The 72,089-nt window shown below is 43.5% G+C and overlaps 1 protein-coding gene and 1 pseudogene across 1 annotated transcript; both read left to right on the forward strand.

Moving 5' to 3' along the window:
- The first annotated feature begins 15,688 nt into the window (after positions 1-15,688).
- On the forward strand, positions 15,689-22,079 carry LOC138949712 (zinc finger protein 268-like). The gene has a single exon (XM_070321508.1). The coding sequence runs from the start codon at positions 16,116-16,118 to the stop codon at positions 17,889-17,891; it is 1,776 nt and encodes a 591-aa protein (XP_070177609.1). The 5' UTR covers positions 15,689-16,115; the 3' UTR covers positions 17,892-22,079.
- A 3,521-nt stretch (positions 22,080-25,600) lies between these two features.
- Positions 25,601-49,932, forward strand: LOC138949741 (cyclin-H-like; annotated as a pseudogene).
- The last annotated feature ends 22,157 nt before the right edge of the window (positions 49,933-72,089 follow it).

Genomic DNA, 72,089 nt, shown 5'->3' on the forward strand with positions numbered 1-72,089 from the left:
TTTCCGGAAATGCGGCGCTTTGTTGGAAATCAAATGAGGTTTCGGGGCGGGGATGTAGCTCAGTCGGTAGCGCACTGGATTTGTATCCAGTTGGCCGCTGTCAGCGTGAGTTCGTCCCCATGTTCGGCGAGAGATTTATTTCTCAGAGTCAACTTTGTGTGCAGGCTCTCCTCGGTGTCCGAACACCCCCGTGTGTACACGCAAGCGCAAGACCAAGTGCGCACGAAAAAGATCCTGTAATCCATGTCAGAGTTCGGTGGGTTATAGAAACACGAAAATACCCAGCATACTTCCTCCGAAATTGGCGTATGGCTGCCTAAATGGCGGGGTAAAAAACGGTCATACACGTAAAATTCCACTCGTGCAAAAAAACGCGTGGGAGTTTCAGCCCACAAACGCAGAAGAAGAAGAAGAAAATGAGGTTTCGGGAAATCCCGATTATTCCAACTCTACCCTGGATTCTTACTTTGCGTCCAACACCAACACGCTCACTATTATTCATGCCCCTTGTTAGGACATACTTGTATGTACTGGTGGTTGATTTTCAAGATATCCTCTCAGTGATTGAGGCTTATATGAGGCTCAGTGATTATAGATTTCACTGTTCCTTTAACGGGTTTATTCCCTATTTTTATCTGTATTAATGGTACAGGTGAATGTGGGGAGTGAAGTAGTTGTTTGCTCAACCCATCCCGTTATTTTGTTTCTCCAAACAAGGAATCATTTGTGTATGATTTGTGGTGGAATTTCCTCCATGGTGTGTACTAGGATGTACTGTACTGAATGTACTGTTACTACTATGGGTTATATTTTTCCCGTATGTGTACTATGCCTACAGGTTAAAGGCACAGTAAGCCTCCCGTCACAGATACGGTCAGGCTTTTACACACAGTACAAACACCCTTTCATTTAAACACTCACCCCTCGCGCCCCCTAATTGGCGTAGAGGCGCGTCCCCCGGGTGGTGGATGGGGGAGCCTTCTCTACTAACTTCTGAGAGAAGGTCGCATCACTCTCGATGCCGTGAACCTAATTAGGATCTTTTTCTTGTTTCTTCTCTATTTCTGCCTCCCCAAAGTCCTTTTACTTTCCTTTTCTCACCCATAAAATTCTTCACTTTTTACCCTTGTTAAGTGGTTCTTGTATAGAATATAGTCAATGTTTGTAAAGATTTTAGTCAAGCAGTATGTAAGAAATGTTTAGTCCTTTGTACTGGAAACTTGCATTCTCCCAGAAAGGTCATATATTGTACTACGTTGCAAGCCCCTGGAGCAATTTTTTGATTAGTGCTTTTGTGAACAAGAAACAATTAACAAGTGGCTCTATCCCATCTCCCCCCTTTCCCTCGTCGCGATATAACCTTCGTGGTTGAAAACGATGTTAAACACCAAATAAAGAAAGAAAGAAAGAAAGAAACACTCGTGGCTCTATCCCATCTCCCCCCTTTCCCTCGTCGCGATATAACCTTCGTGGTTGAAAACGATGTTAAACACCAAGTAAAGAAAGAAAGAAAGAAAGAAACACTCACCGATTGAGAACATCCTAGGTGCCCTCTGTAAAGAGCAAACAATATTCAAAGAATTAATTTTTGCATGGTTTATCTTACCCCTGAGCCATCATGAACCCGTGTGACCCAGTTTCCCTTTTTCACAATGTAGTCGTCAGTTAGTCATTTGAATGCAACTCGATGTGAGCTTATCTACAATAGCACGTTTTTATGCACGAAACAAACGGCTGTGGTTCACAAGACCTCTAGCGATGTCCTTTGACTGTTGAGAGGAACGGCTATATGGGTGCGTCTCAGAATCTCGTCCTCTGTTTGTGACATTATCACCAAAAGTAAAATCTTCCCAGAAAACGTTGATAATACTATTTACACACTTCTCAGGGTGTACCTTTTCAGTTTAAACAAGAAAAAATATAACATTGCCTTTAGTTTGCCATATATTGAGCATTATTTGGACCATGTGTGCAAAATCACCCGTGTAACATGGAAACAATAAAAGACAAAAACACTGCATTTATAAGGCTGAAAACGACTTTTATTCAGTTATTATTGTTGAATCACAAGCCATTATAGAGTTCAATATGAAATGACTACATGCAAACAACAAAATAATGTTTTTTTCAAAGTTCCATGCATTCGTCAAAATTTCAATACAAAAATGAAAATTAATTAATGATATCCTGATCAGAACATGTTGATACATGGCATTCATTCAGTCTTATTGACATTTAACCTTCACAATAGCATATATGCAAAGATTTGTTGCTCTAAGACAAAATGTTAGAAAGTTACCCCAAAAGAATGCAAAATGGTCACCGATGTAACATGGAAACATCACTTTTGTAACAAAGAAACGGTTATGCTTTTTCCCACAAACTTTACTAAATGAAGCTGATTTTGCAACCAGATTCTTCTTAGGTAAAATGCCAAACACTAAAACAGGAACAGAAAGAAAAAAAGCTGGACAAAATCAAGCAAACTTTGCCCCCAAAAAGAGTTCACATTAATGAAAAGTTCATCACCGACGTAACTCGGAAACGAACAACCAGACATGTATTATAAGGTTTGACATGAAGAATGCAAATGTTCAAAAGTGGTTCATTCAATTGTTAAGACAATAAACCAAAGGCATTGGTTACATATAGAACAGTTGCCACTTGCAGTTAATTAATTTATTTTCAAAGAAATAATGCCCCCTGGCATTGAAGGTGGGGTCACGAATCATGGTTGCATCAGATGTAGGGACTAAGGAAATATCATCGATCCCTGGAAAGCAATAGTAGTTCCCCTCCGGTTTCCTTTGAAGGAACGTTACCACCAGTTCATCAGGTCGAATCTCTTGCACCTGAAACATGCAAGTACCTGCGATTTCAACTAAAGATTGATGCAATATGTGTACTAGTTTCACTAACATGAATTTGTTTAATGTCTATCAAGATTTTGATGCATCCACATTCACTGGCTAAAAACAAAATAAAGTAATTATTTTGTTCAGACTTACCATTCCATTGAACATACAACTTTTACAATTAAAGAAAACATTGACACTTACCGTTCCTTTAAATGGATTTCGGAAATTTAATTTTGATCATAATTTTTTATATTTTTAATTTTCAGAGCTTGTTTTTAATCCAAATATAACATATTTATATGTTTTTGGAATCAGGAAATGATGTAAAATAAGATGAACGTAAATGTGGATCGTTTTATATAAAAAAAAAATTATTACAATTTTCAGATTTTTAATGGCCAAAGTCATTAATTAATTTTTAAGCCACCAAGCTGAAATGCAATACCGAAGTCCGGCCTTCGTCGAAGATTGCTTTACACAAATTTCAATCAATTTAATTGAAAAATGAGGGTGTGACAGTGCCGCCTCAACTTTTACAAAAAGCCGGATATGACGTCATCAAAAGTATTTGTCGAAAAAAAGAAAAAAACGTCCGGGGATATCATACCCAGAAACTCTCATGTCAAATTTCATAAAGATCGGTCAAGTAGTTTAGTCTGAATCGCTCTACACACACACACGCACAGACAAACAGACACACACACACACACACTGAAATTTCTCTGTATGAGATAATAAAGTATTCGTATTCGTATTCGTATTCGTATACACCACGACCCTCGTTTCGATTCCCCCTCTATGTTAAAACATTTAGTCAAGTTTTGACTACGTGAAATCGAAAGAAAAACTATTATTAACAAATGTTTAGCCTAATTTTTCACTTCATAGAATATCATAGCAGCAAAAACTCACCTTTTCTTAAGAACCTTGGGTGTTGATCACTGTCGTAACAAAATCACAGACTTCGGAAACATTCTCGAAATCTTTCTTCGCTGCTGGAACCTGAACTATTTCTCTCTGTAACTGCGCATGCGTAGTCACCCGCACCTCTAAGTCACTACGCGCAAAATAGTTCTAATCTTTCTTCAAAACTCTGAACATTATTTGCAAAACCGTTCACCATCGTAACGGAATTTTGAAGAAGCATGTCATATTGCGCAACTTTCAACTTAGTTTGCAGATGCAATTTTGAGAAAATAATGCTTAAATAACATTTAACTTAGCGAGTTTCTATGCCCTTTCATGTCAAGATCGTGTTGAAGATGAATATGCAAATTCTAAAGTTCAAATTTAGGACTTGTTGCTGTTGCACGCGTGTGGAAACCTATGTTACGACAGTGATGACAAACTTTCAAGCGATTAATTTCGTTTAAAAAAACAATTCTGTGGACAAAATAACATTTCAACTGTCAAGTACACTTAAACCAAACACACATAACAAAAATAGCAGTCCTTGGACATTCTAAACGATTCTTGTAGTGAGGTACAAAACTAGTTGATGGTTCATGTCACAGATCAGACCTCCATTTTTCACGCATTTAATCATTTCTTTCGCAAAACAACCTTCATAATAATCATGCAAAATACTCAGTTTTGTTTGTACTATTTCTTTATTCATTTTACTTCTCAAAAATACCAATATCATGATTTAAAATTCAGTATGTTTCAATTGTGGGCTAATTTGATTATGGCACACACAAAAGGTTCAGTTTCTGAGACGCACCCATATATATATGGCCAAAAAAAAAAAATAGGTGTGGTTACGGTAACATAGCCAAAAAAAATAGGGTAGGTAGGTAGGCAATCACTTTTTTTTTTTTTTAACTTTTTTTTCTAATGTGTACAAATTAAACCTACTTGACAGGGAAATAAGTGTGCGACTCGGGCGCTTTCGCTTTCATAGCGTTTTTTGCACTCGGTTTTTTTTAAATTTTTTTTTTATAACAAATGTAATAAAAAGTTATAGGATCGGCCCCTAAAAATAGGGTAGGTCGGGTTACCGTAACCACACCTATTTTTTTTTTAGGCCTATGCATAAACCGTCGTCTGCTACGACCCTTGCGTGATCCTGCTTCCGGGTTTTTCTTTTTCAAACTTTGAAAACTTCGAATTGTACTGATCTTGTCTTGATGAAAAAAATTCTTTTATGATTAAAGAATGTTTGTGTAACAAGCTGTCAATTTATTTTTTAGATTTTAAAAGTTAGGTCTAGCGCACGGTCCAAAAACTTTCTCATAATCATCGATCCACGGCTATCGCCAGTCACATCGATAGAATGAGATCCGAAGGGAAGTAACTCATTTTTTTTTGACAATCTGCAAAATTAATTCTTTAAAAATTGATCGCTCTTTACGTAGGGCACATAGGATGTTCCCGTTTGGTGAGCGTTCAAATGGAAGGGTGTTTGTACTGTGTGTGATGGTTTACAGGAGGCTTACTGTCCGGGCGTGATTTCCGGTAAGTTGAATATTCATAACAGCCGTCCAGCACCAAAACGAGGCGCCATTGTTGTAAAGCACCAAGTCCACGAAAATAAATTCTTTGAACATTTCTCACACTCGACAGAAAGCGGCCAGGATGTTCCCGTTCGGTGAGCGTTCAAATGGAAGTATGCTTTACGGGAGGCTTACTGTGCCTTTAATTGGAGAGAAAATGTAGTGGTTGTTTGTTTGCATCAGATGGTTTTGTCCTCCATTGATGCAGGCATAGTCCAACTCGCCAAACTGCAATGCTTCTTTGAAAGTCTTTCTGGGGGCTCGTTTGCGCTGCACCGGCAGGGTTCGCGACGACCGAACGCGTTCCTTTCAGAGTCCGAGATAACTTTTTGCACCCTGTCGAAGGACTCGAACGTACTTCCTACTGTCAAAACTGCTTCGCTGTGAAGTCCGCTATCCATGACTAAAGTAAACCGGCCTGCATAGGGGTAGAAACGCACAACCACTACTAATGAACTGTTGAACACGTCTGTCCTCACTCGACCCACGCTTTAAAATGGCCGCCCAAACCGGAAGTAGAGCGCGGCCCTGGCGGGGAAATGCTTTGTGGCGTAATCAAAGCAAAGAAGGGAAAAGTTACGGGCGGCGTAAGTGTAGCCACTGCGTTCTTTTATTCCACCCAAAACAACACTAATTAAGTAGGGTCTTAGGAAGGAAGATTTTTGGCAAAAACTGTACGTAATGGTCGAGCACAGTCTGTGGAATTTGATCCAGATAGTTTAGATATGCCGTGCTCTTCCAGTCACCCCATAACTTGATGACTACGCCAGGAATTCCCACAGACAAAGCGAACGTCGCAGCACCACGCCGAAAACTATGGCTAGAGTATCCAGGCCCGGCTAAGGCTTTCAGTTTCACCCTGGCGTTGAAAGTTGATCCTTTGAGCAGAATAGCTTGCGCATCTGGTTGAGCTTGTTCATCGAACCAGAACGCATTCACTACAGCAGTCACAGGGTCAAGAGGGTGTGGTGCTAATTTCGGTCAAGTGATGCTGAGAATGTTCTCACGGAATAGGCTGCTTGCCATGGGGATTTGACCTTGACCTTTCAGCGACGCCATTCATTGTCGATTCATTGTACACATATCAAAGTACGCTTGGGACATACACAAACAAAAAACAGGGGTGGGACTCTTCCGCGAATGGTAAGGCGTCCGCCCCGTGATCGGGAGGTCGTGGGTTCGAACCCCGGCCGGGTCATACCAAAGACTTTAAAATTGGCAATCTAGTGGCTGCTCCGCCTGGCGTCTGGCATTATGGGGTTAGTGCTAAGACTGGTTGGTCCGGTGTCAGAATAATGTGACTGGGTGAGACATGAAGCCTGTGCTGCGACTTCTGTCTTGTGTGTGGCGCACGTTATATGTCAAAGCAGCACCGCCCTGATATATATGGCCCTTCGTGGTCGGCTGGGCATTAAGCAAACAAACAAACAAACTCTTCCGCGAATCCGCGGATTTCCGTGGACAAAACTTACGAAATCCGCTGGAGTAATCTATTTGTCCACGTCAAATGATATTTAACTATTTTATTCTCAAACGGCATTTATTTCTCAAACAGTTCGGAATCGTATTTGGTACAGTCTTTGCCTTTGCCTTTTCCGGTTTGGGGAACAAAATGGCGCACCGCAAAGACATTGTCGAACGAAGCAAATGTTCAACATTGGATGAAAGTTTGAAAAACAAGTGGAGATGGGATGGGACAGGGGAGAAGGTTAATACAGAACTTATTGGAGAATTCATCACAGTATCTATAACTTGTTGACTGAAGAATATGGAGAGAAGTGAAGATGGAACAGAACACTGGAGGCTTGAGAGTTAAATTGTGCTGACTGAAAACTCCTGATAACTAACACTTTAACAGTAAGTTTGAGCTTCAATGCATTAGGGCGTCACTTAGATCATACTATTGCCAGTATTGGATTATGGATACATGGTTCATTACGTATATATATGCACCATTACAATGTTACCCTTGTTGTGTGAAAGTGGTTTGTTTCTGTTTGGTTGAGGTAGTTTTGGGTTTGTTTGTTTTGTGTGTGTGTGTGTGTTTTGGGGGGAGCGAGAAGAATGTTTTTTTTACCTGATCCAAACAAGTACGATTTTACTTTCAGAATGCACCAGATTGCACAGATTTTAATGTACCATTAAATAAAAATCGAACCCCCCCAAGAAAAAAGTGATTTCCTCTTTTTGTCATCACAAGAGAGTCCAACCCATGAAAAAACATACAGTAACACACACAAAAACTGTTGCTACACGGCAGTTTGGAACACACTTTGTGACCCAGAAGTGGTTGTATGCTATGTAAATGTACATTATTTGCCAATCCTCGACACTCCGAAAAGAGATAGTGGAAGTCAATACATCATATTGGTTTTTCATTGGCTACTTCCTAATGGCTAGTTAGGGGGCATTTCATTGACAAAAGAGTTGTAGCAGAGCTTTTCATTGTCGGAGTGTATACAGACCTAGCAATCCTGTAAACACTCGGAGTGCGCATAGCTTTTGCCTTATTTCACCTTTTTATCGCTGATTTCTGCATACAATGATTACTTTGCATATAGTGATATATACTGAGGGGCGCGTGCCATGTTTGTAGTTTGTGAAAACAAAACACTTTTGAAAGACAAGACCACGACTTTTTTCACTTGAAAAATTGAAAATGGCTGTTCAGATGTTCCTGTGGCGGCTGTGCTATTTTGGTGGTTGTGATGTCGTGTGGGAAGAATTACCATAACGACCAGCTGCCATAGATTTATTTTTGGTACTGCAAGTGCAAGCAGAACCATTGCACCATTTCATCCTCGGTTTTTTTCAAATACATGTACATGTACCACATGTTTTGTTCTTTTTCTACAGTAATGCTGTGAACAGTGGGGAACCATCAAGGCCTTCATTAGTGACCAGACAGGTACATGCAGAAGCTTCTCACTGCAGCATGGAGGAAGGAGACACAGCAATTCTGTCTGACATCAAGATAGAGATTGATGTCGCAGGAGAGACACCGCAGTACTGGCACATGACGGAACCAGAGCCATACGGTAAGGTTAACCAAACCTCTCTAACACTAAAACAACAAATGCAACATCCTCAATATACAATGTGCCTTGCTGAACAAATGCTAGCTTTTAATTGTTAAAGTGACATCTTTTAGGTGTGTTACTGTTAGTGTTAACAAAACCTATGTAAAGAGAATTTTTTCTTGTAGACAAAATAGTTTACGGTAAGTGAAGCTTTGTATACAGCAGTACATCGCTGAGAAAAAAATCTGCCTTTTTGTGCAGCTCATTGTAAACTTAACATCGATAAGGCAGTTTATGTTGAAACATACGATCGACTGAATTATAAGTGAATAGGCCAATAATTCCCCTGCCATATTCAACAAACAGATTGCTTTTGTAAGACGTAGTGGCTATACAGTAGAACTGATTGCTTTTATAAGACGTAGTGGATATGTTACAGGCATTAAGTGAAACCAGGCATTACGCGTAATGCCTGAAATGTTCAGGCATTACGCGTAATGCCTGTGACCACTAGGCATTACACGTAATGCCTAAAAATACCAGGCATTACACATAATGCCTGAAATTTGTGTCTCAAAATTACGCTTATTGCCTGAAGCAATTCAGGCAATACACACAACATAAAAGCCTATTGCACTGAACAGTTATCCATTACCTCTTGGATGACGGTGAGAACATTTGTTAAGGACAAAGTGTTGACAAAATGTCATGGTGTGAATATAGTAACTTGACATTCGATCAAGTGAGCTTTGAAATGATTGCACATTTTATTTTGCGATTATGAGTGATGGTTCGCAATGCAAAATAATGTATTTCTGACATAGTGTTCACCACAGTTTGAATTTCACGTACTTGTGAGTGCATGTCACAATGGAAAGCCGAGGTCCAATATTTCCAGTCGAGTTTTCACCAGTTGCTTATTCGTCACCATGGAGGATAATGAAAAAGAACAATTGTTTACTCGACGTTTGTTTGAACATTATGAAAAGGACGGCAGAAAGTTGCTCCTGAAAGCTGTGTACTTCAGAACAATCGAAGAAGTAAAAGCTGCCTTCCAGAAAACGACAAAGTCACGTCATGAGTATCATCTCTTGGGAAAGTAAGTGATGTGTGGTGTTTGTCAAAAACAGATTTGAGTGTTGGTATTCAGCTCTACGTCTATCGTAAAACAATACTGAAACCGGGTTATCTCCAATGCTGTCTCTGATAGAGTAGTTGACACATAATTATAATGTCAAAGGGAGGATATGCTGGTAGCATGGATGAGCGAGAACAAGACTACGAACTGGACTGCTGGTATCAAATTTGTCCAGTTTAGAAAGAACACGAGTCACCACGCCGGTATAGGCAGATCGCCATTTAAAGCAATGTTTGGCACGGAAGCCAAGATCGGTCTGAGATAAACAACGTTGCCCGATAGACTTGATCGAAACGGAGGAAGAATTACAAAAGGCATTATTGTAACCAAATGAAGACATCGACATGCCCCAAGCTGAAAGTCAGACGCCTGGGCCGTCTTTTGGTGCAATACCCCAAGCTGAAAGTCAGACGCCTGGGCCGTCTTTTGGTGCAATGCCCCAAGCTGAAAGTTGGACGCCTGGACCGTCTTTTGGTGCAATAGGCTACTGAGCTTTACTAGCCGATTTAAATGCGTTATATATTGTGTGTAAAAAATGTCTGTTTGTCTGTCTGTCTGTAAAAAATTCCATTTCAAAACGGCAGAAATTAATATGTAAGCGCCTAGGGCTATATCTAGATTAGGCGCATAAAAATGATCACAATAATAATAATAATAATAATGCCCCAAGCTGAAAGTCAGACGCCTGGACCGTCTTTTGGTGCAATGCCCCAAGCTGAAAGTTGGACTCCTGGACCGTCTTTTGGTGCAATGCCCCAAGCTGAAAGTCGGACGCCTGGACCGTCTTTTGGTGCAATGCAACAACAACAAATCAACAACCAACAACAAACCACCACCCACCAACCACCCACCAACCAACCACGACCCACCACGACCAACTACCATACAACCAACCACCACCAACCACCAACAAACCACCCACGAACCACCAACAAACATCAACAGAAACCTCACCAACGACAATTGCAGAGATGTTTCAGGCATTATATACGTTTAGGCATTACGTGTAGTGCCTGGTCACAGGCCTGAAAATTTCAGGCATTACACGTAATGCCTGGTTTCACTTAATGCCTGAAACAGGTTTCAGGCATTACGTGTAATGCCTGACAATGATTTTCAGGCATTACACGTAATGCCTGGTATTTTTAGGCATTACGTGTAATGCCTAGTGGTCACAGGCATTACGCGTAATGCCTGAACATTTTAGGCATTACGCGTAATGCCTGGTTTCACTTAATGCCTGTAACAGATATACAGTAGAACAGATTGCTTTTACGAGGTATGATCCAAACAAAATGATCAAACCCCGATTATACAAGTCTCAGGCCACTGATCATCATTTGAAAGGCCAAACATTTAACTGGTATACCTCCAAAAGACAACGTCATTTGGTTACTACATCATACATGACGAGGTTTTAAGATACGTCACTTTTAGGTTGTGCTTCAAAATGGGTTTTTTTGTCAAGCACCATGAAAATCTTCACTTCTTTGAAGAGTGTAGCTGGGTAATGGTAAAACGAAAATGTCTACAAAGCTGAAGAATGTTACATGAATCAAAGCTGTTCCATATTCGACAATCTGACAAAAGAAAAGGGAATTTGAAACTGGGGAAAAGGGGAATAACTCGGACAAGCCAAAAAGATTTCCGAAGAGTGCTTTAAACGAGAATAATATAGCTGCTGTGTCAACATTTTAGAACTAAGATTAAAAAGTGTACATGCGGGTATAAAGAGCAAAACATCAACTTTCATATGGAACAATGATCTTCCAGCTCCCATGGGGTCGCCTTCACGCGGCGGGAGTGTTTCCACAGAGCTACCCCACCCCTTTACTTCTCTTCTTTTGTCTTATTTCTGCCTTACCAGTCCTTTCACCTATATTTCCTTCCAAGAAAATTCTCCCTACTGTTCCCTGCAGATTTCCAATTCTTTTCTTGTTGTCTTATTTCTATCTGACTGGATCCATCACTTTTATTTCACTTACCAAAAGTCTTCTTTTCCACATCCTTATTTCTCTGCACCCCGCATGTCGTAAGAGGCGACTAACGGATTATGTTTCTCCTTTTACCCTTGTTTAGTGGTTCTTGTATAGAATATAGTCAATGTTTGTAAAGATCTCCCCCTTTCCCCGTCGCGATATAACCTTGAATGGTTAAAAACGACGTTAAACACCAAATTTCTTTGGAAAGAAAGATGTCTCTAGCTGAAGTTATTTAGTGGATGAATACGATCGTGAGTTAAGTACCAATGTCTTGAATTTATGGCAGACTTTTCCAGAGAAAATAATATTGTACGTGTTGCTTGATGTTTCCAGTGGAACACCGCGTATCACAGTCAGGCACGTTGGAACCAGGCACTCTCTTCACTTTTTCACACACTAAAACACCACTCTTCAGGCGACTATGCGGCAAATGTTGTAATCCCTGTCTGTCACAGATATCATATTCATAAACATCCAGCAATAGTGATGCTCTGCTATCTAATTAAAAATATATTAATCACAAAGCTATTCTCATCCGTCCACGACGCGAGACCATGCCTTGACTGACTAAATGAAAGTTTTCCCACCAAATTTCTCCTCTTCCCGCAAATTTTGGTGACCTAGTTAATCTCAGACAAAACCAAACATGTGGGCTGGGGAGCGAAATGCACGCTCACAGTGCCGTTATGTATCTGGACTCAACCTGAAACCAACGGTCACATTCGTAATTAACAACCGCAAACTATATCTTTTGTTAAGAAAAAAGGTGTCTAACAAGTCCGTTTCAATTTGTTAGATTCACAGACTTTACATTTGGTTTATTATGGCAAAGACAATGGTCAATATATTTTCTCTAGAGAATGCAGTCAGTTTGTGTAACCAGGGTTCCACTGTTCCAAAAGCCGGCTAGACTGACCGACACGTCTTGAAAACGGTAACGACCTTGATACCTTGGGAACTGTAAAACCAAGACACAGAGCTACATAGTGGCGCCAGTATATTGGATAAAACATTAGAAAGCAGTGACACATTGAACTCTAGGTGGTTCCTCAAGTTCTTGACATCCGATTGTTGGTGCGAGTTTCCACTCTGGTTCTGCACCAAGAGAGAGGGTATTTCTACTCTTCAGTCTACAACACGAAGTCAGGTTGACCGGTTGCGTCAGTGTTTGGCACTGCATAACTTTGACCATGTGCTCAATTGTATTACACAGTGAACAAATGCGTGCGCGACGGTGTGTGTGTATGTGTGTGTCCGTGTAATCTGCACTCAGCGGATTTATTGCTAGTGTCAATAAAATCATTGCCACTAATAATGGTTCCAAACAACCGTCAGAAAAAAAGGTGAATATCACACACAAAAACAACACACACACACACACACACACACACACACACACACACACACATACATGTTTTGACACCGTTAAGTTGACTTTTTTTCCCGTTAAGTTGACTTTTTTGACGGAAAGAATGTTATCACACCATTGAAATGACATTCTTTCCGTCCTCTATAGGCGACGAAATAGGTCAAATTTTGTGCATTTTTTAGTGGAAAATGCTTCGATGCCGGAGCGGGTACTGGACCCAGTGCCGTTGTAGTGCAAGTGCACTACAAAGGCACTGCACCCAGTGCCGTTGTTGTGACGTCAAAACAACGGGGTGCGTCAAAACAATTCGGCTCCATTTTCAGGCCAAAGTCAAAACGACGCGGTCTTAACAAACACACACACACACACACACACACACACACACACACACACACACACACACACACACACACACACACACACACACATAACAGGAATTTACAGAGGTTCACAAGAAAGGCACACAGCAAGAAGAGGTATGCAGTCAGCTGTTGGCCTGTTTAATCAAGTGGAATGCCTTGGCCACTGCATCCACCAGACTAGGTAACCTGAGACCTGTTGGTCACTGAAACATAAGGTAATCAAAGCCACTGAAACGTCTCTCCAAATGTGGCGAACCATCCCTGGTCTCGCCTGTCACACAGTCAGATATATAACATCATAACATTGCCCTGGATGAGTAACCCAATTTAGCCGCAGGCGATGTTCCACGGCATAGAAGCGCTGTACAGGGCTTTGCTGCTCCCTTTTCGTTGTAATCTTAAAAGTGTACACTGTACAGTTTTATAACGATGAGCGAGTCACTGAACACGGCCACTGTCTTTGCTTGTTGCAGAGAAACTGAGCACAAGATGTAACCAGTTTCTCAACGACAATTTAACTGTACATTTTTGATTTGTTGATGATTCCATTATTCTTGTTATTTTACTTTGAGACGATGATAAACTTGACACACCGCCGAAGCTCATTATAAAAGATCATCACAAGACAAGCGACAGACGAGATGCACTGAGAACTTTTGTTTGTTTATATTTCTTTTAAACTTAGTAAGTGATCTCCAAATTATGCTTTCTCTGTAAGTTTAATTTTGTGGGAAGCATTCTCCATTTCTCGTGTTTTGAATTTGGCGCTGAGAGTTTGTTTACATCCGCTTGCGGCATTCAACTACCTTGACCTTCCCTTTGTAATTGGGACATTTCTAAAACGTTATGACGCACGTATTTTCCATCGGCCCTGTACTGATTTTCTGAAAGTAAAGTTCTTACTTTAAACTTTTAATGCCAACAATGTTACAAACACGACCACTTTAGCAGCTTTCAAGCTGATGTGGAAACAAATTATTTTTGTAATCTCTAGCCGACCCATCACTAGCCTGGGCATACTTCCGGAAAAGTACTGAACTCAAGTAACATATTTTCGACTGTTTAATTTTAATTTTGTCTCCTAACATTCTCCTCTTTAATATGAGCGTATAATTAATTCAATGTTGAACTTTAATATTACTCTAAACCGAGTTCTCGTTCCAACGGAGTTTGTTGCCATGGAGAAATAAACAAGCAGCCATGCATCGTCTGCTAGGCCCAGCCCGTCGCAGGCAGACTTTGATAGAAATAAAATTAACAGTACAGCGGGTTGTGCAGAATAAAAATAGAACATGCAGGCGAGTGGGTTGGCATGTGACGGCTTGTTGTGACAACTCGCTCATCATATCGGAACCGCGTTTACTTTACGCAGGACTACCTTATGAATAGGCTCCGCCAAGACCCATGGGTATTTCGGCCTGTTGGAACTCGGCCTTTAAAAGGGGGGGTGGGGGGGTTCCACTGAATAAAATGATTTCTTGAGAAGCCAGTGGTTGCATTTACAACATTTAATTTAATTCATCAGCTAATGTCCACTATGCACAGGGATCACCCACGCTGTTCATTTCTGGTATGTGACCAAGTGGACAGATGGTCGTATTCCATGCAAAGACCGGCAAAATGTGAGATGGTTTGGCGAACTGTTTTCCTGAGAAATTGTGTGCCTTTAAAGTGACATCTTTTTCTGTCTTTCCTTAACGTCTCGTCTTTTCTTTCAGGAAGAGAATATTTCTGTCTTTGCGAGTTGTGAATTTCTATCTTTCAGGAATGCTGTCTTACATAACTTCAGAAAAGGTATGTAAACATTTTCATCACGAGACTTACAAAAGATTTTTGCATTTTCTGTTACAGCACCAGCAGGTGAAGATTTCAAGGCGGACAAAACAGTCAACTTGCAGATGGAGCGTACATCAGAAATACCAACATCGTCCAGTGCTCACAGCAACGTTGTTTGGCTAAAACAAGAGGCAGCTGAAATACCAACATTGTCCAGTGCTCACAGCGACGTTGTTAGACTGAAACAAGAGGCAGCTGAAATACCAACATCATCCAGTGCTTACAGTGAAGTTGTTAGGCAAAAACAAGGGGCAGCAAAAATCCCAATTGATTTTGGAACCATTGCAGACACAGCTTCATTTTCAGAACAAGATTGGGGTACATGTTCTATTGATATCAAGCGTGAAAAAGACGGTGTGGGGGAGGGTGGAGCAAGCCCAGTGATGGAGGTCTCCGACAAGTGCAAAGAGGAGTGTACATGCAATGCGGGGCAGGACTTCAAGACTGAGGCATTACCAGCTGTGACCGAGACCAGCAGTTCCGCAGCTGAAGACATCCCTGCAACAAGTGTGTATGCGCATGGTGAGAGTTTTGTTTGTGGTGGTGTGGAAGTTGAAGAGGACAGGAAACCAGACATTGCACGTGACTGTGTAACGCAAGCAGCATTTTGTCCTCTGCCTGCAGGCTGTTACTGTCAAGTGGGAGTGAAACAAGAGCCAGTAGAACCCACACAACACGTTGAGAGTGTGGAACACAGTGACTTGAAATCCTCTGACACCTTCACCTGTGAGACTGCAAGAGTCAAGGCTGTTGTGGTGGAGAAATGTTCAGCTACAGAATCTGTGGTCACTGCAAGTAAGACAAAGACATCACTGGACAAAGGGACAAGTCACAGGACAAAGGAAAAAGGAACAATAATCAGAACACCTATCTTTAGCAGAACGTTAGTGAAAGAAAAACATATTGTTTTAGATGGATCTTCGAGTGGTAAAGATAAATCTCCTTGTTTGAAGAACAATTTGACAAGATGTGCACTCCCATACAGTAAGAAACGACAATATGTCTGTTCCACGAGTGCAGTTACACATGATTCAAAGCATCAAGTAAAAAATCACATGTTGACAAGAGAAAGACCACATGCCTGCCTTAAATGTACAACAATATTTGGTCAAAAGGGGGGTGTAAACAAACACATGTTAACACATACAACTGAACAGCCACATGCCTGTCCTCATTGCGAAGAGAAATTTGCTCTGAAAGAGCATTTAAAGACCCACATGTTAACACATGCAGCAGAAAAGCCACATGCCTGTCCTCATTGTTCAAAGAAATTTGCTCAGAAATGGGTTTTGAAAACCCACATGTTGACACATACAGGAGAAAAGCCACATGCCTGTCCTCGTTGTTCAAAGAAATTTGCTCGGAAAGAGGTTTTGAAGATCCACATGTTGACACATACAGGAGAAAAGCCACATGCCTGTCCTCATTGTTCAAAGAAATTTGCTCGCAAAAGTGATTGGAAGATCCACATGTTGACGCATACAGGAGAAAAGCCTCATACCTGTCCTCATTGCAAAGTGAAATTTGCTCAGAAAGGGCATTTAAAGACCCACATGTGGACACATACAGGAAAAAAGCCACATCCCTGTCCTCATTGTTCAAAGAAATTTGCTCAGAAAGGGCATTTAAAGACACACATGTTGACACATACAGGAGAAAAGCCACATGCCTGTCTTCGTTGTTCAAAGAAATTTGCTCGGAAAGAGTTTTTGAACACCCACATGTTGACACATACAGGAGAAAAGCAACATGCCTGTCCTCATTGCAAAGTAAAATTTGCTCTGAATGGGCATTTAAAGACCCACATGTTGACACATACAGGAGAAAAGCCTCATACATGTTCTCATTGCAAAGTGAAATTTGCTCACAAAGGGCATTTAAAGACCCACATGTTGACACATACAGGAAAAAAGCCACATGCCTGTCCTCATTGTTCAAAGAAATTTGCTCAGAAAGGGAATTTGAAGACCCACATGTTGACACATACAGGAGAAAAGCCACATGCCTGTACTCGTTGTTCAAAGAAATTTGCTCGGAAAGAGTTTTTGAAGACCCACATGTTGACACATACAGGAGAAAAGCCACATGCCTGCCCTCATTGCAAAGTAAAATTTGCTTGGAAAAGGTATTTAAAGACCCACATGTTGACACATACAGGAGAAAAGCCTCATACCTGTCCTCATTGCAAAGTGAAATTTGCTCACAAAGGGCATTTAAAGACCCACATGTTGACACATACAGGAGAAAAGCCACATGCCTGTCCTCGTTGTTCAAAGAAATTTGCTCGGAAAGATGGTTTGAAGACCCACATGTTGACACATACTGGAGAAAAGCCACATGCCTGTCCTCAATGCAAAGTAAAATTTGCTTGGAAATGGTATTTAAAGACCCACATGTTGACACATACAGGAGAAAAGCCTCATACCTGTCCTCATTGCAAAGTGAAATTTGCTCACAAAGGGCATTTAAAGACCCACATGTTGACACATACAGGAGAAAAGCCACATGCCTGTCCTCGTTGTTCAAAGAAATTTGCTCGGAAAGATGTTTTGAAGATCCACATGTTGACACATACAGAAGAAAAGCCTCATACCTGTCCTCATTGCAAAGTGAAATTTGCTGAGAAAGGGACTTTGAAGACCCACATGTTGACACATACAGGAGAAAAGCCACATGCCTGTCCTCATTGTTCAAAGAAATTTGCTCTAAAAGATTATTTGAAGTCCCACATGTTGACACATACAGGAGAAAAGCCACATGCCTGCCTTATTTGCACAGCAAAATATTCTCGCGAAAATAGTTTGAAAATCCACATGTTAACACATACTTGAGAAAAGCCACCTGTCCTCACTGCATTGTACAGGGAAATCTAAGCGGCGATCACGTGATTTGTGTAAAGGAAATTAGTTATCCGAGAAGTCATCCAAGAGAAGGTTGGAATAAAATGACACGGGAATTACCACTTTAATTTGGGTGCAAACTTAATCGCAATAATATTTTTGCCAAGTTTAGTATATATTATTTATCGTTAGATTTGACTGTGATATCAACATTTATCAACCCCCCGCGAGTTAGGGGGAGTCCCATATTGGTTGGGACGAGAAAGAATTTACCCGATGCTACTCAGCATGTCCAAAGAGGCGACTAACGGTTCTGTTTCTCTTTTTACCCTTGTTAAGTGTTTCTTGTGTAGAATATAGTCAATAGTTAGTTAGCTGTTGCTTTTCGGGTCCAGCGGACCATATTAATAGGCCAAATCAGGACCCCAATATAGTCAATGTTTGTGAAGATTTTAGTCAAGCAGTATGTAAGAAATGTTAGTCCTTTGTACTGGAAACAAATTAACAAGTGGCTCTATCCCATCTCCCCCCCTTCCCCTATCCCATCTCCCCCCTTTCCCCTATCCCATCCCCCCCTTTCCCCGTCGCAATATAACCTTGAATGGTTGAAAACGACGTTAAACACCAAATAAAGAAAGAAAGAACCCGGCCGGGTCATGCCTAAGACTTTAAAATTGGCAATCTAGTGGCTGCTCCGCCTGGCGTCTGGCATTATGGGGTTAATGCTAGGACACTAGTGTTGGTCCGGTGTCAGAATAATGTGACTGGGTGAGACATGAAGCCTGTGCTGCGACTTCGGTCTTGTGTGTGGCGCACGTTATATGTCAAAGCAGCACCGCCCTGATATGGCCCTTCGTGGTCGGCTGGGCGTTAAGCAAACAAACAAACAAATGCTAGTTTACAAGTAGTGCTTCTGCTGAGCATCAAGATGTGATTAATGTATTTTTGCTGTCTGTCTTATGGATTCTTGTGCAAAGTTTGAACAGATGCATTTTATGGTTTTTAAGTTGTGCTGTACAGTTTGACGCCAGTTTTCAAGTAGTGCTTTTGCTGTGTGATTATTTTGATGTGATTAATTTATTTGTGCCGTCACCCCCCGCGGGTTAGGGGAACCCCCTGCGGGTTAAGGGGAGTCCCATATTGGTTGGGACGAGAAAGAATTTACCCGATGCTACCCAGCATGTCGTAAGAGGCGACTAACAGTTCTGTTTCTCCTTTTATCCTAAAGTGTTTCTTGTATAGAATATAGTCAATGTTTGTAAAGATTTTAGTCAAGCAGTATGTAAGAAATGTTAAGTCCTTTGTACTGGAAACTTGCATTCTCCCAGTAAGGTCATATATTGTACTACGTTGCAAGCCCCTGGAGCAATTTTTGGCTCACGTAAGTGTAGCCTATGCGATCGTAACTTTGTCTGTCTGTGCGTGCGTGCGTGCGTGCGTCTGTGCGTGTGTATGTCTGTGGTAGAAACTCTAACATTTGAAGACGTCACATTCCATTGACGTCACATTATGACGTAAGAGGGTTAGACGTCACGCGAAGGAAGTACTGAAAGTCTCGGTCATTATTATTTTGAGCGCGCCGAGACTAGTTGGCAGTCGTGTCCTTGTAAGTAGGCTACATGCAGACAGACAGATCTAGATCTAGTGTCTCGCTTTCTTGCACAGTTTCACCTATGCTCTTTCTGTGTGTGTGTGTGTGTGTGTGTGTGTGTGACGGAGTGATTGAGTTTGTGTTACTGTTTGTCGATTACTTACGTGAGCCTTGATGGCTTCGCCTCTTGTTTTATTAGTGCTTTTGTGAACAAGAAACAATTAACAAGTGGCTCTATCCCATCTCCCCCCTTTCCCCTATCCCATCTTCCCCCTTTTCCCGTCGCGATATAACCTTGAATTGTTGAAAACGACGTTTAACACCAAATAAAGAAAGAAAGAAATAATAAAAAATATATAAAAAAATAATAATTTTTAAATAATTTTTTTTATAATAAAAAATTAATTTAATTTTTTTTTTTCAAATATACCTTGGCATGTATACTGACGTCCAAAAGAAACGCGAAAAATATTATTTATTTTACAAATAATTTTTTTTCTGGATTAACAAAAGTTGCGTTATTTTTGGCAGCCAGTATATCAAGACCGATGTCTGAGGAAGGTGTATTGTGAATTTTACCGCATCAGCGCACTTGCAATCCACGTAAAGCCCGAGTTAGCTGAGACATTTTTCTTGTGCAGTTCAGCTGCACGTGCAAGAAAAGCACAAAAGCTGATCAGTGAGTGGTGTTCACTGTCACTAGAGGATAAAAATGGCACAAAGTTACAGGTTTCATCAGTCCCTCATTCGACGCTATCACCATGCCAAGACTCACTTCTGCTGAACGCGAGAGAGCCATTGGACGTCTGGAGGCTGGGGACACGCCGGAAGCCGTGGCTGCGACTTTCCAATGTCACATATCCACCATTTATCGTCTCCTGCAGCGGTTTGTGATAACTGGCTCTACTGCTGATGCCGAGCGAAGCGGCAGACCCCGAGTGACGACGCCAAGGCAAGATCGGCACATTTTCCGCAGCCATGTTGCACATCCCTTCAGAACAGCTGCAGAAACAGCCAGAACTGTTATAGGGATACACCAGGCACCCATTTCTGGGCAAACGGCCAGCCGGCGACTGCGCTTCAGGGGGCTGAGGAACTGCCGTCCAGCCAGGGGACCCGTCCTGACCGTGCGCCATAGACAGGCACGCCTGCATTGGGCGCAAGGCTTCCTCAATTGGAACAATGTTCGCTGGCAGAACGTGCTTTTCAGCGATGAAAGCCGTTTCTGCATTGACCATGCCGACGGGCGTGTTCGGGTATGAAGAAGAAGTGGTTACCGCTATGCTGACAACTGTGTCGTGGAGAACAACGCCTGGGGTGGGCCCAGCCTCATGTTGTGGGGCACCATCGGCCAGAACCAGGTGCTAGGTCCCGTCATCTTCCAAGGCCTGGGTCCTGGACCCGGCAACGGCGTAACAGCGCAGCGCTATATGGACCAGGTGCTGCACCCTCATGTGCTGCCCTTTTTTCAAGCCCATGCAAATTGGGTTTTCCAGCACGACAACGCGCGCCCCCACACCGCCAGGGCCACTCAGGATCTCCTGCACCGCTCAGGCATCCAGGTGATGCCTTGGCCAGCGTTATCTCCTGACATGAACCCTATTGAGCAATGTTGGGACTTGCTCCAGACACAGCTCAACAGGGTGGTCCCAAGGCCCACAACTGTCGCTGATCTTGATCGGGGCGTCCGGCAGGCCTGGACCAACATTCCCAGGCAAGCCAGCAACACGTTGGTCCGCTCAATGCACCGCCGATGCCAGGCCGTCATCGATGCTAATGGGGGCCACACACGCTATTGACTGTTCTGTTAAGCGCTAATAACGCATCGTCTCCGCAACCTTACTGTGTTATGGACCATAAGTCAGTGTTCTACTCTACCAAAAATTGGACATTAATAATGAAATTTGAATTTTTGTACGATTTTTTTATTAGGCAATAAGTGACACTAGACACTGTTTTTCGCGTTTCTTTTGGACGTCAGTATACATACAATATACATGTAAACACATCTATATTGGTGACATAAAAGGTTTGTGGACAGAAAACCTTGTACAAAAAATAGAGAGAGAGAGAGAGATCCTGCGTAAATGTGAAAACGTATCAACCTTGAATTTGACGAGGTGTTGAATACGTATTTGACAATCACACATATAATTAAAAAACACACCAGAAAATGTATAATTATATCAATTTTATTGTGATCAACAATATTCAGATCATGCAAAAACAAACACCATACTTTGAAAAATCCGAAAGAACAACTGACAACATAATGTGCCGGATATACAACAATAAAGCTTAAAGCAAAAGGCAACTAATACTGCAAGTGCTGTCCATATGTGTTTTATCTACCACTCATGGAAACAAAGTGCACCTCACCAGGCTTTCTGTCCAATACCTGCAATATAAAGTTTATAGTATCAATCTTTGGATTGTATTATTACTGTCCAAATATATAAACAAATTAACTTGCAATTCTATATGTGTTTTATTTGTATGCTATGCATGACCGCTTTACACTCGTCACAATATAACCTTGAATGGTTGAAAACGACGTTAAACACCAAATAAAGAAAGGAACCGCTTTACACTTCTCTTGCTATCATGATTATAATTATTTCTACAATGAACGCTTTAAGTTTTATATTCACCATTCCTTTAAGAACGTTTGATGCACACACACACACACACACACACACACACACACACACACACACACACACACACACACACACACACACACACGCACGCACGCACGCACGCACACACAGAAAAACACAATCACTAATTTTTTTACGATCAAGTCAACAAGTGCACCTTGAAGATGCAGAAAATGCATTCATTCAACCGAGGGCACACTTTGGACGAATTTGATGTCTCAGAGAGTGTTTTGTGTCACACGTACGTGATAGCTTCGTAACGGCCGTTTTCATTATAAGCTAGCATCCGTCAATTCAACTGAATGAAAGCATACATTTTCATGTTTGCACCTTTGTTAATCACCCAGCCATACAGATGCGTGACGTTTTTTTCACAATAATTTGTCGTGTATAATGACGTAATTCATGAAAAAAGAAGGTGTAGTTGACATTTTGGACGGCTACGTTCGTAACGCCGCCCTCTGCTACCGGCGAGGTGCAGACCCCGATTGCTTGAACTCCTGGGAATCTCACATGACAAGGTTGGTATTATTTTGTCGCTCATTCATTTATAAGCATGTTTATTAAAAAAAAATCAAATTAAAATCACGCAAGTGTGAATTCCATGAAGTTCTTCAGCCCCACCGGGTTTCGCTTGTCAGTCCTGTAATCTCATGAAGTGAGCGTAACGGCATCTTCGGAATCTTGCGATTTAAAATAAAACCTTTTCTTAAAACAAAGGTGTATGCTCACCTAGATTGCTCACTTATGACATTGTATTGCATTCTCAAAAGCGAATATTATGAATTTGATGCTTTATCCAGTGACCAAGTTTTGTGCGCACCAGTGACAACAATTAGACGTGTTGTGAATGATGTCTCCGGTAGAAGGCTAATTATCCCCCGGACAATTCCCCCTTGTACATCTGCCCTCTGAACAATTGCCCCAGACAAATGCCCCAAACCATGGGCGGACAGTTGCCCCCCCCCCCCCCCCAACAACTGCCCCACGAATACCCCCTCCTCCCCAGAATCGTGTGTGTTTGTGTGCGTGTGTGTGTGTACATGCGTGCGTGCGTGTGAGTGTATAGTGTGTGCGTCTGTGTTTGTTTCTGTGTGTGTTTTTCTGTGTGTGTAAGTGCGTGCGCGTCTGTGAGTACGTGCGTGCGTGTTTGTGTGTGTGTGTGTGTGTGTGTGTGTGTGTGTGTGTGTGTGTGTGCGTGTCACTGTGTCTTTTTGTCCCTGTGTGTCTGTTTGCACGTGCGTGCGTGAAATGTTAACGCCGCGTGCATGCGTGTGTTTTCGAAATGTGTATCTGTGTGCGTGCGTGCGTACGTGCGTACGTATGCGTACAGGACGCGGTTCAAGCACCGTTTGGAGAGACCTGCTTATTCAGTGACGCACAAACCCAAACGTGTGTGTGTGTGTGTGTGTGTGTGTGTGTGGGTGTGTGCGTGTGTGTGTTTCTGTGGTTTGTGTTTTCTGTGTGTGCGTGCATGCGTGCGTGCGTGCGTGCGTGTTTGTGTGTGTGTGTGTGTGTGAGTTACATCGGTTACATCTGGCGCTTGCGAGCAGGGATGGGACTCGGTATGATATGTTCAGGTAATGGCATAATATGACCACTGAACATTTTCGTGCTGTTCCCATTCTGCGGCGAACTTGGGATGGACAGTGGTCCCCCGGTTCGGAACTGACTTCGGGACGAAGTTCATTCAACGGGGGCGATTGTGACAGGGGAGGCTACCGCTCCTTTCACAGCAGACTCTGCACCCGAGTTGTTGGCCTTTAAAAGTCAACACCCGTGGATTGTGGAAATCTGTTTGTGATGGGGTCTGGTGGTTTCCGATTGTCTGTATGTTCATGGAAACCTTCGGGTTTGCATAACAGTTTTTATAGGGCTAAGAAATTAGCCCTAACATTTGCAATCCTGTTTGATTGCACTTCGCCTCCCTAGGTGATCGTAGTGTTTCGGCACTCGGTTACAATTATAAAGAAATTCATTTGGTTACAGAGGTCGGAAAAATCTAAGTGAGCGTGACAACATTCGATGCGTACGTAAGGCTGTTTTCAACTTCATTTTTGGGGGTCTCAAACACAAAGAAAATAACAACAATTGCACAGGAATGAACCTTTATCGTTTCACAAAGTGACTTTTCAACAAATCATGCATAATACACTCGTGGCAATGGACCGTAGCTTCCAATATATGTACCGAGCCTGTTCCCATTTTTCTGACGTCATTTTTGTTAATTTACTGACATTATTACACTATATTTAATATCAAAATACAAATATGTTCATTCATTTTGCTGTGGGTGCTTCTTCAAACATATCTGCATGTATCCACATAAACTGACAGGGGGAAAGGTCTAACCACATTTGCTTCTGTAAAAATTTCGTTTTAAGAATTCACCAGCTTTGGAGAATGACTCAAATGCAAGAAAAGACACATCCCAAAGGGTAGATGTGTATTCGAAATGTAGAGAAAAAGGAACATACATTTAAAAAGTACTTGTAAGTTGTAACTGCTATATAAGTTAATCAGATACACAAACTCAGTGAGGAACAGTATAATCATGGGCTGGACACAAAAAGCTCTTCATAAACATGTGTAAATGTTCAAATTTTGTGAAGGGCAAAGCAACCGGCTGCTGAGCTAAGGACATTATATATACTTGTGTGTTTCATTTCTCTGTATCTCTTTCTCTCACACACATGCACATATATACGCACGCACACTCACATACACACATACACACGGCATATTATACACCGTTCACACCCACACTGACACACACACCAGGGTGTGCACACATACACACACACACTGACACACGCACACACACACGTACACCAAATTCGTTTTGTAATCTTCATTCGTTTTGTCGATATCGTAAAACCATTTTGCACGAAATATGCAGGTTAAAAGTCTACTCATCGGTAATCTCCGTTCATAAACAGTTGGGAAGCATACCCATACTGGTTTGGTATCCGTATCCGGTTTTGAAAACGAAAGTCACATTGCATGAGGGGAAAAAGAGCTGGCTACAAATTCAAGATGTATTTTTTCTTGTCTCGTGCACAGGTTGCACAGGTCTGCAGTCGCCTTGTGATTTACAGGGCAGGTTCAGCCAATTTCCACTGCAATAAATATCTGGTGTTTTTTGGGGGGTATCCTCAAACGGGTATTTTATTCGCTACGGTCTTGGGAATATTTATGGAATTGTTTGTGAGACAGCCGATGGGTGAGCGGGTACAGCACATTATTAATTAGTACAGGGACGTTAACATGCACACCTTTATATTCTGTTTCTAAACTGCAAAAATAAACGTTAAAATTGTATCGATCTATCCCGAAAAGTATAAAAAGTTATTCTCATACAGCTTGCGCTTCAACAAGGGAAGTAACTCTTGAAATCAACATGCGGTAAATATTGCAGCAGAGCGAGTGTGGATTACTTGCATCGGAAGATGTTCGCATCCAGCGTACAGCTGAAATGATGGACCTTTTCTGGCAAAACAGAGCTGAAGCAACTACGTATAGAAGCCAATCAAAATTTTATCAAAGCTCATGGAAGAAACGTACCGGTAGGTATCGACTCCCGACTCCCTATGCAGATCCTGAGATTAACTGCAAAATATCTTTTCAGTACCACTTTCAGTTTCACAACCAGCATCTCCACAATACTTGAACTTTAATTACTAGATGTGTGAAAATGAGATAATAACTAAATATGGGGTGGTCTGAATTTAATTGTTGTAAATTCAAAGCTCACTATCCAGTGTCAGTACGTGCCATTATTGTATATTATATTTAATAGTCTATAATCATAATGAGCCAGTCACAGAGTCACACTATGACTCATGCACGTGCACTGAAAAATTCGCAATTTTGGCCAATGCATTGTGGTTCGCTAGGTGTGCGTCAATATTTGTTACTGACGCCAGACACATGCGGAGCACACACTGTGTATTCGTTGTCAGCTCGCTAGCATATAGTGGAACCCCCCTTTTACGATTTCAAAAAATCTGAGAAAACCAGGTCTTAAAAAGGAGGAAGTCTTAAACTTGGGGTAAATCTATAGAACAGAAAATCTTAAAAACTAGGGCCTTAAATTGGGAGGTCTTTAAATGCGGGTTGCAGTATTAGCGTTAACCAGCAATTACCGATATTTTCCTGGTTGAAATGAGAAAATACCGGAAGAAAATTTGCTGCCGGTATGACCTACCGGTTGATTTTTAGAACTACCGGGGTTTATTCGCTGGTAAAACAACACCAGTACTCTGAGTTAGACTCTTACTGGTTCCAATGACCAGCCTACCGTTTTTTTCTGCATCATTAAAGTTTGCGTGCCGGTTTGAAAAAATACTGGCGCCATCACTGGGTTGCACTGTACCAAACTGCGACGAAAGTTCGGCGCACAACGACGCACTGATCTTATTTTCCATTTTTAATTCATGTTTAATGTGCGGGCCACGCGTCATGTACGTGTGACCAAACTGCGACGAAAGTTCGGCGCACAACGACACACTGATCTTATTTTCCATTTTTAATGCCAGGGCCGTGCGTCACGTGCATGTGACCAAACTGCGACAAAAGTTGGGCCCACAAAGATGCACTGCGCCGAACTTTTGTCGCAGTTTGGTCACATGCACGTGACGCACGGCCCTGGCATTAAAAATGGAAAATAAGATCAGTGTGTCACTGTCACGTATGTGTGACCAAATTGCGACAAAAGTTGGGCCCACAAAGATGCACTTGAGCTTATTTTCCATTTTTAATAATGGTTAATGTGGGGGCTATGTGTCACTTGATCTTATTTTCCATTTTTTTATTAATTTTTAATGTGCGGGCCGTGTGTCATACATATATATGTGTAATTTGCGCATTACTTTCAAACTTAAAGCCCCACTCCGCCTCACATGAGGTTTACAAAACGATGGAATACTAACTTTATGGAACACAGTTGCAATAGTCTATATAACACTATTGACAGCATTAAATGACACAGTTCGTTTGAATGGCTATTTAGCATGCGTAAACCACACACCAGTTCTCATGGTTTATTCACCCCCTGAGCCATCGTGGCCCTTTGTGACCCACTTTCCTTTTTTTACAGACGTGATGAATTTAGTCGTGAGTTTGTGGTTTCAATGCGACTCAGTATCTGCAATAGCACGTTATTGTGTACCTTTGAATCTAAAATACAACAAACGACTGCGATATAATGCAAAAAATTCGTCTGCACGATGCAATGGTACGATGCAGCTCATGAGATGTGATTTTAGCACTGTCGCTGCAGTATGGTTTTAAGCACAATACATGTACTCGTTCTACACAGGCACAGCAACAAACAATATCAAAATTCAAATGTTCGGAAATCTTAATCGACTGGCATGGCATTCCAAAAAAAGAAAAAGTTGCATGGTTTTCGGTAGCTTACTTCCCCGCCATCAAGTCAAAAGAGCTGCATCTTTACACTTTCCATTCAAGTTTCAACTGGCACGACCTTGCATGACCTGCATCCTGGCTCCCTTTTTTTCAAACTTTCAACTTCGAATTGTACTGATCTTGTCTTGATGAAAACAGAATTCTTTCATGATTAAAGAATGTTTGTCTTGTGAATGCTGTTAATTTATTATTTATATTTTATAAGTTTATAGGTCTAGCGCCAAAACGAGGCTTCCAATTCCCTTTATAGTACATCCTTTTCTAACTGCACGAAATACATTTTGAACATTTCTCATTCTCAACGGAAAGCAGCCAGGATGTACCCGAGCGGTAAGCGTTTAAATGAAACTTGGAAGTATGTTTGTACTCATGTGTGTAAAAACTCAGGGACCTCAGTGATCAGAAACAGATGGTTTACGGGAGGCAGAGGGTGGATTTAATAGAATTAGAAGTCACCTTTATATCCTGGCCTAAAAGTATATTATATTCTCCACTGACATTGATAATGTCTACCTTTTCAGTATCTGAGAAGCTCTCGCGATACATCCGCGAGACGCGCTCTTTGTTATGCTTTGAACGTCGCAAAAACTTCGAAACTCGGCTTTCACAGATCTCGCCGAATATTGCTGTACCTTCTTCTTCGGCGTTCCAGGATTTTTGGCCTCAGGTCAGACTTCAAGTTTTGTAGCTTGAATAAAGCTGGTGGTCAGGATCAGGGAGTCTTTGGTGCCCCAGGGTTGCTCCTGCAGTGTGGCACCTTGGGGCCAGTGATCTGTTCTGGCTTCCTGGTGGAGCGGGCAGGTCTGCAGGATGTGCTCCGCGGTCTGTGGGCCTGTTTCGCACGGGCTGTTCGGTGTGTGCGACAGACCAAGGCGGTGCATGTGGGCACGCAGTCGACAGTGTCCAGTCCGTAGGCGGAAGAGGATGGTCTGCTGATGGCGCTGTAGTTTGGGCATCTGATCATCAGATGGCAGGCTGTGTTGGGCATTCCAGGTGGTTTGGTAGTGTATTGTTGTACCATGTTTACACGCTTTGCTATGCTTTGAAGTTTGCGATCTGGCTTGCAATACTGATAGGGTCTATTTATTATTTAAGGGGAAATAATGATCTTCAAAAGTGTGCATAATTTGTGTTGGTGGTCAAAGAAAAAGCTTTCGGACACAATTGTCGGCTTTATTTACCTGATATTTGTGTAAAAGAAGTTCTGCACCAGTGTTTTCCTTCTAAAATCTAAACCACATATAAAATAAAAGCCGGTCGTTTCAGTTCATCAGGTACGGTATTGTGAATGACAGTTTAAATGACACGTTATGCTTTTAAGAGCAAAATTTAAAAAACCAAGAAAGGTAGGTTGTTGGAACGTTTGTTATTGACAAAACAATACATCACAGATATTTCGACCCAACCGTCTTTAAAGTGAGCAGACAATATTCACACAAAACTTATCTTGATAATGATTGATCTCTTTATGTCCACTCGACAGGAAGTTTAGCAAATGAATAAATAAATGAATGAATAAGAGCAAGTTACACAAACTGAGAGGGTTAGATTTAATCAGAAGAATGTTCCTGAATTTGCAATGTAAACGTTCAACAGATTACCTCATATAATACAAACTGAGAGGGTTAGATTTAATCAGAAGAATGTTCCTGAATTTGCAATGTAAACGTTCAAGATTACCTAATATAATAGGAATTTTATGTTCAAGGCAAATCAACTGTTGTCGGAGAGAGTTAATTTGGGACACTGTTCTGAAATTTGACCACAATGAAATATAGTTCAAAACCAAACTGGGCAAAACACAAAATTTAAACAAACATACCAGACAACAATATTTAAAGCAACAGAACAACAACAACAAAACACAAAACAAACAATACCATTCAACAATATTTAAAGCAACAGAACAACAACAACAACAACAAAAACAAACCAAACAATATACCAGACAACAATATTTAAAGCAACAGAACAACAACAGAACACAAAACAAACAATACCATTCAACAATATTTAAAGCAACAGAACAACAACAGAACAAAAGACTCACTGAGTGATTAGTCAGTTATAACTTACACCAGGCAAAACACTAATTAGCCTCAAAGCCGGCACGGGATACATTGTATATATAAAATGTATTTTGCAGGAGGAAGACCGGGCGTCGTACTTCCTGACCTACGAAGAGGAGCGCCTTCTGTTGCAGCAGTACGAGATCATCCTCAAAGAGTTCTGCAACAAGTTCCAGCCGCCTTTCCCAAAATGCATCTTGGTAATTTGTCATGTTCTGCATGTGTGTGACATTTGTGTGTGTAAGTAAATGTGGTCTGTCGTTTGACGTCCAAAATTCATGTGTAACTTCCAATGAAGGGCAATATGGCTGCTAATGACTGTGTCAGTCTATGCTACATTGTCTAGGCTCTTTTTTGTCACACCTGGAGACTTACTCTTTATTCGGTTACAACTCGCTATTGCCGCGACCCGTTGTTGCTGCGGACCGTTATTGCCGCAACCCGCTATTGCCGCAACGCACCGAGATGATAAGATAAATAGCATTAATTTACGTTTAAAACCCGATTTTTAAAATAATCTAATGGATGGTTTTGGTTTTGTTGGGCATTTTGTGGACTTGCTTGGTTTTACCACGTTTTCCCCCAATATCAGATCTAAAAAAAAAATGGGCAGATCTAAGCAAGCGGACTTACTTAGTTTTACCAAAATATTTGGAAGAAGAAGTGTTGTCAAGAGAAATGACAAAACGGTGAAAATAGTAAGCTTACTACGAATTTGCACACAATGGAAAGAGAGGGAGAGAGGGAGGGACGGAAAGAAATAGTGGGAGGGAGGGAGAGAGAGAGGAGGGAGGGAGGGAGAGAGGGAGAGAGAGGAGGGAGGGAGTGAGAGAGGGGGAGGGAGGGAGAGAGTAGAGATGGGATGGAGGGAGGCAGGGAAGAAGAGAGGGGGGAGAGGAAGTGTGGGAGGGAGAGAGAGAAGAGAGGGGAGAGATGGAGGGAAACGAGATAGTGGGATGGAGGTAAAGAGAGGGGGGAGGGAGATAGGGTGGGAGGAAGAGAGTGGGAGGGAGAGATAGGGAGAGAGGGAGACATTGGATCGTCAGGAGAAGTTTCAATCCCTGCGGACGTGGCAAAAACTTCCGCTGGGGGTCGCCCATCTCCTTGCGTAAGGACATAATGAAAAAAAATGTAAAAGAAATTAACACACAAACATTAACACACACAAAAATTAACAAATAAAGGGCCGCGGCAATAACGGGCCACGGCAACAACGGGCCGCGGCAATAGCGGGTTGACCCCCTTTATTCTGAACGGCCAAGGCATGCTCTGATAAACGACGGGTGGTTTAGGGATGTAAATGCATACGATATGTAATAGAGTAGGAGAGAGTTGTGCGGAACCATTCCCCTGGCAACTTAGAGAAAAACAAACATTTTATGAACAAGTGACTTTCAGTTTCATCCTCAAAAAAGGGTGATCACCGCAAGCTCATATGTTCACCATTCTACTCTGACTACCTCCTATGTACACAGCAATACACAATAACCAGCTTTTATTCCTAACCGGACATAGTCCTTCGATCAAGACTTGTTTTTACAGAACAAACACATGTCCTCCAGACCTCCTTGTGATTATCAAGAATTGCTCCTCGTGTATGCAAACACATGCGGCCCTATGCTCCACAGGGAGTCCACAGGAATAAGTCAAGTAAGTCAAGTAAGTCAAGTATGCAAACACATACAACAGACCTCGATACGCTGAATGACTGATGCCGTTTCATCTGTGTTAATTAGTTCAACCAGATCAAGGACCACACATTAGTCGGGGTCCTGATTTGGCCTATATGGTCCGCTGGACCCAAAAAGCAACAACTAACTAACTAACTAACTAACTAACACACTAGTCAAGTTGAATAACAGAATCAAAAAACAAGAAAGGTAAGTTGTTGGAACGTTGTTATTGACAAAATACGTTACAATCACAAATATATTGACCCAACAGTGAACAGACAAACAAATAGTCACAAAAACCTTAGCTTGATCGAAATTTTGCCCGCTCGCCAGGAAGCTCAGCGAATTAATGATTGATTGTATGACGAAATGAGTGACGTAGAAAGGGAATATGACATCAGCGTCGAAAGAATGTTAAAGAACGTTGGCAGTCTCTTTGTTTTTGGATTTTTTCAAGTTCAATGACAATTTCTGTCTCTGGCACATTTTCCTTCTTGAGTGAATCATTTGTTCTTTTCCTCATACATGTACTCAGAATTAGAAACAGAGTATTTTCCATGTATTTTCCATGTATTTTCATGTTTTCAAATCTGAAATGTTGCACCCCAGGACTCAGCATGTCATTTCAACCTATGCACATTCACCTGACGAGTACAGTGTACTGTCCTCTGCGTCTGGGAACAGTGCTGCTAATGAGTAGAACACCGGAGTGAGATAACAGTGGTCTTAAAATTGGGGAGGTCTTGTTTTACTCCATGATTTGTATGCCTTTGTCATTGTATTATTTAAATGACGGGCGCAGTGGCGTGGTGGTAAGACGTCGGCCTCCTAATTAGGGGGGTCGTGAGTTCGAATCCCGCTGTTGCTGCCGCCTGGTGGGTTAAGAGTTGAGATTTTTCCCATCTCCCAGGTTAACTTATGTGCAGACCTGCTAGTGACTTAACCCCCTTCATGTGTACACGCAAGCACAAGACCAAGTGCGCACGGAAAAGATCCTGTAATCCATGTCAGAGTTCGGTGGGTTATCATAAGAAACACGAATATACCCAGCATGCCTCCCCCGAAAGCGGCGTATGGCTGCCTGAATGGCGGGGAAAAACGGTCATACACGTAAAAATCCACTCGTGCTAAAAACACGAGTGAACGTGGGAGTCTAAGCCCATGAACAAAGAAGAAGAAGAGTATTATCCCAGCGAAGCTGGAGGTATCCCGTGAACGCTATACTGTAATCGACTTGAGAAATGTGCATACCGAATAATACATGATAAAGAAGGATTCTTTGTGCCCGGCTACGTGCTACAGTTGGAGATGGAAGTTCACCAAAAATTGGGACCATACTAACAAAAATACGGTGGGTGCAATAGTCGCCCCCATTTTTTCAGCAAACGCCACCCAAGGCTGCTTTGGACGGGTAGAAATTCCGTAGTTTCCAAGTCTATGGATAAAGCTCGCGTAAGAAGAATACGTCACGGTCGAAAGTCTTTGACGTCAATTAATGCATCATGACGTCATGCCTCCCTGTAGTCTTTCTCTCTCGCGCAGTGTGTGTGTTTGTGTTCATTTTGTGCACATGTGTTAGTGTTACTGTTTGTGTGTGTGTGTGTGTGTGTGTGTGTGTGTGTGTGTGTGTGCGCGCACGCGTGCATGAGTCTGTGCTCGCATATGTGTGGTGTGTGTGTGTGTGTATTTGTGTGTGTGTGTGTGTGCGCACGCGTGCATGAGTCTGTACTCGTGTGTGTGTAAGTGTGTGTGTGGGGATAAGTGTATGTGTGTGCGTGTATGTGTGTTTGTTTGTAAAGGTGGGTATGTCCGTCTGTCCATATGTGCGTATGGGTGTGTGTTTTGTGTGTATGAAGTTTTTTGTGAGAGAGTGAGTGACTCAGTGAGTGCGTGTGAGTGAGTGTGTGTATGTGTGTGTGTGTGACTTGGGGTGTGTGTGTGTGTGTGTGTGTGTGTGTGTGTTTGAGAGAGAGTGTGTGTGTGTGTGTGTGTGTGTGTGTGTGTGTGTGAATGTGTGTGTGCATGAGTTTGTGTGTATGTTTGTGTGTGTATGAGTGTGTATATGTGTTTGTTTGTAAAGGTGTGTGTGTCCGACTATCTATGTGCATATTTGTTTGTTTGTTTGCTTAACGCCCAGCCGACCACGAAGGGCCATATCAGGGCGGTGCTGCTTTGACATATAACGTGCGCCACACACAAGACAGAAGTCGCAGCACAGGCTTCATGTCTCACCCAGTCACATTATTCTGACACCGGACCAACCAGTCCTAGCACTAATCCCATAATGCCAGACGCCAGGCGGAGCAGCCACTAGATTGCCAATTTTAAAGTCTTAGGTATGACCCGGCCGGGGTTTGAACCCACAACCTCCCGATCACGGGGCGGACGCCTTACCACTAGGCCAACCGTGCCGGTCTATGTGCGTATGAGTGTGTGTTTTGTGTGTATGAGATTTGTGTGAGTCAATGTGTGTGTGTGTGTGTGTGTGGGTGGGTGTGTGTGTGCCCGTTGTGGGTGTGTGTGTGTGTGTGTGTGTGTGTGAGTGTGCGTGCGTATGTACAGTGTGGGTGTGTGTCTGTTTGTATAAGAGAGAAAGAGAGAGAGAGAGAAAGAGAGAGAGAGAGTGGGTGTGTGTGTGTGCGTGTGCGTAAGTGTATGTGTGTGTGTGTATGTGTGTTTGATTGTAAAGGTGTTTATGTCCGTCTGTCTATATGTGCGTATGGGGGTGTGTTTTGTGTGTATGAAGTGTCGTGTGTGAGAGAGTGAGTGAGTGCGTGTGTGTGTGTGGTGTGTGTGTGTGTGTGTTCGTTCGTGTGTGTGTTTTTGAGAGAGAGAAAGAGAGAGAGTAAGAGAGAGGTTTGTCTTTCGCTGGGGTATGCAGTGCCTTGGCGTTGCACATCTACTTAATTTAAATTATGTTTTGTTTATTCTGGCAGTGGAATAATGTAAAGCGCTTGGAGATGTTATTGGGACTTGCACTGTAAACATACTTGACAGTAAGTAGTATAGTATAATAGTGAAGAGTCCTGCCGTGCTGACCACCTCTCGATTACAACCACCTGCCCGTAAAGACCACCCCAAAACACCTCTAGTCAGACTACCTGACAGTATGGATAACAACCACTTTGGGTTGGTTCCTTGTGTAGTCATTTTGACAGGATTGGCTGTAGTTTTATCATTCTCCAATGTACCGCTCATCCCGGCTGACTTGCTGTGTGTGCAGGGTACTTCACTGGCGTTCTTCAGGCGATTCTGGGTCAACAACTCTCCCATGGACTACCATCCCAAGGACATCATGTAAGGCTAGAAAATAGAAATAGGTTTTTTTTCCCGGTGACAAGGTAAGATAAAAAAAAAAAAACTCACACGATTAAGTTGGTTAGTAATTTTTGTTTTGTTACGTAGTGCGGTTGGTGATTTGTTTTCTACAAAGACCTTTGACTGGGCAGAGCTCATGCCAAGCGTATCTCCTTGAATAAGGAGAAGTGTCCATTCTGCAGTCTGCAAATGGAGTTTCTTCATTTTTATGTTCCTTTTTTAATTTTTAAAGTTTTTAATGGTTAAGTAAATGGTTTAGGGTCGGGAGGAAATAAAGGGTTGGTTGTGGGAATGGAAACTACATTTCTTTATTTTTTATTTTTTATTTTTTTACATCAAATGCAAGAATTTAGTTTTGTGTGTCCATGAGAGAGAGAGAGCTATTGAGTGAGAGAGATTGAAGTTAATGGCGTTTTATGTATTTGGTAGGAGGGAGGTTTAATTGAAGGCGCCTGAATAAAAAAAAATTCTTCTGCAAATATGCCACAATTGTCATACAAGTTTCACAAATGTAAATTTAAGGTACAACCTTCCCCAGCAGGTCTGCACAAAAGTTGACCTTCTGCGTTACAAATAATGCTAGCGCACAGGAGGACTCCCTTCACCTTTCAAAAGCAAGTGTTTAAAAGCTTTACATTTCGAATAGGTAAAAAATAAACCAAACAGCAGAACCATTGAGTTTGATCATATTGATTTGATCATGAGAGAGAGAGAGAGAGAGAGAGAGAGAGAGAGAGAGAGAGAGAGAGAGAGAGAGAGAGAGAGAGAGAGAGAGAGACAATGACAATGACAATGACAATGACAAATTCTTTATTTACGAGGGTAGTGGCATAAGCAAACAGGTGCTTTTTTACATCCAGCCCTCGCCCATGGGAGGGTTTAATCTAATGATAATACGTTTAAAAAATGTTGGAATATCAATTAAAGAAGTAATAAAAACAAACAATGAACAAGCAAACGATTAACAGACTAAAAAAACAAACAAAAATATACATACAAGCGAACATGACATATTATTGTCAAAGGCATAATGAAAACTGTATCAATTAAGCAAAAACGTGTGCAACTTCGAGGAAAGAAAAATTCTGTGAACTGAGGAATCAATGGAACAACTACGTTGCAAATGATAACAATGTAGCATTGTTACATAAGTCATGTTATAAAATTAATTAGGTACATGTATCTACTGAAACGTGTAAAAGGTAAAATAAGGCATCAACAATATAAACATGTTCAGGCTAAGTGAGAACAAATGTGCCATGTATAAGGAATGAGAAATATCTGTCTTTAAAAGTCTTGGCATTGACGGAATGTCTGATACCGCTTGGAATTGAATTCCAAAGATTAGTCCCCGAAAAGAGTAGGCTGGACTTAAAAAGATCTATACGAGGCCGAGGAGCATACATTTTTGAAGGGTCTCTTAAATTGTGGGAAGTGAATTGAGAAGAAAGAGGTGCAGGCGCTCTTCCAATTATGAGTTTATGCATCAAAACGCCTTTATTGTACATGAGTCTTGATTTAGGAGGAAGGATGTTTAGAAGTTTATAGTCTTCGTTGGAAACCGAGACTTGTAATAAAATAACTTTGATTGCTCTTTTATGTATACTAAATAAAGGTTTCAGAGTTTTTGCGCTCGCACAATCCCAAAGTGTTGACGCATAATCAATGATTGATTGAATGTGAGCGTTAAAGAAAAGTTGCCTGGCATGCCTGTTCAAGAAGTGTTTTATTCTGGACAACAAGTAAAGCCTCTTGGAAAGTACTTTACATACTCCTGTAACGTGATCAGTCCACGATAAATTATTATCAAGAATAACACCTAGAACTTTGTGTTTATTAACTTCTTCAACAATGTGATTATCAATCGTTAAAGGTGGAAGTTTAGATTTTAAGTTTTGGCGTTTTTGTCTGGTGGTAATAAGCATGCTTTTTGTTTTGTCTGGATTAAGAGCCATGTGGTTTAATTCGGTCCACGCTAAAAGCTCGTTTACACTTTCTTGAAGTTGTTTTGACAATACAGTAAAACCTGCGAGCAAAGGACACCCTTGGGGAACCTTGCCACTGTCCTTTGTACAAAGGTGTCCTTTCTTTTGAATATGAATGCGCAGACATTTTTTGGGAAGAAAAAACCCAGCCAAATAGTTTTATTCTAAACTGTGCATTACATGTAGTCATACAGAAAGTGACAAAGAAAACAAGTTCAACATGCAACATGTACATGTACAAAACCAGAATCAGTCTGGTTTGGTTCAGACGCACATCTTCAGAATGCTACTCAAGTTCATGACAGCTGTCAGCATTTCAGGGTGAACGGAGAACGAGAGAGAGAGAGAGAGAGAGAGAGAGAGAGAGAGAGAGAGAGAGAGAGAGAGAGAGAGAGAGAGAGAGAGAGAGAGAGAGAGAGAGAGAGAACGACTGAGCGAGAGAAAGAGAGAGAGAGAGAGAACGGAGAACGAGCGATAGCGAGAACGAGCGAGAGAGAGAGAGAGAACGACTAAGCGAGAGAGAGAGAGAGAGAGAGAGAGAGAGAGAACGACTGAGCGAGAGAGAGAGAAAGAGATGCAATCGGTTTCTTATCTGAAGCCATTCACGGGAATATTCTTTGATCGAGCTCTCGAAAACCACTCGAAGAGTTCGCCGTTCAATTTCTTTATCACATCGACTCTTTCTTCTAAAGTCAGAAATTTCCGTTTTGACATGATGAGACCGCGATCGACGAAGGATGAGACGAAGATGCATCACAGTACAGAAAGTAGAAACCCTAACTTGTTTTTGTTTGTGAGTTGAGTTCAATTCACGGCATCGACCAATGAGCGTGCACCATACAAAAAATCAATCTTTCAAGTGCTGTCGTTGGCTTACAAAATAAGCTTCTCGCGCGTTCACATCGCCAGCGAGATTGTATTTGCAGAACCAAGATGGCGGACCGTTGTTGACAGGTAACGAACCAAATCGGGACCAAAAGAGAGTGTCCGCGTCCGCGCCTTTGAGGTGTCCGCTCTTTTAAGGTGTTTTTGAGTGTAAAATACATCCGTCCTCACTTGAAGTGTCCGTTATGCAAAGGTGTCCGCCGAATTAAGGGTCCGCTGGATGCAGGTTTTACTGTACCTTCACATTTGAGTGGGAAGTGTGAATAGTGGTATCATCAGCGAAGAGTTCACAGTTACTGCTTATGTGTAGGGGAAGGTCATTAATGTAAATGGTGAAGAGAAGAGGGCCGAGTACAGATCCCTGAGGAATGCCGTAACCTATCGACTGCATGCTAGACATAGAGCCGTTGGCGCACACAGCTTGTACTCGATCAGAAAGAAAAGACTTGATTAACGATATTGTATTGTAGAGAGAGAGAGAGAGAGAGAGAGAGAGAGAGAGAGAGAGAGAGAGAGAGAGAGAGAGAGAGAGAGAGAGAGAGAGAGAGAGAGAGAGAGAGAGAGAGAGAGAGAGAGAGAGAGAGAGAGAGAGAGAACATCTCCTTCCCTTAACCCACCAGGCGCAGCTCTGGCGCAGCTCTGGGTTCGAGCCCCGAACTATCCACACGGAAGGCGACACCCTAACCACCAAGCTACGCACCCGTCTAATGTGTTATTTCAGGTTGACTGTGGTTTACCTGTCCTACAAGGTGGAAGAGTTCTACGTTCCCATTGGTCAGTTCGTCAGCAACCTGAAGGGCAACCGCGAGAAGTTTGCCGACACCATCTTGACCTTTGAACTCCTCCTCATGTCCAAACTACGATACCACCTGACTGTTCACAATCCTTTCGGAGCCATGGAGGGGCTACTTATTGACATCAAGGTGAATTTTGTTGAGTTATCTTTCTTGTTTTAAGGATGATGTGAACCACCTCCCATCTGTCCAAGCTTTGACATTGGAGTTGGAGGGTTTGATACTTGGAGTCAACTTTGTGCACACACCACGCTTGCCTCCATCAAAGAGGAGGGTTTGATACTTGGAGTCAACTCTGTGCACACACCACGCATGCCTCCATCAAAGAGGAGGGTTTGATACTTGGAGTCAACTCTGTGCACACACCACGCTTGCCTCCATCAAAGAGGAGGGTTTGATACTTGGAGTCAACTCTGTGCACACACCACGCATGCCTCCATCAAAGAGGAGGGTTTGATACTTGGAGTCAACTCTGTGCACACACCACGCTTGCCTCCATCAAAGAGGAGGGTTTGATACTTGGAGTCAACTCTGTGCACACACCACGCATGCCTCCATCAAAGAGGAGGGTTTGATACTTGGAGTCAACTCTGTGCACACACCACGCTTGCCTCCATCAAAGAGGAGGGTTTGATACTTGGAGTCAACTTTGTGCACACACCACGCTTGCCTCCATCAAAGAGGAGGGTTTGATACTTGGAGTCAACTCTGTGCACACACCACGCTTGCCTCCATCAAAGAGGAGGGTTTGATACTTGGAGTCAACTCTGTGCACACACCACGCATGCCTCCATCAAACAACCCAAGTTCACAGTGAAAGTCTCTGGGCTTGGAAACATGAATACACTCAGGCAGGAAGAAGATAAGGGTAGCGCCGTATACTGTATGGCAGCTCACGTCGTTCCCCAGTTAGAAAGCAACCTGAATTTCCACGAGGTTAACCTGACAAGACTGTATAAAATCTTATCCTTAACCTTCCTCCACCGTACACATCAGGGCTCCCTACAGATGTTATGCCTTGAATGTCACAAGACAAGGAGAACTTACGCAAATTCTCTGAGCCCTTCACAAAAGGTTATCAAATAGATTTACTCTGTAAATGTGTCCATTCTGTGAGGACAAGTTACAGTTTCTTGGTGGGTGGCAGTGACTGGTTGTTTCATGGCTTCACTAGATGCCATTTGTGGTACTGTGTTCGTTCAGGGTTGAAGTCCTCTGGCGTATTTCTGCAGTTGTAACCATAAGTACTCTATAGATCATAGACTTACCCAGCAATGTTAGGATATTCTCTTCAGAATAAACAATTATGATATCAATGACAGGCGCAGTGTCGTAGTGGATAATACATCGGCCTCCTAATCGGAAGGTCGTGAGTTCAAATCCCAGCCGCGGCCACCTGGTGGGTTAAGGGTGGAGATTTTTTTGATCTCCCAGGTCAACTTATGTGCAGACATGCAAGCCTCATCCCCCTTCGTGTGTACACGCAAGCACAAGACCAAGTGTGTACGGACAAGATCCTGTAATCCATGTCAGAGTTTGGTCGGTTGTGGAAACACAAAATACTCACATGCTGCCTGAATGGCGGGGTAAAAACGGTCATACACGTAAAAATCAACTCCAGTAAGAACATGAGTGAACGTGGGAGTTTCAGCCCATGAACGAAGAAGAAGAAAAAGAAGATACATGTACCAGTAGTTTTTGTGTTTTTTGTTTGTTTGTTGCTTTAATGGTTGTGATGCATGCATAATATATTAAACATATTTCATTTTGTGTCAGACAAGATTCAAAGAGTTAGAAAACCCAGAGAGGCTACGGAAGAACGCAGAGAAATACATCGACAGGTGTCTGCTGTCAGACATTGTGTTGATATTCTCTCCATCTCAGGTTGGTTGGCTTCAGGTTTTCTGCAAGTTTCTTGCTTTCCTTTTTTTACATTTAGTCAGATATTTAGTTTTGTATGTTTTGCTAAAGGTGTCAATGTGCATATACAGTGGAACCTCCCTTTTAAGACTCCTCAATTCAAGACTTCCTCTTTTTAAGACCTGGATTTTTCGGATATTCTGTTCATAACCTCTGTAAGCTTACCTCCCTTTGAAGACTCCCTACTGTTTGGGACCTATTTTCCTCAGGCTTTTTGAGGTCTTATAAGAGGTGTTCCTCAAACCAATCAGAGACAAAGTGTGGCCAGCATCAGTCCCTCTCCGCACCAAACTCTATGGGAGCAGACAAGACCTGGAAGCCACGACGTCATTCGTCTCGCAGACTAAACTGATGGCGTGACGGCGAACGCAAGAAGAAGAAGATAAGAGGTGTTCCACTGTAATATATTTATCTTGTGACGCTGTGTGCTCGCATGCATGTACCACAGAGACACAACATTTTCTAAGTTATGAAACAAATACTACTGTACAGAATATAACAGAAAAAGAGTCAGCGGGTTTGTACGTGTGAATTACAATTAGCTTTTTCTTGCTAAACCAATGCAAGAGAAGATAATCACTGAGGGAGACTTCCCAACACCACTGTTTGTCTTTTAACAGTTGAATGATGTTATGTTTTGTTGCAGATTGGATTGTCAGGAATACTGTACAGTGCCGGCAAGGAAGGGATTAACATGGACAGGTATGTGGGGATTACCCTGGACAGGTATGTGTGGATTAACATGGACATGTACTGTATGTGAGTCAATACATCCAGAAGGGCATCATATCAGTTGTTGAAGAGTTCAGATAGAAGTGATTGCGGTCAGTGTTAAGTTTTACAATACTTTTAGACAAGAAGTAAGAAAAGTATCGTTGCTCGTACGTCACTCTAAGGTGTCATTACGTTGTTGTTTTTTCAGTCGCACTCTCTCTCTCTGAGCTGACAAGAAAAAGTGGAAAAGTAAAATTTATTTCCCACGTGGTTCGGCGTGTAAGAATTTCGTGTGAGAACGTTTCACTGAGTTTACTGGTGGTGACTGTGTGGTTGCAGCGTTCAGGGCTTCTGTACTCTGATCTGTCATAACATTATCCACAGTGTTCAGGGCTTCTGTACTCTGATCTGTCATAACATTATCCATGGTGTTCAGGGCTTCTGTACTCTGATCTGTCATAACATTATCCACGGTCTTCAGGGCTTCTGTACTCTGATCTGTCATAACATTATCCACGGTGTTCAGGACTTCTGTACTCTGATCTGTCATAACATTATCCACAGTGTTCAGGGCTTCTGTACTCTGATCTGTCATAACATTATCCACGGTCTTCAGGGCTTCTGTACTCATCTTGAACACACGGCCAGTACCGTGTAACTGGCCTTGACACGGAACGATCCAGGGGGGGCAATCTCAGTCATCTGAAAGAGGGAAATCCAAACGCAATCCGCTTTGTTCGATTTTATGGGCTTGAACGATAGAGAAAAATAAGAAAAGCAAAAGCTGGAGTCCAGTCTGGACGAAACTGCTATCAAGAACGCAGAATTGATTTTTTCTGAGTTTTTTTTTTAGCCGTAAGCGCCATGTTTATCGGAGCAGGAAACTCTTCCAGAGTGAGGCCCCTTTGTTGGTTTCACTGCGGCCGCATTGTGAACAGCAGTTATGAGAAATTCATGGCGCTTACGGCTAAAAAAATAACTCAGAAAAAATCAATTCTGCGTTCTTGATAGCAGTTTCGTCCAGACTGGACTCCAGCTTTTGCTTTTCTTATTTTTCTCTATCGTCCAAGCCCATAAAATCGAACAAAGCGGATTGCGTTTGGATTTCCCTCTTTGAGATGACTGAGATTGCCCCCCCTTGGATCGTTCCGTGTCAAGGCCAGTTACACGGTACTGGCCGTGTGTTAAAGATGTTCTGTACTTTGCTCTTTCATAACATTATCCACGGTGTAGGGATCGACACAGGGAAGTTTCCACGTGTTCTCTCCCTGTGTTCTTCTGACAGGAAGTTCACGTTCCCACCCCAAGGCATATGGCCTTCACCTTGGGCCTGTTAATAGATGTTTTCCGGAAATAATTCTGTCGGGATTTACAAGCAGAAGGGAGTTGCGCCCCGCTTACTAAACCTCTGACAAACAGGAAACACATGGTCAAACGGGAAACACATGGTCGACGACGGCAGCAAATAACTGACTCCGATGTGGATGATATGCAGTGTCCACTCAATATTACCCCATTTCTTAAAAAAAAACAACCCATCGCAGTTAACGATTTGTTGCAGCAAGGCTGGATCGCTTGTCCCGAGTGTAAGCCAACAACGTGTTTTGCCTGAGGTCGAGGTCACAGCAGCGTGGGAAACTGACATGCTTGCTGCAGCAATCGTGGCTCCGATGTGCAAATTTTCAAAAGAAAAAGTCATGATATCGATTGAACACTGCATAACATACAATAACAATAACAATAACAGCACTTTATTGTCCATTAAAATATTACATAAAAATGGAAATTTTTCTTCGGCACATCCTGCCTGCCTGTAAACGATTATAACAACAATTGTATAGGACGACACACATAAAACACATCAGAGTCAGTTATTGGCTGCGATCATGGCTTTTAACTGGTCGACCATGTGTTTCTGTGTACGAGGTTTTGTTAGCGGGGCGCATAGCTTCCACAATCCTTGCAAATCGTGACCGAGATATTTAAAAAAAAAAGGGTCTATTATGCTGGGTCACGGGGTCCTACAAAGACCTCGGCCTTTCTGCCGGAAGTGGAAGTTGGCTGATAACACCTAAACACACACACTGGGGTGATGCAACTTCAGTGTTGGTGCAAGCTTTGCGTTAGAAGAAAGCGACCTGAATTCGCCAGCACTGGGATAATAAAATAATGAAAATCAAACAAAACCGTTCATTGCCTACAGAAGAACACTACCGGAATGGTTGGCCTGGTGGTAAGGCGTCCGCCCCGTGATCGGGAGGTCGTGGGTTCGAACCCCGGCCGGGTCATACCTAAGACTTTAAAATTGGCAATCTAGTGGCTGCTCCGCCTGGCATCTGGCATTATGGGGTTAGTGCTAGGACTGGTTGGTCCGGTGTCAGAATAATGTGACTGGGTGAGACATGAAGCCTGTGCTGCGACTTCTGTCTTGTGTGTGGCGCACGTTAAATGTCAAAGCAGTTCCGCCCTGATATGGCCCTTCGTGGTCGGCTGGGCGTTAAGCAAACAAACAAACAAACAAACAAATAGAAGAACACTCAGCAGAGGACACACCTGTGATATATGTTTTCTTGACGCTGTAAATTTCAGCAAACGTTTATGACAACTCTTTACCTTTTGTTTGTTTCAGATATGTGACGGAAGTGCTGATGACAGGACTGGAGGATGTGCAGCGGTGTATTTACCAGCTGAAAAGTGAGTCTGTTCTGTGTTTGGTGTGGATCACTTTTGGGTTCTCTCCCTTTTTCCCCTATCTTCAACAATAAAGATCTGTCGAAAGGCACAAGCCTGTACATAAAGACATGCATGAGTTTGAATCCCAGCCACTTGCTGTTAACAGAGTATGGCTGCCTAAATGGGGGGGGGGGGGGGGGTATACATTAGCATCACACCTTCCATTATTACACTCATCAACCAAAAGTCAATCACAACAACAAACACAGAAAAAAGAACCATTGACATCTTACGCACAAACAAATGAGGCAGCAATCACATTAGCTCCATGACTACTGGGGAAGGGAAATAACTCCTCTATATTTCTTGCGATTTCGAATGTTTTGCAGGAATTGAACACTTGCAGAAACGCGTCAAAGGGGTGATCTGTGATCACAATGTGCAAGATGTTTTTTATAAGTGTGTTTTTCAGGAATCAAACACATGCAGAAACATGACAAAGGGGTGATCTGTGACCACAATATGCAAGGTGTTTTTTCAGGAATCAAACACATGCTGAAACGCGACAAGGACCTGAACAGAGAGCTGGTGGGACAGATTCAGAAAAAGCTGGAGAGAGGTCGCAACCAGGAGAACAATCCCGACAGTGAAGTGTGAGTTTCAGAACACCCAAAATTAATGGTCTCTCTAAAAAAGAAAATCAGCTATCCTGTGTGTAACCTGAATGTTGTTTTGTTGTGTGTCTCAGTTGTTAGTGATGTCTAGTAGGTTTAAACAAAACAAAAAGTTTCCAGGCTGACTCTTTGAATTTTGACCCTTCACAGAAACTCGATTTGAATTTTGACCTTTCAAAGAAACTCAATTTGAATTTTGACCCTGCAAAGAAACTTGATTTGCATACTTCACAAAGGAAGATACTCTTCTTCCAAATCCAGGGGACACAACTGGAACGAGTTCTGACCTATGAAAAGTCTTTCTGGAAAAAAAGCCCACTTACCCACAAAACAAAACAAAAGTTACCTACTTACCTCCCCTCATTTGTTTGACCTTTTATCTGAAAACAGACAATGATTTGTTGTTTGGCTAAGAAGAGACATGACTTCTTATTATCAGGTCTAAGGTATGATTTTAACAAAGTTCAAACTATTTTTCATAGTTACAAGCCTTTGTATCATGGAGAGAGCATGGGTTTGTTGGATTATGTCCCTTTCTGATTCAATTTCTTTGGTTTGTATTTCAGACTCCCAAAATCTGGTGACAACTTCAGCGATTGGTGTTGATCTCACAACCGAGGTTGTACCTGGAACCAAAGTATGGAATTTTAACCACTTTTTACAGGCCGAACAGTGAAGTTGTCAACTCCTGCAAGGAGCAGCAGACGAATTCAAGGCTCATGTGTAATTCTCAGTGACAAACAAGGCCGTTTTCACTTATATATCCTGGTTGGTTTCCGTTTTGTTTTTTGCACAGGAATATGCCTCCCAGGAGGACAGCGTCAAGGCGGGTAGCCGAAGTGACCCGAGCCGCTGCAGGTCGGCTGAAGGCCAGCAACCAGACAGCCTCTCAGAGACAACCCGGTGGGTTTGAGTCAGCCACAACATGAGGGAAAGAAGGCGCCACTGCCTTGGCAGCGGTATTGGCGGAGCTACGCAGGCTGGGGTAGCGGTAAGAGGCCTGCCAAGTGGCCATGTTCTCGCTCCAGAAAGACAACCAGCGTCTGCAAGAAGCTGTTTCGGGTGATCATGAGCATATTGCCTCAACATCCGGATCAACGACAACCGGTACCAGCAATCCTACCCCGTCTGGCTCGGTCACCAACCTAGTCAATACAATCACAGGTGAGGCGGTCGCCCAATTGGTGGTTAGTAGAAAGAAGACTAAAGGGAATCGATCAACGACAGAATTGACCCCGAGAGATCAAGTGTAAAATATGCTTCCATTGAAGATGCCATCAGACTGGTGAGGGGGCTGTGTTCGGGTGCTTTCATGGCTAAGACCGATGTGAAGAAAGCATTTTGAATTATGCCATTTCATCCCGACGATGACCCTTTATTTGTATTTACATGGAATGTTGATCTTGCGGTACAGATGGGGGCTCATCTTCATGTCAGATCTTTGAGTCCTTCAGTACAGCCGTTGATTGGATTGCTAAAACAAAGTTAGGGATTAACCTGGTGCACATGCGTGACGATTTTCTCTTGATTTCGGTTTCTGATGCACAGATACGACTAGCGGGGCGATGGACATCAAATGCATTTACTTCCTTTATTAGAATGCATAATATCTGAAATTTCAGTTTTTATAATGGAACGGACGGTTCAATGCCGCAATCATCGGGCAAGGGTACATTTGGTGGCTTGCGCGGTGTTTGTAGTTGTTGGGCTGTCCGTGTCAGGCTATGGGGCGGTACCAGCTGGGCTGGTTGGTGGCTTTTTACCGCCCTTGGGGTTAAAACACAATTTGACCTGTTATTGCATTGGTTGCATTGGTGTAAATATATTGTAAGAAAGTTTGACAATTAACCAACCGCTGCATAGCGAGACATCTTTTACATGGTTTTTGCATTGTTGTAAATACTTTTGCCATTTCCAATAGTGCATAATATATATACAAGTGGAAAGCTTGTGACACAAATGCAGAAATTGTAAGGAACACATAAGAAACCAGCAGTCACTGCTGGCGGATTAGCTCCCTTATACTCTATTGATTCAATAAGGCCAAACCGTGTCAAAATTACTCAACGGATAACTGAGATGCCAGATATGCCACAGTCGCGGGCTACTCAACCCAAACCACCGAGGGCGAAGAGAAGTAGGCTGTGGACCGGAGCAATCTGTGGACTAAAGCTTAAGTTTCGGTTCCAGCCGATCAATGACGGTACAGCACCGAAGCTCAAGCCATGGTGTCAGCTCACCCTGGCAGGACATGCACTATAATCTGTCATTTGTTTCACTTATGAACTCAATCATAGCACATATTTGCTACCATAGTGCGCCTTGCTGTCTGCAGACCAACTGCAAGCCACCAAATGTACCCTTACAGTCAAACCGCAGCACTGGCCTGTTCACAGTGGAACGAAACAACACAACAAATGGGTGGAAGTCGGGGGTTGTGGAGGTTAATGTCAGAGCTGATTAAAAGCGTTGTCTCTTGTTAATTGTAGCAGATGGAAGTGACTTTGCATTATGGGTATTCAATTTAGTTACGCATTTTTTCTTTGGATCGGTACAAAACAACTTTCTTGAGACGCAACCAAAAATGCCAAACCATTTCTCCACATACATTTTTTTTGTTTTTTTGTTTTTTTTGTTTTTTTTGTTTAACTTTACAGGTTATTTTCCTGTTGCACTTAAAGGCTGTATATGCTTTAAGAGTTTCAGTAGACTTGTTAAAGCCTCCTCTAAAATTAGTCCTGATTTTCAAAGAAGTTGTACTAATTTTACCTGGAGTGCTCTCGCACTTTTCTTGATGTTTTCACAGTTACACAGAAAACCTTAGACAAAAAAAATCCCACACTTCGCAGGGAGAAGTAAGGATGTTGATGTTTGGTATGTGACCAAGTGTGTTTGTTTGTTTGTTTGTTTGCTTAACGCCCAGCCGACCACGAAGGGCCATATCAGGGAGGTGCTGCTTTGACATAACGTGCGCCACACACAAGACAGAAGTCGCAGCACAGACTTCATGTCTCACCCAGTCACATTATTCTGACACCGGACCAACCGGTCCTTGCACTAACCCCATAATGCCAGACGCCAGGCGGAGCAGCCACTAGATTGCCAATTTTAAAGTCTTAGGTATGACCCGGCCGGGGTTCGAACCCACGACCTCCCGATCACGGGCCTTACCACTAGGCCAACCGTGCCGGTTATGTGACCAAGTGAAGGGATGGTCCGGTCCCATCTTAAAGCCTGGCCAGTGAAGGGATGATGGTTTGTGCAGAACAGAATTCAGGTACATGTACTGCTAACTTAAAAAAAAAATTTGTTTACCTCAGTTGTTTTCAGTTGGTTAAAAGTTGCTTTAACCCCGTTTTTTTGCTGTTGTTGTTGTTGTACCGCTAACTTATGGTTTACCAGAGTTTTAGAAAGTTGAATTAACCTGTACTTATTCCTCTTGTGTGTTACTGAACTTTAACCTGCACAACATGTACACCTGTGCAGGTACAAAGCCAAGATGGCGGAGCTGCTTGACGATGACGAAGACATGAGGAGTCGCAAACGGGCGCGACGGAATGAGGTCTGAATTATTCTCATTGAATGCTTAATGAAGGGATCAGATTGTCATTTTGATTCTGACTTTAGATCTTGGGGTACATGTAGAACAGTTCCAAATCAAAATTTCGTTTTGATTCTGACTTCAGATATCGTGATAGAATAGTTCCAAATCGAAATTTCTTTTTGATTCTGACTTCAGATATCGTGATAGAATAGTTCCAAATCAAAATTTCTTTTTGATTCTGACTTCAGATATCGTGATAGAATAGTTCCAAATCAAAATTTCCTTTTGATTCTGACTTCAGATATCGTGATAGAATAGTTCCAAATCGAAATTTCTTTTTGATTCTGACTTCAGATATCGTGATAGAATAGTTCCAAATCAAAATTTCTTTTTGATTCTGACTTCAGATATCGTGATAGAATAGTTCCAAATCAAAATTTCCTTTTGATTCTGACTTCAGATATCGTGATAGAATAGTTCCAAATCGAAATTTCTTTTTGATTCTGACTTATCCAACTGTCGGATATGTTTGCAATGAACGAGCTCTTCTGGATGGACTTTTTTTTCGTAGCCAGGTCATTAAGACCTGTACATATTGTCAGTCTCATTCAACTGACCTGTTGTCCTCTTTGTCTGGGAACAACATGACTGTGCATGCAGTTTAAATATATATATATATTTGTACTAGATGAATACCCACTTCGCCGGGAAGAAGTAGAGCCGAATACCCGGCTTCGCCGGGTGAGTGACGCACCGTACGCCGGCTTCGCCGGGTACCCGGCTTTGCCGGGAAGAAAGCGTTGTGAACAGTGACCTTCTAAAAATAGTAACGGGAATATGGATGAAAGCGTTGTGGACAGTGACCTTCTAAAAATAGTAACGGGAATATGGATTGACGCCACACAAAGTAAGGGAGATAAACGCGCAAAACACTGGAGAAGATAAGGAAGAGTTACTGGGAATGGATCGGGGAAGATGAACAGAAAAACCAAAATCGGTTCAGCGCTGTGCGCTGAGAGCACGTGTTGAAAATTCTCATTGACCAGGTTGTGTCCGGGGTCTACCTGAATATGCCCACCAAATTTGAAGCAGATGCATCGAGAACTTTGGCCGTGCATCGCGAACACACACACACACACACAGACACAAGCCGTGTATATATATAGATTACACCACTCTTGATGTTTCTAAAGTCAGTTTAATGTCTCTTCTTTTCTGTTTTCTCTCCAGGAGGCGAGACGGTTGGACAGGGAGCTACTAGAGTGACTTCACGACTTCCAACCAAGTGCGGACCTTTCTGTGCATGACGGTGCTTACTCTGTTAGCAACTGTCTTGTGGTGACTCAGCAGATGTTGAGGTGCTTTACGCTGGAGTTATCCTAGACAGGGAGCTACCAGAGTGACTTCACGACTTCCAACAAAGTGCGGATTTTCTGTGAATGACAGTGCTTATTCTGCTAGCAACTGTCTTATGGCGACTCAGCAGATGTTTGCATGAGGGCATTACGCTCAGTAACACTGGAGAAGGTAGCCAGGAAGCATTGCCATACCCAAGCTTGATGTCGAAAGACTCGGCAAGGTGGCAAAAGACATTAGAGTACACAACAGTGACTCGTCAACACTACTTATTGACCACTGCCCACGGGCTGCTGCTTTTCTGTGTGTGTGTGTGTGTGTGTGTGTGAGCGCGAGTGCGTTCATGTGTAAAGGTGTGGTATGAAAGGTGTGCAAGCCATCAAACAGAGGTGTGTGTGTGTGTGTGTGTGTGTGTGTGTGTGTGTGTGTGTGTGTGTGTAGGTGCCTTTTTTGTATGGTGTGTGTATATGCGTGAACAGGAACGCAAGCATGTGTGCATGTGTGTGTATATAATTAGTATGCGAACTTGGGTGTTTGTGTGTGCAGGCTAGCAGGAAGGTGTGGATGTGTTTGTTTTTGTCAAAGTGTTTTTGTGGAGTAAAAAAAGACCATGCTTCAAGCATGCAAGTGTGAATGGGCTTCAGAGTGAAATGGATCTGAATGCAACTGTTGTAAATGTATGTTAAGAAGTGAGAGTGGAGAATTTTTTTGCTTTGTGCTTTTCAATAAATATGAAGTAACACCAAGATACTGTTCTCTGTTGTTTTTGTGAAATATCAAATGTGTACTTTTTTCTGTTTATACTCCGCAGAGAAGAGAAACAAAGACAAACTTAACATCATAAATAACAACTAAGGAAGTTGTAAATGCAGGATGCATTTATTGATTTGTCCTTGCTACATGTGATTATAAAGATTATAATAATGAATGTCAGTTGTGATACCAGTAAACCATACAAGCAAATTATATATTATATGTGTTCAATACAAACCTTTCAGGAAAAAAACCACATCACAGTGTTATAAATATACATATATATACCATAAAATCCCTAGCATAAGCCCACCCCCGTGCACAGATTTAGGGTAAAATTGGGGGGTGGGCGTTTGCTAGGGATAGACCCCTTTGCACAAAGTAAGTTTTGTGCTCAACCATGTAATTGAGTGAATACAAACCCCGAAAGCATGTTAGGTCGTGTGAGTAGAAGTGAAGGAAAAAAGAAGAAAAAAGGGACTTTGAGGCAAAGAAGGCCAACGAGGACAATCATGAGAGAATTGAATTGAATTGAATTGAAATTTATTTTACGAGGGTGACAGAATAAGCAATGTATACATGCTTCTTTTCATCCGGCCCTCGCCCATAAGAGAGAGAGAGAGAGAAAGAAAGAAAAAAGGACTGGCTCTTCTGAAAACAACACGAGCATAGTCATTCATATAAATTTATAAAGTAAAAAGAAAATCGCCAGGCCTTTGCAAGGACAAACAATAACAACACAATTCCGGGAAAAAGAAACTTGATGAAATGTCGAAATGTCAACACCAATGAAGCCCTTTCTTTCTGTACAGGGAAGAAATTACACGATCGTCTTTGGAAATGAAACGTTAACTGAACTTGGATTTTGTCTTCAAAAGGCCTAATCTTTCTGAGAAAGAAAACCCCACAAACTTAGGAAAAAAAAGAGAAGAGAAACTCGAACAAACATGAACGATGGGTGGGAGTGAGGAGAGGGGACAAAGAATAAGAAAAAGGAAAGAAACACGAAAAGGTAAAGAAGGCGAAAAAGATGACTTTTAGAACAGTCTGCACAAATCCTAGTGAAAGTGAGCTTATAGTCTCTTTGAAAAAAGCAGGGTGGGCGTTTGCTAGGTAGTTACCCCTGTGCACAACTTTTGGCCCAAAGTGGGGGGTGGGCGTTTGCTAGATTGTGGGCTTATGCTAGGGATTTTACGGTATATGCTTTTTGTCCAACATTTTCCCACTTATATAAATATTCCAGCTCTCTCCTCTGTCCCTGTCTCTGATCTCTCTCTCGCTCGCTCACACACACACACACACACACACACGTTCTTACACACAGCAGTTCACACACACCCGCCACTGGAAGACATACATGCAGCACCATTTTAAGACTTCAGGTCTTCCAAGTTCGATCATGCTACATGTACTGGCTTGTCACAATTCTGAAACAAATCAAAATCAACATGTTGTTCTAACTCTAAGATAACTATTTTTCTGTCATTCAATATCCCTTTCACTCCAGCACCAGAGCGATTTGTCTTATTGTTGCAAATAAGATTATAAACAGTTAAAGCATTTACACGACTATCCCACAGATTACTACACATGCCTTTAATGTTGCCAGCCAAATGAAACTTGTCGGTTTGTCAGTTCGCATGTTACCGTATTTTGTACGCTTAGTTGTCTAGAATACAAGCAGTACGGTCAGTGGGGAAAAACACGACGAGAAAAATTACTACAGAATACAGAATACAGAATCTTTAATTGCCCAAGGTTGGGAATTTGTGATGACGTTGCGGTTAAGAAACATTTCAATCCAGCCATATACACCAACACACGCATTATTTATACAAACTGATCAACAAAATTAATTTAAAAACAACACTGGACAGCATAAGGTTAAAATTACATTCACTAAATCTGACCCTGTTAACTGTTGCTCAGTAAGTTTGACTTGTTTGGTCTGTGAAGTTATGGAAACTAGGTAAAAACATAAACACATAAATGAAGTTATTAATTTGTGCGTAATGGAGACTGTTCGATGTGACTTTTGAATATGTTGTCGCTAACTTTAGGTTTATTTCAAGATGCTTTTTAATAAACGACTGAAAGCAGACTTTGTTGTTTTCTTCTACTTTCTGAAAGCACTCCACAGAAATGCACAGCGTAAAAGTTCCCAATAACACATCAAAAAGTGTAAGGGCTTGAAAAAATGAATGCATGCATAAAAGATAAAATAAAAAAATATGAAGTCTGGGAAGCACAATTCCTCGGAAATATCCATTCAGATTTCTTCTCTCCAAGAAATAAAAAGAGATCGACTGCCGTTAATCGCTCAGGTTTCCATCATTAGTTACAATTCCACCAGAAAGACACTTCAGTAGAGGGGAGGTCACTACTGTGTTGTTTCCGGGATCAACGCAGCTTTCGAAGCAGTGCAAACGTGTGCCTTAAAGGCAAGCTATTTAGCCATTGAGAAAACTACAGTCACTGAACCTTTCAGCCATTGAGAAAGCCACAATCACTGAAACTTTCGCTAAGTTGACACACTTTTGGGGGAACCGTAAGATAAAACGACACGTGGTGCGGAAAAGGAGAACATCCGTGACGAGCCTCCAGCTACAGATCTCTGGTAAAACGGCAAACGCACATGCGGCTACAATACAGGTAGGACGGCAGCCGGCCTTGTTTATCTCACATGAACTGCATGCTAACGATCTTCCCTCCCCCTCAAAGTACTGCTGATTGAACTTTAGACCTCGTATTTCACTCGTGAAAATTTGTTTTTAGACTTGGAAATTTGCTTAGTTTAGTTTAGTTTGTGGGGATATGGTGTAGGCCGTAAGGCCCAATATCGTCCCATCAATATTTTTTCAACATTTTTGTCTGCATTTACTTGTTCATGATATTTAATTCATGGTAATATTGAACTTTAGCGTGTTAAAGGCACAGTAAGCCTCCCGTAAACCATCACAGAGCTCCCCGAGCGTCTAAATACAGTACAAGCATACTTCCATTTGAACGCTCACCGAACGGGAACATCCTGGCTGCTTTCTGTCGAGCGTGAGACATTTTCAAAGAATTTATTTTCGTAGACTTGTTCGTTAACAACAACGGCGCCTCGTTTTTGCGCTGGACCTAACTTTTAAAATCTAAATAATAAATTGACAGCTTGTTACACAAACATTCTTTAATCATAAAAGAATTCGTTTTTCATCAAGACAAGATCAGAACAATTCGAAGTTGTGAAAGTTTAAAAAAAAGAAAAGCCCGGAAGCAGGGTCACGCAAGGGTCGCAGCAGACGAAGGTTTATAAGTGCAAATCGCCGTTCCTCTCAACAGTCAAAAGCCATCGCTAGAGTTCTTGTGAACCACAGCCGTTGTTTCGTGCATAAAAAACGTGCTATTGTAGATAAGCTCACATCGAGTCGCATTCATGACTAACTGACGACTGCATTGTGAAAAAGAAAAACATTGAAAAAGCTCCACCCAAATCCTGTATTCTCGACCCAATTCCTTCAGAGCTATTAAATGAGTGTCTAGAGGAATTACTCCCTGTCATTACTGACATCATAAATCAATCCCTCACATCCGGTCAAGTACCCCCTTCTTTTAAGCATGCAGTAGTCACTCCCCTCCTGAAAAAAGCTAACCTTGACATCAACACTTTCAAGAACTACCGCCCTGTCTCCAATTTGCCTTTTGTTTCGAAAGTCCTTGAAAAAGTTGTTTTGGCCCAATTGTCAGAGCATCTCGCTAAGACAGGTATGGTTGAACCATTACAGTCCGCCTACCGCGCAGATCACAGCACTGAAACAGCCCTACTTAAGGTAGCGAATGATCTTCTCACTGCTTGTGACAGCGGCTCTGTTTCGCTTCTGGCCCTGTTGGACCTATCCGCAGCGTTCGACACCCTTGACCACGATATACTGCTGGCAAGGTTGAACACCACATTCGGCATAACAGGCACGGCTCTGGGGTGGTTCTGCTCCTACCTGACTGGACGCACTCAGGCTGTTGTGATCCAGAATAAGCACTCCGAGGACACCATATTAAAGTATGGTGTCCCACAAGGATCTGTGTTAGGCCCAGTGTTATTCACTATGTACATGCAGCCGTTAAGCAAAGTCATAAAGCACCACAATGTCCTGTACCACATGTTCGCAGACGACACTCAACTACAAAAATCCGCACACACCAAACAGTTTACAGAGTTAGTGCAGTCAATAGAATCATGCAGCGATTCCATCAAACAGTGGATGACAGTCAACAAGCTCAAGATGAATGATGATAAGACAGAGATCATGCCAGTTGGCAAACAATCAAAGTTAAAGCTTCTTTCAGAAACATCCAGTCTTACCCTTTCTGATACCACAGTCACATTCAGCACCAAAGTAAAAAACCTGGGTGTCCACCTTGACAGTAACCTGTCAATGGACGCCCACATCAACTCACTCTGCAGAACCGCCTTTCTTGAAATGCGGAGGATTAGCCAAATCAGACACCTTCTTTCCCTCGACGCAACCAAGACACTGGTTTCGGCTTTTATTTTGTCGAGACTGGATTACTGCAACTCGCTCCTAGCCGGCCTCCCAGACGCCAAGCTAGACCGCCTACAGCGCATCATGAACAATGCAGCACGTCTTGTGCTGCGCAAGCGCAAGCGCGACCATGTCACCCCTCTCCTCATGACCCTTCACTGGCTACCAATCAAAGCACGCATTACATATAAAATAGCTACCCTGTGTTACCGTAGCCTTCAAGACTCTGCCCCTTCTTACCTGTCTTCGCTCTTAAAGCCACACGTCCCCACACGCAACCTCAGATCCGCTGACGCAGGGCACCTTGTTGTCCCACGCGTCAAACTGAACGCTTTCGGCAAGCGCGCCTTTACCTACACAGCTCCCTCTATTTGGAACTCTCTGCCCATGTCTGTCCGCCTTTCTACCTCTCTCCCTTCCTTCAAGTCCTCTCTAAAAACACACCTCTTCCGGGAATACTTCAACCCCTAGCCTGTGCGAGTGATTCGATGTTGTCCGTGTGTGTGTTTGTGTGTGTGTGCGAGTGAGCGACACGAGTATATGCGAGTAATTGGTTGTGTGCACTGTTCAGTATTTGCCACATTAAGGAGAGGGGTCGCTTGCCATCGTAGCGCGCTGTGGGCCGGCTGGGGGCGGGTTGCTTGCGAGGGCTGTATTTTGTACATTGATTATTTGATACATGTATAATTATTAAATGCGTCTCCAGGAATATGTTTAGTTTAAATCTTGTGTCGATACTATTTAATTCTGCCTCGCTATTAGCCATTGAGTAAAACTGTTTTATCACCATTGCTTTATTGTTGTTAATTCGTCTCCAGAAATATGTTTTGTTTTAATCTTGTGTCGATACTATTTAACTTTGCCTCGTTATTAGCCATTGAGTATAACTGTTTTATCACCATTGTTTTATTGTTGTTCTTTGGCCATTTACGTTGAATGACTTGTTATACATTGACATTGATAGTTTTATTCTTCTTCTTCTTCGTCGTTCGCTAGATAGTTTTATTATAAGAACCTTTTTTTTTTTAATTCCTATTAACTCGATGTTCTTTAACTATGTTTGTAAATTGTTAGAGGATCTTTTAGTAGAAGTGTTTAACTGTCGAAGCTGCTTTTACCTAAGAGACCGACTGTATATTGTGCTGTTGTACTTGTCAGACTTGATTGTACCAAGTCCTTCACATGTTGTAATGCGCTTAGAGCCAAATATTTTTGTTTTTTGTAAGGGATAGGCGCAATATAAATACACTTTATTATTATTATATTAAAAACTGGATCACACGGGTTCACGATGGCTCAGGGGTAAGATAAACCACGCAAAAATAAATTCTTTGAAAATTGTTCGCTCTTTACGGAGGGCACCTAGGATGTTCTCAATTGGTGAGTGTTTAAATGAAAGGGTGTTTGTACTGTGTGTAAAAGCCTGACCGTATCTGTGATGGTTTACGGGAGGCTTACTCTGCCTTTAAATTCATAGCTCAGAATCCAGTGACATTCTTTACTTATTTTTGATACAAGTCCATGTAAGCAAGCCAAAGAACATTTGTCGTGAAATTAATTGACGGATTGAGCTTCAAACTTAAGCATAATTAATTAATTTAATTGTTCAATCGACGAAAATGCACCGAAAATGGCGTACATTGTCAACCATGGGACATCATTTACAAGAAAGAGTTGTCTCCCTTGTCTGATCATACGGATAATTCCTTCTTTGACCCATGTAAACGAAATGCATTTGTACAGTTCATCGGAGTTTATTCTGTAACTTCAAAGGGATCTAAAATGACTTGTTATGATTACAAGTGCAGGTTCTACAAATTTGGAGACTTATAGTTAGGTCCAGATCCTTACTCCCGTGACCATTCTCTGGCTGCAAAGGTTTGACGATTGATTTGACTTCTACGGACCCTTTAGAACAAAATTAGACCCCCCTACACCTTCGAAAAATGCTGGCATTTTTCACCAGAGGCCAAAATCCAAGATGGCCGCCAGCGCTATCTGGAAAAATCAAGTTTTGAACCAAAGCACCTAGAATTATGTACAAAGACACTTTTTCGGGTGAGTTGACGACGAGGATTCCGATTCTGATATTAGTTTGACGTTACGACATCATTTGGCCCTAATAATTTAAGATGGCCACCATCCAGTAGAGCGAAAACGTAACTTTTGTCCTTCAAGCAAACATCCTCCATAAGGATCTATTGCAGTAAAGCAATTGTTGAATGCATGACAAGAGAACTTAGTACACTTCTAAATAACCTCTGTATAATAACCAATTACAAACTGTCAATAATAATCGTTTTACTCTGAAAATGGCACTTTTTCGGCCCTTTCTTTGGACAAAGATGACAACAACACAGTTGATACACATTTAGAAGTCACCAATTGTGCTTTTATGTCCTTCCTTTCAGTGCTATGAAATCGATGAATCAATATGACATTGGTGAGATAAATTAGTCCGAATCAGAGCATGCTGCCTCGCTAGATTCTGAATCGTCATATTCCAATGCATTCTCCCTCCTCTGTACATCATCATCATCATCATCATCATCTTCCTCATTGCTCTCATCTTCCTCGCTCTCTTCAGCTGGCCCTTGTGCAGGTAGGTGCATAGGTAGGTGTATCGGGAGAGCAGGTTGCGTGTGGCGGACAGGGCGACAGCGACCACCCACCAGCTCCCAGCCGTTTCCAAGTGGCGTGGGGTGGTTCTTCAGGAAGGGATGACGCACTAGATATGCCAAGTAGTTTGCACGGAGGCAGTGTTGGCGTAGGCTGTCTGCATCTGGAGGCAGACGGATGAAATGATGAATGCTTTGTTTTTCAGTGCCTTCCACTTTGCTGCACGGGCCTCAGCCATAGTGCTACTCTTGTTGTCGCCATAGATTGCATGTCGCGTGAATTGGAAGAGCTCCTCTAGCACCTCCTCCTCAGGGTCAAGGCTATCTCCGCACTGCAAGAGTTGCCGTCGGGCCACAGCGCTCTTTGCAACCCGGTCAAACACTGACGTCTTACCCTTGCCGTAGAAACCTGAGTTGGCATCACAGCCTGTCATACAGTGAAGCTGCACAATACAGTCTGCCATCTCGTCAGTCACCAGGCCACGGCAGAAGACCGTCTCCTGCTTCCTCTTGATGCAGAGGATTCCTGGCAGCTGCTGTGAGATGACTGCAGCCGCGACATAGGCATCCGTATCAGCGGTATCAATGACAACAGGGCCACTGTAACCTGATTCGCGCAGAACTGCATATGTGGAAAAGAGGACAGTGTCAGCCTCAGACTGCTCAAAGCTGTAGTTCTCCAATGGTTGCTGGGTTGACAAGTTGGTGCAGTGGGGGCCAACAGAGTAGACAATCTCTGCATCAACACTCTGTGCAAAGTCTCTCAGGTAGTCACATATAAGCTTTTGTAGCCGCTCCTTGTTGCTGACACTACACAGCAGCGTTTTGAACGCGTGGGCAGAGGGGAAGGGGTCGCTCAATTTCATGTAGGTGTTGGGGACATGTGCTTGACCCTGTACCCGCAGGTCTCGCTCATCATCTTTGGTTGAGTATGTTGCGTTGTACGGGTCGTTCACACATATAATACGTTCAGCATGACCATGACGGGCAATGATGATGGATGACACCTTGTGGGCGTAGTCTGACCACGTGTATGGGGTACCATCTTGCGTCTGTCGATCCTCTGTTGATGGCGTTGCCATCCTCCAGATCATGCCCATGTCGATGAGAGCGATGTAGGGATCCTGCAGGTTGCAGAGAGAGCCTATGGATGAGCTTGCTCTTTTGTGTCTTCCTGTATGTGCCGTTTGGGTTGAATAAGGCCACACACTCCTCGACAACACGATGTTCCAACAACTCAGAGAGGTCCACAAGTTGACTGACCTCAACCAGGTCGATTACTGCCTTGAGAGCGCTCCGTTCCATCTCAGCAGCTCTCGCCTTGAGTTCCTCCCCGGGCTTCTCCAAGTCGGGCATCTTGGCAAACGTCAAGCGTTTGCTCAGAGGGACGGGTGCATGGAGGGAGGTATTCTTACTGAACACCCTCTCTCGCAAGAAGCTGGTCAGCTTTTCCTCCCCTGCAGCATGGGCTGACTTGAAATCCGCAACCAGCTCATCAGAGGCAGGCATGGCTGACTGTAGCATGCGGAGGGTGGGTGAGGAAGGGTCAAACGGAAATGAGTCAAACTCATGCATGCATGCGACCAGGTCCTGCACACACTGCTCATCTTCTCGCATCCGTTTTGGGCAGCATTCCGTGTGCTTTCTGTTGGCTTTGTTTCGGTTGGCCATGACGTTATGAGCTGCATGAATCCTGGCCACATTGTTCACATTTCTCGAGTGCACCAGCAGCTGCTTCTCATTTTGGAGAATGGAGAGCCAGCCAGATTTCATTTTGCTGCCCTTGTTCATGGTGCATTCGATCCACATGTCCCAGGCCATGTTGGAGTAAGGGTTTCCTGTGATGGATTGAGCAAAATCAGTACGAAGAAAGGCGACCTGATCAGCAGGGAGAGCTGTCAGCATCGCCCAGAAATCAGAAAGCCACCGCCCGTATCTGTTGTTGTCGTACGCCACCATCCATGGCAGCATGGCTTGCAGAGATGTGACGTACCCGTCCCAGTTGCATATATGGACCGCGTGTACATTCTACATGAGCGCGTCCGTCATGGTCAGGAATTCCCTCCAGTAGTCCGCCATGTCACTGCCCTCCACATTTGTGAATAAGTTGGTGATGAGGCTCTCGAGGTCAGCATCCTCCTCCAGTGTCTCATGAGCAGCAGCGCGGGATTCTTTGGAGAGACTTGTATCTCTGAGGATCTTCAGGTTCTCCCTAGTCTCACCACCCAGGTCAGACGTGAGCCTCCCCTGCACTAGCTGACTCATAAGCGCCTCATACATAAGCCTCAAGCAACGCAGTCCCCTCTTGTAATGTTTGCCTTGCAGCGCACGATCAACGGAGCCCTCAGCAATAACTCCTCCTGCCACGAGTACGTCCCCTAGCTCACTCCCCTTGTAGCGTTTGTAGATAGCACTCATCGTCACACACTGTGTATGGAAGGGACCAAGAAAGGGCACAATGTCACGGTATTTGTTTGGGTTCTCGGCCTTGAGCAGGGTGATGAGGACGAACACGGGATGGTCTCCCACTAAGAAGTGATTTGTGGTGCTCCCGTTCAAACCTTTAGTTTTCACACTACCGGATGTCGGCCATCTTGAATTTCTGGATGAAAATGATGTCGTAACGTCAAATTAATATCGGAATCGGAATCCTCATGGTCGACTTACCCGAAAAAGTGTCTTTGTACATAATTCTAGGTGCTTTGGTTCAAAACTTGATTTTTCCAGATAGCGCTGGCGGCCATCTTGGATTTTGGCCTCTGGTGAAAAATGCCAGCATTTTTCGAAGGTGTAGGGGGGTCTAATTTTGTTCTAAAGGGTCCATAGAAGTCAAATCAATCGTCAAACCTTTGCAGCCAGAGAATGGTCACGGGAGTAAGGATCTGGACCTAACTATTAAATGCTTCCGAATTATGAGCTATGAATTTAACACGCTAAAGTTCAAGATTACCTGATTCATCATTTTCATGTTCTATTTACTCATCAAAATTAAATTTCACTGTTAAAATGTGGATATCATCATCCAAATTGATTCCAACCGGTTTTTGAAGGAGTTAACATTCTGTGCTTTTTGGCTCACGTAAATGCAGCCTATGCGATGATAAACTTTGTCTGTCTGTGCGTGCGTGCGTGCGTGCGTGCGTGTGTGTGTGTGTGTGTGTGTGTGTGTGTGTGTGTGATAGAAACTTTAACATTTCCGAGTCTATGGATAAAGCTCGCATAAGAAGATTACGTCTCGGTCAAAAGTGTTTGACGTGTGTGATAGAAACTATTTGAAGACGTCACATTATGACGTAAGAGGGTTAGACGTCACGCAAAGGAATTACTGAAAGTCTCGGTCATTGTTATTGTGAGCGGGCCGAGACTAGTTGGCAGATCCAGGGTCTCGCTTTCTTGCACAGTTTCACCTATGCTTACTGTGTGTGTGTGTGTGTGTGTGTGTGTGTGTGTGTGTGTATGTGTGACGGAGTGATTGAGTTTGTGTTACTGTTTGTCGATTTCTTACGTGAGCCTTGAAGGCTTCGCCTCTTGTTTTTTTTAGAAGGCAGGGGTGTTGCCAGACATTTTCATGTTGGGACATTGTCATTTGGCCAAAACTGTCAGAAAGCTTCAGGACATCTTGGAAAATGTTCGGCTATTATTTTGGCTCATACAAAGTCACCGCAACATTGTCATTGCAGAACAAGACTCAAGAGGGGAACACCAATACATACAATCATTGTCTTATGAACACAGATTACAGGGGCGGAGCAGTTAAGCCAGAGGGGGGTGGGGGGGGGGGGGGGTGGTACAACCTGGGGTCCAGGGTCCCGTTGGGGGGTCTGGGGGGCAAAACTCCCCTGAAGCTGAAGAATGTTAGCTATTTTATGAACAATTTGTGGCTTATCCTTGATTTTAAACAAGGGTAAAAAGAGAAACAGAATCCGTTAGTCGCCTCTTACGACATGCTGGGGAGCATTGGGTAAATTCTTTCCTAACCCGCGGGGGGTATAAACCCATTTTTGAAGAAAAATTAAAATGTACCGACAATGGCAAGGCTGGAACCGGCGACCTCTAGCGCATTTCACTAATGACTAAGCTAAGAAAGCAAGGCTCGAACCGGCGACCTCATGATCTCTAGCGCATTTCACTAACGACTAAGCTAAGAAGGCTGGAACCGGCGACCTCATGATCTCTAGCGCATTTCACTAACGACTAAGCTAAGAAGGCAAGGCTGGAACCGGTGACCTCATGATCTCTAGCGCATTTCACTAACGACTAAGCTAAGAAGGCAAGGCTGGAACCGGCGACCTCATGATCTCTAGCGCATTTCACTAACGACTAAGCTAAGAAGGCAAGGCTGGAACCGGCGACCTCATGATCTCTAGCGCATTTCACTAACGACTAAGCTAAGAAGGCAAAAAAGAAGGCAAGGCTGGAACCGGCAACCTCATGATCTCTAGCACCCCCCGCGGGTTAGGGGGAGTCCCATATTGTTTGGGACGAGAAAGAATTTACCCGATGCTACCCAGCATGTCGTAAGAGGCGACTAACGGTTCTGTTTCTCCTTTTACCCTTGTTAAGTGTTTCTTGTATAGAATATAGTCAATGTTTGTAAAGATTTTAGTCAAGCAGTATGTAAGAAATAATAATAATAATAATAATAATAAATAACTTTTCTATAGCGCGAGTCCCATCAATTGGCTCCAGGCGCTTTACAAATTCATTATAGAATAAACTAGCACAAATCAACAAGCATACAAAGCATACATTTAACTGAGACATAACACCAAGAACCCAAGCACTAAGCAAAACTTAGCGTACAATGTTAAAAGTACACACACACACACACACACACACACACACACACGCACGCACGCACGCACGCACGCGCACACACAAAGATACCATTGACAAAGAGACCATAAAGCACATACAGGGTAGAGAGTTCCAAAACAGAATAGAGTTGTGGAGAGTCTACTCAGGCTAAGCAAAGGCTTTACGAAACAGGTATGTTTTGAGTTGGGTTTTGAAGGAGGAAAGGCTACTGGAATCACGGATAGAACTTGGAAGCGAATTCCAGACGGTCGGAATCTGGTACCTAAAGGTTCTTTCACCAAAGGTCTTGGTCCTGGTTTTGGGGATGCGAAGGAGTTTTTCAGAGGAGGATCTGAGAGAACGGGATGGCTCGTAGATACTGAGGGAATGGGACAAATAGGGGGGAAGTGATTTGTCAAAACAGCGGTACCCTAACAGAGCGAGCTTGTACTCGATTCTATACTTCATAGGAAGCCAGTGAAGGGTGGTAAGTAGGGGAGTGACATGGTCTTTCTTAGACTTCTGCAGAATGAGCCTTGCAGCACTGTTCTGGACTCTCTGTAAGCGATCAAGTTCTTCAGTGGGGAGGCCGGCAAGCAATGAGTTGCAGTAGTCAAGTCGACTCAGGATCAGAGAGGAGACAAGTTGAACAGTGGCTTGGAGTGTCAGGAATGATCTGACAGAGGAAATCTTGCGCAACTCAAAAAAGGCACATTTACAAACAAAACTAATGTGTTTTTGCATTGTCAGAGCAGAGTCCAGGTACACGCCTAGGTCCTTAACAGCGGTTTGGGAAACAATCTGAGTGTCGCCTATTGTCAGGGAAGTACAGTCAATCTGATTTAAAGCATGCCTTGAGCCTGACAGCATCACCTCAGTTTTTGAGTCATTCAGCTTGAGTTTATTGTCTATCATCCAGTCTTTAACTGACTCAATGCAGCGCTCAGTGTTTTTAACCACTTTTGGAAAATCACTGGGGGGAGCAGAATCCTCTATTTGGGTGTCGTCGGCATACTTGTGGTGTTCGCAGCCATGCCTCGAGATGACGTCAGATAGGTCCTGTGTATATAGTGTAAACAGAACCGGGCCTAGAACAGAGCCCTGAGGTACTCCGTGCTTCAGGGGAACAGGGGATGATTCTTTTTGACCTATTTGTACTCTTTGAAAGCGTTCAGAGAGATATGACACGAACCACTGGAAGGCTTTGTCGGCAATTCCAAACGTGAACTGTAGTCTCTTTAAAGTTAAGTTAAGTCCTTTGTACTGGAAACTTGCATTCTCCCAGTAAGGTCATATATTGTACTACGTTGCAAGCCCCTGGAGCAATTTTTTGATTAGTGCTTTTGTGAACAAGAAACAATTAACAAGTGGCTCTATCCCATCTCCACCCAAAACAACACTAATTAAGTAGGGTCTTAGGAAGGAAGATTTTTGGCAAAAACTGTACGTAATGGTCGAGCACAGTCTGTGGAATTTGATCCAGATAGTTTACATATGCCGTGCTCTTCCAGTCACCCTATAACTTGATGACTTCGCCAGGAATTCCCACAGACAAAGCGAACGTCGCAGCACCACGCCGGAAACTATGGCTAGAGTATCCAGGCCCGGCCAAGGCTTTTAGTTTCACCCTGGCGTTGAAAGTTGATCCTTTGAGCAGAATAGCTTGCGCGTCTGGCTGAGCTTGTTCATCGAACCAGAACGCATTCACTACAGCAGTCACAGGGTCAAGAGGGTGTGGTGCTAATTTCGGTAAAGTGATGCTGAGAATGTTCTCACGGAATAGGCTGCTTGCCATGGGGATTTGACCTTGACCTTTCAGCGACGCCATTCATTGTCGATTCATTGTACACATATCAAAGTATGCTTGTGACATACACAAACAAAAAACAGGGGTGGGACTCTTCTGCGAATGGTAAGGCGTCCGCCCCGTGATCGGGAGGTCGTGGGTTCGAACCGCGGCCGGGTCATACCTAAGACTTTAAAATTGGCAATCTAGTGGCATTATGGGGTTAGTGCTAGGACTGGTTGGTCCGGTGTCAGAATCTGTCGCGATATAACCTTGAATGGTTGAAAACGACGTTAAACACCAAATAAAGAAAGAAAGAAAGGTGTCAGAATAATGTGACTGGGTGAGACATGAAGCCTGTGCTGCGACTTCTGTCTTGTGTGTGGCGCACGTTATATGTCAAAGCAGCACCGCCCTGATATATGGCCCTTCGTGGTCGGCTGGGCGTTAAGCAAACAAACAAACAAACTCTTCCGCGAATCCGAAGATTTCCGTGGACAAAACTTACGAAATCTGCTGGAGTAATCTATTTGTCCGCGTCAAATGATATTTAACGATTTTATTCTCAAACGGCATTTATTTCTCAAACAGTTCGGAATCGTATTTGGTACAGTCTTTGCCTTTGCCTTTTCCGGTTTGCGAAACAAAATGGCGCACCGCAAAGACATTGTCGAACGAAGCAAATGTTCAACATTGGATGAAAGTTTGAAAAACAAGCGGAGATGGGATTGGACAGGGGAGAAGGTTGATAAAGAACTTATTGGAGAATTCATCACAGTATCTATAACTTGTTGACTGAATAATATGGAGAGAAGTGAAGATGGAACAGAACACTGGAGGCTTGAGAGTTAAATTGTGCTGACTGAAAACTCCTGATAACTAACAGTAAGTTTGAGCTTCAATGCATTAGGGCGTCACTTAGATCATACTATTGCCAGTATTGGATTATGGATACATGGTTCATTACGTATATATGCACCATTACAATGTTACCCTTGTTGTGTGAAAGTGGTTTGTTTCTGTTTGGTTGAGGTAGTTTTGGGTTTGTTTGTTTTGTGTGTGTGTGTGTGTGTGGTTGGTTTTTTTTTTGGGGGGGGGGGGGGAGCGAGAAGAATGTTTTTTTTACCTGATCCAAACAAGTACGATTTTACTTTCAGAATGCACCAGATTGCACAGATTTTAATGTACCATTAAAAAAAATCGAACCCCCCAAGAAAAAAGTAATTTCCTCTTTTTTTCATCACAAGAGAGTCCAACCCCTGAAAAAACATACAGTAACACACACAAAAACTGTTGCTGCACGGCAGTTTGGAACACACTTTGTGACCCAGAAGTGGTTGTATGCTATGTAAATGTACATTATTTGCCAATCCTCGACACTCCGAAAAGAGATAGCAGAAGTCAATACATCATATTGGTTTTTCATTGGCTACTTCCTAATGGCTAGTTAGGGGGCATTTCATTGACAAAAGAGTTGTAACAGAGCTTTTCATTGCCGGAGTGTATACAGACCTAGCAATCCTGTAAACACTCAGAGTGCGCATAGCTTTTGCCTTATTTCACCTTTTTATCGCTGATTTCTGCATACAATGATTACTTTGCATATAGTGATATATACTGAGGGGCGCGTGCCATGTTTGTAGTTTGTGAAAACAAAACACTTTTGAAAGACAAGACCACGACTTTTTTCACTTGAAAAATTGAAAATGGCTGTTCAGATGTTCCTGTGGCGGCTGTGCTATTTTGGTGGTTGTGATGTCGTGTGGGAAGAATTACCATAACGACCAGCTGCCATAGATTTATTTTTGGTACAGTAAAACCTGTCTCTAACGGACACCCTTGGGGAATGGTAATAGTGTCCCTATTAGACAGGTGTCCCTTCTTCACAGGTGGAGGGGCCGGGGCAATATTTTAGAAAGAGCACGTAAAATGAACAAGACACTTTTTGTCAGTCCTGTAGTATGTATTTATTGGATTGAACATGAGACTCACTGAAAATGTGAGTAAACAAATGATACATGTAGCAAACAACAACAACAACAACAACAACATCCCCCCCACCTACCCCGTTCCCTACACACACTGTGCATTCAAACTTACGCAAGTCGGACGTCACAAAGCTAAAAATAGCTGACTCTTCATCAGTCATTCAACGGGAAATTCCGCTGTGTGTCTTGACCAAATTGGGTCAGCTCTTGTTTCATTCAGGTTTTCTAGTCTCATTACAAAGAGAGAGAGATCGAGAGAGAGATTAGTAGGAAGGGGGGAGTGGTAACTTGAATGATAAATGGTTGCCATACCACTCCCATCCCACGTTGTTCAGGTCTTCATATTGCGTTTTCCGACGTTTCACAGTTTTTTGGTCGATTCGCGCACCTGACTCCCACTCCTTCATCACGTCTTCTTTTTCCGATTTGATCCTCGCGATCTGTGTTTTACCACATCCCATCTCCTTCGCCACATCTCCGCATGATTGGCCGCTATCTATTTTTTTCAAGGCAGCGACACGCTGCTCTAAAGTCAACGCTTTTCTTTTTCCTGCTGGAGATTCCATTTTCAAACACAGTAGTCTACTGTTGCTTTTGGTTGTGACTGTATCCACAATGCGGAAAAGCGAAAGTGAGCGAAGCGAAAGTGAGTGAGCGAAAGTGGGTCTCCATCTAAACAAGCCACTGATTGGTCAGAAAAGGGACAGGACAACCAATCAACAACCATTTGTGCTACGGCTACGGCTGCCGAGCACTGACTGCATAACAGTCGAGTTTTCGAAGTTGCGTTTTTATGTACGTTGTGTCCGTTTGTGACAGTGTTTACACTTCCTACGGTCCGAAAAATCGTGTCCGCGTCCGTAAGTGGCAGGTGTCCGCCCGTTAAAGGTTAGTTATTGTTGAAATCGTGTTCGTGCCATGATAAACTGTCCGTATGTAGCAGGTGGCCGTTACAACAAGGGTCCGCTAGACTCAGGTTTTACTGTACTGCAAGTGCAAGCAGAACCATTGCACCATTTCATCCTCGTTTTTTTTTCAAATACATGTACATGTACCACATGTTTTGTTCTTTTTCTACAGTAATGCTGTGAACAGTGGGGAACCATCAAGGCCTTCATTAGTGACCAGACAGGTACATGAAGCTTCTCACTGCAGCATGGAGGAAGGAGACACAGCAATTCTGTCTGACATCAAGATAGAGATTGATGTCGCAGAAGAGACACCGCAGTACTGGCACATGACGGAACCAGAGCCATACGGTAAGGTTAACCAAACCTCTCTAACACTAAAACAACAAATGCAACATCCTCAATATACAATGTGCCTTGCTGAACAAATGCTAGCTTTTAATTGTTAAAGTGACATCTTTTAGGTGTGTTACTGTTAGTGTTAACAAAACCTATGTAAAGAGAATTTTTTCTTGTAGACAAAATAGTTTACGGTAAGTGAAGCTTTGTATACAGCAGTACATCGCTGAGAAAAAAATCTGCCTTTTTGTGCAGCTCATTGTAAACTTAACATAGATAAGGCAGTTTATGTTGAAACATACGATCGACTGAATTATAAGTGAATAGGCCAATAATTCCCCTGCCATATTCAACAGATTGCTTTTGTAAGAGGGCTGTCACACATGCGACTGAGTCGCGCGATTTACGCCATCACACAGCCGACTCAGTCGTAGAAAACAGCTACGACAAGTCTGCGACTCAGTCTCATGCGATTCCCTCGTAGCTTTGAGGTTTAGAACATGTTCTATTCCTGCGATCCAGTCGTCGGTCAATCGCAGGGGCAGAGCCAACAGAACCAATCAGAACGCGTTGCTGCGGCCTTGACGCCGTGACGTAAAATAATGGCGGACAGTGGCATACAGCGTCTCTTCGTCGATTCAAAACTTGTTGGAAGAACAGCTTTTTACTCAGATATAAAGGAGACGTTTTAGGCGTGTACAGCGGTCGGAAAACATTAATTGCAGCTGTCTGGGAACTTTATTTCTTGCAAAGGCGTAATGCTGAAAGGAATTTTTCAGAAAGGTAGAGCGACGTTCGAACATTTAGCGTCTGCTCTCGCAAAGCGCGTTTGCCGTGTTCACTATGACACATCACTTCCGCCCCGCTCGCGTGGAGTTATCGTTCGTCTATCGTTCATCGTGTGATGGGTCAATGGCCTACGATGTGATGTGCGATCGGCCAAAGACTGAATCGCAAGACTGAATCGCAACGACTGAGCCGCCTGTATGACCGAGGCTTAGTAGTGGCTATACAGTAGAATTGATTGCTTGTAGAAGACGTAGTGGCTATACAGTAGAATTGATTGCTTTTATAAGACGTAGTGGATATGTTACAGGCATTAAGTGAAACCAGGCATTACACACGTAATGCCTAAAAATACCAGGCATTACACGTAATGCCTGAAATTTGTCTCTCAAAATTACGCTTATTGCCTGAAGCAATTCAGGCAATACACACAACATAAAAGCCTATTGCACTGAACAGTTATCCATTACCTCTTGGATGACGGTGAGAACATTTGTTAAGGACAAAGTGTTGACAAAATGTCATGGTGTGAATATAGTAACTTGACATTCGATCAAGTGAGCTTTGAAATGATTGCACATTTTATTTTGCGATTATGAGTGATGGTTCGCAATGCAAAATAATGTATTTCTGACATAGTGTTCACCACAGTTTGAATTTCACGTACTTGTGAGTGCATGTCAATGGAAAGCCGAGGTCTAATATTTCCAGTCGAGTTTTCACCAGTTGCTTATTCGTCACCATGGAGGATAATGAAAAAGAACAATTGTTTACTCGACGTTTGTTTGAACATTATGAAAAGGACGGCAGAAAGTTGCTCCTGAAAGCTGTGTACTTCAGAACAATCGAAGAAGTAAAAGCTGCCTTCCAGAAAACGACAGTCACGTCATGAGTATCATCTCTTGGGAAAGTAAGTGATGTGTGGTGTTTGTCAAAAACAGATTCAATCACATATTCTTACCTCAACTCACATAAATGGCATTAACTTCAGTTCATTGCTAAGATATTGAAGTAGTACTCGACCCTGGTAAGGGGGGAAGTAACTCCCAAAGAAAAACAATCCGTAGTCAAGGACGGGAGTCACCTCCCCTACCGGTAACCCGCCCATGCGCGGTCCTACTACCGGCCGTCATTCCACCCACTTCAACACTCGTGCACAGACGTGTTGTTGTACTCCGGCATCTTTTTTGCCTTGGCCTTTTGTGGAAGGCCATTTGACCCTGGTCTTTGCGTTGCTATCTTTAGGTAAGATCGTTTCACTTCTCTTCGCTACGCGTTGCGTTTGTTTGAGTATTTTCGCTGTTGTAATTCATCTCCACGTGCGCGTGTTCGATATTGCAAATGGCGGATAAAAACTCTAAAAGCAAGGGCAAACTTGTTTCTCTGCTCTCTTCACCGGGGAAAGAGAAGGATAAGGACAAGTCTAAGTCTAAATCAAAGACGCGTGCCTCTGTAACTTCGTCACAGGCTACGTCTTTAATTCTGGTTACTGACCCGGTGACTAAGAAGACAGAACGGGTTTCGCTTGACTCCACGTCACCGTCACCGGTTTTTCCTACGCAGGAACGCTCTACTTCTCCTCTCTCGCGCTCGCAGACGCCTCGGTCTAGCGAGTCCGTGTCTCGGGAAGAAATCTTGGCAATGTTTGCTACTTTGAAGCATGATTTGGTTGCCTTACATTCTGCGGATAGGCCTGTCGCTCCCCTCCCGCCTGGCGTGGGGGGGGTGGCTTCACTTTCTAGGCTGCGGCCGTCAGCGACGTTCACTTCGGCTGATCTCGGACCGGATTTTTCTGGTTCGGTAGCGGATTCCCCTGCCTTTTCAGGGGGGTTCGCGTCCTTAGCGCCGCCCGGTTCTAGCGCTTCGGCGTTGGGCGGCGTTTGTGGGAGTCCCCATCTTTTTGGGGGCTCACACTTGCCTGCGTTCCCTGGTTACGCTCTTGCGTCTCCGCCGGGTTCGCAGACGGCTCCTCCCCGGCAGTACACCGTCCATCACGCGGCGGGTGCGCTAGGGAGCGGCGAAGCGCGCCAGCTTGCCTCCCTGGGATCAGTTTCGGCTGTCCCGGCCTCTGGGGGGCAGGCAGCAGAGTCTTACTTGTCCAGCTCTGGCCTGCAAGATTCTGTCGGCGGTCATCGACCTGTAGCTCTTGGTCCGGCTGCCGCCGTTCCTGTTTCGAGTTCGCAGGGGGTAGGCTCCTCTGGTTGCCCCTCGGGGCTTCCGGTCGGGCCTGCCCGCGGGTTGTCGTCCTCGACTTCCGGTTGTGCTGTGGCAGGCACTTCCGGTGGAGGACAGCGGGCTAGTGGTTCCGGTGGCAGTGTCCCTGCTATCCCGTCCCTGGTTACGCATCGACATCCGGCCCCGACTTCCGGTTCCGCCGCGGCGGTTCCGGTTGTCGGTGGTGCTGTTGGTGGACAGTTTGCGGCGCTTCCGTCTATTGTTCAACCGACTTTAGCCACTTCCTCTTCCGTGGATGGGTGGGTTTCCGGTTTGCCGGACCCTCCTTTTGATGGGGATCAGGAAGGTTTTGGAGAGGAACAGGAAGGGGATGAGGATTGTTCTGAATCCGTTACCCCCTTACGGATTCCCAATAAACTGGGCCCTACTCTGGAGTTGGCTGCGGAGATAACCTCACGGTACTTCCCTGAGGGTGTCTCCGCCGATTCTACTGTGGTCGCACCCCCTCCTTCTGCTTTGGCAGACTTTGCGGGCGCGGGGGACACGAAGGCGAAGTTTCGTTTCATTGAATCTCCTTCCGTCCCGTTTGTGATGGCTCAGGTGTTGGCGGACGCTAACACACCCTACCCTCTCTTGGCTGCTCATGGGGAAGCCCCCCCTTCTGCCCAGCCTTGGTTAGCCTCGGCTCAGGCAGGCGGCGGCCTCCCAGCCAATTCAAGAAGATCGCGGCTGCCTAGCAGGCCACATTCTCTTCTCTCCTCGTTTTCGCTGCCCACAGCTCCACTTCCGGTGACTCCGGAACTGGCTCGCTTACGGCAGGATAGCCGAGATAGGACTGCCGTGTGTACGGAACAGAGTCTACTCGGGCTGGAGGAGAGCGGGCGTTCTGCCCTCAAACTGACCTCCTTAGCGGAAACGCTCATCCGGTCTCTCACGAGAGCCATCGCTTCGTCCATCGAGCCTTTTAGGTTCCGTGACGATGCCATTGAGGCTGATGCTGCCATGCTCTTGGCGGCTCTCGCGAAGGTCACTGACAGTCAGATGACTCTTGCTGCTCGGCTCTACTCTCAGGTGGTGTTTTGGAGGCGCGAGGCTTTTCTTAACGGCTCACGCCTGACGGATAAGGCCACCATAGACTCTTTGAGCGTCTCTCCCTTCTCAGAGGGTGCGTTGCTGGGATCACGCTCTTTGGATGCCCTCCGGCAGCAAACGGAGGAGGCTCGTGACCATCATGTGGTGCAACTGACGGAACTCGCTCTTAAGCAGCACAGTAACAAACCACGGAGTTCTGCACCAGCTACAGGCAAGTCCTCGGGGCAGAAGTCGTCTCAGGCAGGTAGGGGTGGTTCACGTTCCCGCCCTTACCAGCGTAGACCTTCCTTTGGGAAGCGGGGGTCTGGGCGCAAGCCCAACCCCCAATGAGACCCCCCCGATCCAGTCACCCCCCCAGCCTCTACCCTTTTGGTAGCAGGCGGCCTCTCCCGGGCCCTTCCAGCTTGGCTGTCTCGGACAAGCAGCCTATGGATCATGGGGGTGATTCGATCGGGGTTCCGCCTTCCTTGGCAGGAAGGCAAGGCCCCTTTGTCCAGAGTGCCGGCCAACTTCCGGTTTCCGGCCAGCCTCGACGCTCGGGAGGCAATTCAGGCGGAAATCCTTCTCTTGCTGCAGAAGCAGGCTATAGAGGAGGTTCTCGACCACTCCTCCTTGGGTTTTTACGGAAGAATCTTTGTTGTCCCCAAGGCTTCCGGGAGGTGGCGGCCAGTCTTAGACCTCTCTCCACTGAACCGCTTTTTGCGCAAAATTCGGTTCACCATGGAAACGCCGGCGACCGTCAGGGAGGCGCTTCGCCCGGGCGACTGGGTGACGTCCGTCGACCTGACGGATGCCTACTTCCACATCCTCATGCACGAGGCGGACCGGAAGTGGTTGCGTTTTCTGTGGGGGGACCGAATCTTCCAGTTTCGAGCCCTACCCTTCGGGCTGTCACTTGCTCCCTGGGCGTTCACCATGGTGGTGCGCCAACTTTGTGCCCTTGTTCGGCAGCACGGGGTTCGGCTCAGGGCATACTTGGACGACTGGCTGATCCTTCATCAGCAAGAAGCGCTCTGCCTTCAGCATACCCAGTTTGTCCTTGCCCAGGCTCAGGATCTCGGCTTCCGAGTCAACCACACCAAGTCCGAGCTGACTCCGTCGCAGACCTTTACTTACCTTGGCATGGTGTTCGATT

The sequence above is a fragment of the Littorina saxatilis genome, linkage group LG16 (assembly GCF_037325665.1).
Source record: "Littorina saxatilis isolate snail1 linkage group LG16, US_GU_Lsax_2.0, whole genome shotgun sequence".
NCBI lineage: Eukaryota > Metazoa > Mollusca > Gastropoda > Littorinimorpha > Littorinidae > Littorina > Littorina saxatilis.

What these genes read in the sequence shown, in the direction of transcription:
- LOC138949712 (XM_070321508.1), top strand. Translation starts at nt 16,116, where the DNA reads ATGTTGACAAGAGAAAGACCACATGCCTGCCTTAAATGTACAACAATA.